Source organism: Heterocephalus glaber, unplaced genomic scaffold (assembly GCF_053883595.1).
Source record: "Heterocephalus glaber isolate CG9 unplaced genomic scaffold, H.glaber_assembly_v1.0 deba00000896, whole genome shotgun sequence".
Classification (NCBI taxonomy): Eukaryota; Metazoa; Chordata; class Mammalia; order Rodentia; family Bathyergidae; genus Heterocephalus; species Heterocephalus glaber.
This window is the reverse complement of record NW_028258170.1, coordinates 219,680-291,768: the sequence shown is the minus strand read 5'-3', so window position 1 is coordinate 291,768 and position 72,089 is coordinate 219,680. Positions and strand designations below refer to the sequence as shown.

Genomic DNA, 72,089 nt, shown 5'->3' with positions numbered 1-72,089 from the left:
CCAGCACTTCAAAAAATTTTACACAATATCCTAGGAACAGACATTGAGGATCACAGCCCCAGGAACCAAAGCAAAATGAACCCATCTGGCATGACAAGAAATTAAATGTAAAGGGGGAGAATCCAACAAAAAGAAAATATCATGACAATGATAATGCAATATGTATCAGTTATAACCATCAATGTTAATGGTTTCAATGCACCAATCAAAAGAAACAGACTGGCAGAATGGGTCAAGAAGCAAGATCCAACAATATGCTGCATACAAGAAACACACTTAATTCAAAAAGAAACTCACAGACTGAAAGTTAAAGGGTGGAAAACAATTCTCCATGTGACAGGAACCCAAAAAAAGCAGGAGTAGCTATCCTGTTTGAATTTCAAACCAAAATCTGAAACTCTTCTGGTCCCAAGAATTTCAGATAAGGGATAGTCAGCTTGTATGTACTAATCTATTGTGAACATGTGTTTTCACACCTCTTAAGTAAAAACTTAAGAACAGAACTGTTGGTTCTTAACAGTAATACAAGAAATTTCTATGTTGTTCTCCAAAATGGTTTTGTCATTTTACATTCACATTAGCAGTATTAGAAAGTTCTAACTAGTTCACACCTAAGCTGACATTTGTTCTTTTAAAACTTTTACCTCGGGGTGGGGATTTAGCTCAGTAGTTTCGCTGCCTGTTGCGCAAGTGCAAGGACCCGAGTTCGATCCCTGGTACCAAAAACAAAACAAACAAACAAAAAAAAAAACAAAAATTTTACTTCATTTCCCTAATGAGTGTATAATATGATCTTGGTATTGTACTGTTTAGTATTTTTCTGATTCTAGTGTTGCACACCTTTCCTTGTGCTTTACTATTTATCACCTTCTTGTGTCTACTTTTTAATTGGCTTGTCTACTAATGAGCTGTAAGTGTTCTTTATATAGTCTGGTTATAGGTTATATGTATTATAAATATGATCTGTTTAAGGACTATTTTTCATTTTCTTAACAATGTCATTTAAAGTTCTAAATTTTGATGGAATCTCATTTATCAATTTCTTTCTTTTATACATCATGTTTTTTGTATCCTAGGAAATTCTTGCCTACCCTAAATTTATGAACATTTTCTCTTATAATTTCTTCTTAAAGATTTTTAGTTTTAGTCTTTCATATTTAGGTTCATAGATCCTTTCAAGTTATTTTTATGTATGGAAATAAAGGGTTGAGGTAAATTTTTTACATATGCATAACAGTTGTTCTAGTACCATTTGTTGAAAACACAATCTTTTCCTCTGCTCCTGAGTTGAGTTTATGTTCTATAAAATGTTAATGTTAAATAATCTTTCAAAATTCAGTGGACCATATATGTGTAGTTCTATTTCTAGATTCTCTGTTTTATTCCAATGATCTATATGTCTTTCCTTACACCAACACTGCCTTGATTACTGTAGCTTTAGAGGAAGTATTAAAATTAGTTAATAAATGTCTTCAAACAGTTTTTTTTTCCTTTTCACTTTTCTAGGTCTTTTGTACTCCTATATAACTTTCAAATTTCAATATCCAATTCTTCATTTATAGCAAGTATACATAAACGTGAATTTTTATACATAACTTGTGTTTTCTCATTCTGCTAAATTCAGATACAAATTCTAGGGGATCCTAGAGATTTCTTAGTATTTTCTCTGTAGATGATCATTTCATTTACGTATAAAGATTTTACTTCTACCTTTCCAATCCTATGCTAATTGTTTCTTTTTATTGCCAGACTATTTTGGTTTGGGCCTATGTTTCAAAGTTTAATGGACAGATGAAGAGTAGGCATATCTGCCCTTGTTCCCCACCTTACGGAGAAACTATTGTATCTTTTCCATTCATATAAGGTATTTTTGCTGTAAGTATGGAGTACATGTCTTATCTGTTAGTCTTATCTGTTGAGAAGTTTCTGTTCTACTTCTAGTCTCCTGATAGCTTTTATGAAGAACAGCTGTAGAATTTAGTCCACTACTTTTTCTACCACTAGTGACAGGATCATATGGCTTTTTCCTTTCCTCTGTTAAAATGATGACTTTTGGGGGTGGATCTTCCAGTGCTGAACCAACACTCCCATCCCTTTAATAACAGCATGCTCTATCTACTTCCAGAGCTGACTTCTAATAGCTTGTTTTGTTAAACAAATTTTTATCTATGTTCATGCCTTTTTCTTCTATTATCTTTATCCAATTTTAGTACTGGCACAATGTTTGTTTCCTAAAATTGAGGGGAGAAGTGTTCCTTCTTTTTGCTGCTTTAAATGTTTGATCTAATTCATCAGTTAAAATGTATATGAGCCTGTTGTTGTCATATGAGTAGGCTTTCAAGCTGGGAATATACTTTCTTTAATAGGTGCTATTCAAATTTCATATTTCCTCCAGAGTCAGTTTCATTAATTTGTCTTCCAAGGTACTTCTTAGAAGTTGTCAAATTTATTTCAAAAAAGACTTTTGTAATATGTTTTCTATATCCTTTTAAATTCTGTAAAATCTGTGGTAATGTCCTCTAAATTTTGATACTGTAATTATAACAATGTATAACTGATACTGCATAGTAGGAAGAAAAGGTCTAAAGAGTAGGGGAATTGGGAGGGGTGGGGAAATGGAAAGAAGGGAAAAGAAAAAATATGAGAAAAGGAACAAATAATGGAAACCAAGTCTTTGCAAATAGGAAAGGATGGAGGGGGTGAAGGGAGGGTAGCTGAAGGGGAAAAAATAAGAACCAAGATACTCATGTAATGGTACAAAATCCCAGTGATGAATGTAAATGTATTTTATACATAAAATATACCAATAACCTTAATGAAAAAAAGTTTATTCCTATGTATTTATTTATTTATTTATTTTTTATTTTTGTATTAAATTCGTTTATTGGTACATTGTAGGTATACAACGCAATTACATTTCTCATTGGGAATTGTACCTTTACATAATGCATCTTGGTTCTTATTTTTTCCCCATTCCTAGCCCTCCCTTCATGCCCTCCACCCTTCCCTGTTTACAAAGACTTTATTTCCATTTTTTCCATTTCTCCTCATTTTTCCTTTCCCTTCTTTCCTTTCCCCTGACCCTCCCACTACCCCTACCCCTTTGGACCTTTTCTTCCTATTTTACATTATCAATTATTCATTCTAATCATTGGTACATTTTAGGTATACAATATAATGACATTCATCATTGGAAATTTGCACCTTTACATAGTCTCTCTTGGTTCTTATTTTCCACCCTATGTATTTTTTAAGGCTTTTATTTATTAATTATTTGCTTAATGTCATTTTCTAGTTATTACTTGATGTTATTCAAACCAAAATGTTGTTTTCATATAGAATTTGGGTCCTGGAATTCTGCTTGAACTAGTTTATTGGTTGTATGGGAGTGTGTGTGTGTGAGTTTGTGTGTGTGTGTGTTTGTTGTAGGTGTGTGTATATGTGTGTCTGTGTATGTGGGCACACTCATATGTGTTTGAAATCTTTAGAAACTTTTATATATAAGGTTATGCCATCTCTAAATAGGAATACATTTAACTTCTTTCTTTAATTTGAATTACTTTAATTTTTTTCTTGCCTATGGCTAAAACTGGCAACACTATCCTGAGTGGAAATGTTGAATGCAAATATCCTTGTGTGGTTCATGATCTTTGGAGGAAAACCTTCAGTTTTTGGTTATTGAATATGAAGTTGGATGTGGGATTTTTTTATAGATGGTTTTTATTATTTGAGAAAACTTCCATGTGTGTTTAAATTTGTGCTATGTTTATCATGAAAGTGTGCTGACTTTTGTCAAATTTTCTTTCTGCACCAATTGAGAGGGTCACATATGTTTTTTTCTTTATTCTGTTGACTGTTACATTGAATTTTATGTCATATTGCATTGATTGTTTGGTTTTGAGACAGGGTCTCACTTTCTAGTTCAAACTATCCTTGAGTTCACTATGTAGCCTAGGCTAGCCTTGAAATCATAGTTATCCTCCTGCCTCAGCCACCTGAGTACTGACTGAGATTCTGTAAACTCAGTACTACCATGCCTAAAAACACAGATTGGTTTTTAAATGTTGAATTATATTCACATTCCAGGAATAAATTCCACTCGGCATAATATTTTCAATCATTTAATATTCTGTTGAATAGTTACTAGTAGTGTTTGAGAACTTTTTGCATGTATATTTATAATGAATTTCACAATGAGTTTTGAAATCCATTGAAATATATAGCTAATTCATGCCAGGGATTTAGCTCAGTGGCCCTGTGCTTGCCTTGCAAGTGCAAGGTCCTGAGCTGAGTTCGATCCCCCGTACTGGAAAAAAAAGTACCCCCAAAAAATGAAAATAATGCTAACACATTTACTAGAAGAAAATGAAATAGTTGTTTATAAGTGCTAAATAACTATTTATTGGATAAATACAAAGTTTAAATACAATGTAATATTTTAAAAGAATAATTGTTGTTTCTTGAATGAGCTTTATATCCACTATATACTGATCCATAAACACATACATAGAAGTGGGGAAAAAGCAGAAGTACAATAAAGATTAAGAGTAGTAATGTCTACATTGTTGCTCAGTAGCTGACTTTCTATTTTATATCATTTGACTTTCTAGGTATTTAAAGACAGAATCTATTAAATCTGATAAACATTTAAAATAAGGTCATGGAATTAAAGTTGCCTATGAAAGTGTTCACCAATCGGAGAAATTACTGCAAAATGAAAATATCACACAGGAGCTTTGTTTCATCTAATTGCTCAACATGTGGCCTCCTGGGCAGCATGACAATTGCGTTCTCTGAGGTTAATGTCCCCAAGGCCCCAAGGCCTTGGAGGTGGATACATGTGGCACACTTGGTGCTAGGATTTAGCTTTTTGCTCTCCTTTCCCCTCTGTGATCACAGAGTTGATTTTGAAAAGATAGGAGAAAAGGTCATCTTAGTGCAACATTCGTTGAAAAATCCAGTAGGTTCCTACTACTTTTCTTCAGGCTTGCTCTTATATTTTTTTAAAAAGATTGAATTCCCAGCAGGAGTTTTCTGGAGTCCACTTTAAGAAATCTCCAATAAATGAAGGAGTCAAAGCATCCTGCATGGAGGTGAGTTGTCAATTCTTAGTAAGTGAAAAAAATCTGTGCCTGTAATGATTGCAGGGAGGAAACCCATGTGCAAATCTAACTGCCATGACAAACACATAATAAGCAAGGTAAAATATTTATTTGGCTTTTAATGGATTTATCATTAATTGGCCTATATTACCAGAAAATATGTTCTTCTTTCTGGATCACAGTATTTTCCTTTTTATGCACACAGACTTTAGTTTTAATATGTCATAAGAATTATATGTTATACTGAATCATTTGGAATTTTAGGCATTGTTTCTTAGATTAACTCTCAGAAGAATAAAGAAAACAAGGTGTAGCCTTACAATTGTTTGGTTTCTAAAATGTGGAGTAGAGGACACCTAATGGGAAAGCTAGGACAGGCATCACTAGGAAGGAAGGAACGTGCATATAGTACCATGAACCACAAGTTAGCTGACCATGGGTGACCCTTCCTTGGGCTAAGTGGAAGATTGGAAACCATAGTCCAAATCCCATAAATATGAACACAGAGGTAGGAGGTGGATGGAAAGCTACACATGTAGAAAAAATGTGAGTATAAGTAATGGCTGCATATGTATCAGAATACGTATTTGCCTTTGACAGGAATGATTTCCATTCAACCTTGGGCTTCTCAAAATGTGTTAGGTACACTTAGAGAAAAAAAATACAGAGCTTTGGAAAAGTTTAAAACAGTAAAAGAGTATGTTATTCATGGAATTTAGGCTCAGTATGTTTTGTGTTATACTTTTTAAAAATATAATAGAGAAATAATAGGTATAGTAGAACAAATTGCAATTATCAAACTGTAGGAATCTAAAGGAGCCGTTGAAGAAGAAAAACTGCAGGAACATGGGAATAATACCTTTCTATGAAGTAAACATGTCATGTATGTCATCTTGGATAAAATTTCATAGTAACCCAGTGGATGCTATCAAATATGTAAAGTTCGCAGGCATAAAATTCTTAGAGTGGACTCAGAGCATGGTGCCCCTTAATTCTAGCATCTCTTTAGGGTTCATTAAGCCATCACGATGTGGTTCTAAGAATAACTGCATGGTGTGGTGAAAAGAGACACTGTGGGTCAGAGAAAAATAACCCATTGCATCCCTTTTTTATGTTTGTAAATGTCCTTACTTTACATTAATTTAGGATGATGATATCCTATAGGGTTTCAAAACAGCAACGTGTTTGTAAGACTCAAGATGTGTCTCAGTGCATTTTGATTTTACACTGAAGCTCTGATCAAGCAGTAAATTTTGCATTTTCAGCATTAGAATAGGCTTACATCTCATGTACATATAACACGGGTCGTGAACACATTTGTTTACACATCCACACATTCACTTACTCAATGTGTGTTTCTGAAGTCTGTATTATGTGGCAGCTATTATATGAAATTGATATTTTTCAGGATTACCAAATATTTATAATGACATACTTAAGGACGTTGGCAGGGTTAAGAGAATGAGCTAAGTGGGGATCAAATTAATGAATGAAATAAAGTAACTAGGAGAATAGAGCATTAGAAGGACTATGTGGGTTTATAAAACAATTCAGTGCACAAATAAAAGTAACCAACTATTGTAATTGCAAAGGAAGCAGTATCTCATTTTTAGAAGCTTTGAAGTACACAAACATGACCACCTGAAGATGATGTGGTACAGACTTCAACATAGAAAACAAAGTTAGGGCATGCTGTAAATGAATATGTCACAATTTAAATTATCCTGAATATCTAAACTGTAATACACTGAGAACAGACACAATCATTTATACTTTTCAGTAACTATGAATTATTCTTCTGTAGGAAAGATCTAAAATATGTGGAAAGAGATGTGTGACAAAATGTGAAGCTCATTGGAAAGTGAAATTCAGAAATAGCCATGGAAAAAACAATAAAAAAAGCAATTTTATTACTCTTCCAGTAATTTTTGTATATGGATTCTAAGTTCTCAGAGTTAAATATATGAGGCAGGGGAAGCTTGTTGGAATTCATGATGACTATTCCCTCCAAGAAAAAAATTTTCAGTAAACTGAGATTGATGCAAAAACTAGACTGACACTTCCCATGAATTCAATTCCCTGGAAAGATAGAAGTCTGATCATTTGAATGATGGATAGAAATCATTCTCTATGATATACTTTATGGGTTAACACTAAGACTCCAAACATTGCCTCATTTTACTGTGTCTACTTGCTTCTGTGAATATACTTTCCTTTTTCCTCCCAGAACCCAAGAAAATCAGACTTCTAGAGTCACTTTCATCCTCCTGGGCTTCTCCGAGTATCAGGACCTCCAGGTGCCCCCGTTCCTGGTGTTTCTGGGCATCTACACCATCACTATACTGGGGAACCTGGGCATGATCCTGACCATCAGGGTCAATCCTAGACTCCACACCCCATGTATTTTTTCCTCAGTCACCTGTCCTTTGTTGATTTCTGTTACTCCAGTGTAGTGACTCCCAAGCTATTAGAAAACCTGATTGTGGAAGACAGAACCATCTCCTTCCCAGGATGCATCCTGCAGTTCTTCTTAGGCTGCATATTTGTGATGACAGAGACCTTCAAGTTGGCAGTGATGGCCTATGACCAATTTGTGGCAGTTTGCAACCCTCTTCTCTACACAGTACTGATGTCCCTGAAGCTGTGTTCCTTGTTAGTGGATGTATCATACTCTTGGGGGCTGATGTGTTCCCTCACACTCGCTTACTTCTTACTGAAATTCTCCTTCCAGGGAAATGACATCATCAGTAACTTTGTCTGTGAGCATGCTGCTATTGTTGCTCTCTCCTGCTCTGACACCTACATCTACCAGCAGATCATTTTCTTTTCTGCCACATTCAATGAAATCAGCAGCCTGGTGATTATTCTGACTTTCTGTTTTCATTTTTATCACAATCATGAAGATGCCCTACCCGGGGGCTCGTGGTTAAACACTCTCCACTTGTGCCTCCCACCTGATGCCCATCAGCATCTTCCACAGCACCATCCTGTTCCTCTACTGTGCTCCTACAGCCAAGAGTTCATGGCTTATGATCAGAGTGGCCTCTGTCTTCTACACGGTGGTCATTTCCATGTTGAACCCCCTGATCTACAGTCTCAGGAACAAAGATGTGAAAGACACAGTCAAGAAACTTGTCCAGTCCAAATTACTATGTCACACAGCATGATTTACCTTTGCATTTTAAAGAAAACTGTGTAAAATTGTCCAGAATTTGGAGAATTACTAACAATCAGAAACTTCACTTTTCAAAAAGTAAGCAGTACTTGTTTAACCTAACTCAGTTAGTTGATTTATCAACATCAATTTAATTTGAATTTTAGTATATCAGCTTTAAATAAAACAAACCATAGTTTCATGTCTGATCATTTCAATTGTTTTTAAACTCAGAATTTGTTGTGTAAAATTGCAGATATGACACAAATTTTCTTTTGGCTGCTAACAGAAACCTGCCTTTATTTTTCCATAAGAGAGGAATTATAATCTGCTCTTATACCTTATCATGATGGAGATATATCAGATGCCATAGAGCAACCTGATAGCTGGTCAAAACAGACAGAAAGTTCAAAAGGAATATTTATTTCCTCTTCCATAGGGAGCATTGGTTTACTCTAAGTACATAAATCATATATCTGTACCATGAAATCCATAATATTATTTTATTAAGTAATGTTTTAACATAAATTGTATTTGGTATTGTATATAAGACATTAAAAGCAAAAGCAAAAACCACAGAGATTTCTAAATCTAAATTTGTCATTTAAGCCAATGTTGGATTGTGTTATATATGTATGTTACACATATATGTTATACAAAATTATGTGAAATTTCAGTAATATGTAACATCAGATAATGTTTTATTTCTGATTGACTGGTTAGGCAGCCCCATGGATATTCCATCTGAGCATCTTGACTAAGCTGATCTAGGTGGGTTTGTCTGCTAAACTCATCTCCACTCTGTAGTTCAAACTATTTTGGCATCTTTGCTCTCTGGGTCTATGTCCTCTTTGAATCAATAAGTCGGATAAAATATTTTCTTCCAATACCAAGGGCTGAATCACAGGTGGTACAAAATCAAAAGCTATCCCAGCCTACTTCTATGTCATGATTAACATTCTATTGGCCAATGCGCACCAGATAGCTGAGACAGAAGTGATAAGCTCAGAATGTATGCCTGTCTCCCATAGAACAGAAACATTACAGAGCAAAGAGAATAGACACAGGGGCAAAAGAAACATAATGTTCCATGTTAAATATACCTAGAGTGAAGCTAACTTTGCGTCACAAAGAAAATATTATTCTGTGCTTCCGATAAATGCAATTGTCCTACTTTGACAGGAGAGTTCCATAAATTGATATACATTTGATTCTGTCAACTAAATGAATATGTTTCCTATGTTCACTTGCTGCTCATGCTTGATGTGTCCTAGAAAATGTGAAGTCTTGATAAAAGTCCATGTAACATGATTCCAGTCCAACTGCAGAATGAACATAGATGTGTCCACCCCTCAGGCCATGAGTTGGACAATTCTGATATATTTCTGGCTTCTCCCAAATTGTGAGCCTGTATATTCACACATTTCCAAGTCTCTCTGCCCTGCCTCTTCTGCACAGACTCCCCACCTAACAGGTCAGTCAGCTGTGCACTCATGAGTGGGTTAATGACCTGGTGAGCACAGTGCCCCATCATCATTTCTCCTTCCACATGCATGAGAATTCAGGAGGACATTCCTGGATCTAAACCATAGAACATGATGAACAACTAGAAAACACCTGTAGACAATAGTTCAGAATAAAATACATAGAAATGCAACTCCAATAAATTCCATTTATATAAAATTACCCAATTATTAAAATACAGTTTGGCACAGAATAACAACTGTGGTACATTATTTATGATTTTAAAAACCTACCAACGTGTGTATTAGTATTGTGATTTGGAATAAGATGAAATCTTTTAAAGTAGAATATGATATATGTATTGTATAAATCTAACTGTAGTTTGATTTGTGTGGTCAGAGCTCTTGCTGATATTGTCTTTTTTGGTCTACCTTCATAATTAAAGATATACAACATTTTACTTAGAGGTTATTAAAAGCTATTGTGTGTTTTTATTCTTGCTTGATTTTAAACTATCAGATCATTAAAATGTATTTCTTTCTCTTTTTAATATTCTACTTAATTCTTTTCAAATTTTATGTTGGTATTTTCCAAGTATAATAAAACAGCTCAAATATTCTTATCTCATTAAATCTTACCTACATATATCTATTTAGCATTTGAAAATACTAATGTTAAGTATTTTCCATACCTGTTTTTAAAAAACATCGTGCTAAAAACTCTTAAGAAGGACCATCAAGACTGAATCAGCCCACTCCCCAGCAGCAATCCACTGGATCCCCGACTCCTTTGGCCTCTTCTCTGTATAGCAACCTGGTTCCACACTAAAACGACACAGAGTACACCGGACCACCAGACCACTGTACTGGAGCTAATCAAGTTCTCAGCATTTTAAAGAATTCCTGCCCAGAGGAATTCCCACTTCTCCTGGTCCAGAGGAAGGGGCTTTTGGGCCACCATCCCTACTGCCACTCCTGGCACCTAGCCCACCTCTCCCAGCTCAGATGAAGTGAGCCGCACAGGTGCCAACAGCACCCCTCCGCCCCCCTCCCCAGTCAAAACGAGAAAACAAATAAATAAGTCTCCAAACCAGACTTCCAGATCACCTACAGCAACCCCAAAGGGAAATGAGAGGGAACACTCTGACACTCAACCACCTAGACCAATTGAACTCACAACAAAAGGGGATCTGGAAAAAATGAAATAAGAAATAATTTTTCAGATAACAGGAGAAATTGTACTCCTAGTGCAAGACATTATTAATAAATCTAGAGAGGAGCTGAGGCACGTGATGGAATTCCAACATAGGAAACAAATGGAATCCATAAAACAGATGCAAATAGATTTCCAGGAGATGAAAAATTACATTGAAAGTCTACACAGCAAAATGAGCCAATGTGAGGACAGAATTTCAGATATAGAAGATAAGATTGCAATTAACGATCAGGAAAAGAAAAATTGTTTCAAAACTATAAGGGAACATGAGAAATCAATCGAGGAGCTGCTAGACGATGCAAAGAAGAATAACATAAGACTGATTGGAGTCAATGAAGAAAGAGGAGAGAGTGCAGATGACATAAAAAAACTCTTTGTAGAAGTAATGGCAGAAAACTTCCGAAGCAAGGAAAAAGAACTTGACATACAGATGAGTGAGGCATATAGGACTCCAAATAGCCTTGATCAAAAACAATCTACACATAGGCATATAATTGTTAAGATTCCAGAAACTCAACAGAAGAACAAAGTTCTACAAGCAGTGAGAGAAAAGAAACAAATCACATACAAAGGAAAGCCCACCAGAATCACAGAAGACTTCTCAACACAAACCATCAAGGCAAGAAGAGCCTAGAGTGGCATATTCCAAGCCCTAAAAGAAAACAGCCTCCAACCCAGAATGATGTACCCTGCAAAACTATCTTTCAAAACGGGTGGAGAAATAAGATACTTTCATGACAAAGAGCACCTTAGGAACTTTATGAATACCAAACCAGCACTCCAAAGAATTTTACACAATATCCTAGGAACAGACATTGAGGATCACAACCCCAGGAAGCAAAGCAGAATGAACCCATCTGGCATGACAAGAAATTAAATGGAAAGGGGGAGAACCCAACAAAAAAAAAAAGTCATGGCAATGACAAGTCAATACATTTCAGTTGTGTGTTAATGGTCTCAATTCACCAATCAAAAGAAACAGACTGGCAGAATGGGTCAAGAAGAAAATCCAGCTATATGCTGCATACAAGAAACACACTTAATTCAAAAGGAAACTCATAGACTGAAAGTTAAAGGGTGGAAAATAATACTCCATGTGACAGGAACCCAAAAAAAAGCAGGAGTAGCTATCCTCTTTGCAGATCAAGTAGATTTCAAACCAATACTGATTAAGAGAGACAAAGAAGGACACTACATCCTTATAAAGGGAAGAATCCAAGAGGAAGAGATGACAATCTTAAATATCTATGCACCAAACACGAGTGCACCCAACTATATAAAAGAAATACTAACAGACATGAAAAGTCTTATATGCATTAATACAATTGTAGTGGGGGACACCAAAACGCCACTGTCACAAATAGACTAAAAATAAGTAATGAAATACTAGAACTCAATTGAATTCTTGAACAAATGAACTTAACAGATGTTTACAGAACCTTCCACCCCACAAAATCAGAATATACATTCTTCTCAGCTGCACATGGGTCATTCTCCAAAATAGATCACATACTCACACATAGAACATGTTTAAGTAAGTGCAAAGGAATTGAAGTTAGCCCCTGTATATTACCAGACCATGGTGCTAGGAAATTGGAGATCCATAGCAAAAGAAACTCCAAAAATTTCATAAACATGTGGAAATTGAACAACACACTTCTGAATAACCAATGGCTTACAGAGGAAATTAAAGAAGAAATCAGACAGTTCCTTCAATTAAATGACAATGACAATACAACATATCAGAATCTATGGGACACAATGAAAGCAGTCTTACAAGGGAAATACATAGCAGTGAATAAACATATTATGAAAACAGAACAAGCCAAATTAAACTACCTGATGCTAAACCTCAAGCTTCTAGAAAAAGAAGAGCAGTACAATCTCAAAGCTCATACAAGGGAAGAAATTATAAAGATCAGAGGAGAAATCAATGCAATGGAGACTAAGAGAATGATACAAAAAAATCAATGAAGCCAAGAGTTGATTCTTCAAAAGAATCAACAAAATTGAAAATCCCTTAGCCAACCTTGTCAGAGAAAGGAAAGAAAAGGCCCAAGTCCATGCAATTAGGAATGAAAAGGGTGAAATGACAACAGACCCAGCAGAAATCCAGAGGATCATCAATACCTACTTCCAGAACCTATACGCCAATAAGATGGACAACACAGAAGAAATGGACAGATTCCTAGATACATATGAATTACCAAACTTGAACAAAGAATACCTAAAAATTCTGAACAACACAATATCAACCAATGAAATTGAAAATGTAATTAAGAACTTATCAACTAAGAAAAGCCCAGGCCCTGATGGCTTCACTGCTGAATTCTACAAGATATTTAGAGAGGAACTACTGCCACTACTGTTTAAACTCTTCAATGAAATTGAAAGGGAAGCAATACTCCCAAATTCATTCCCTGAAGCAAGCATCACCTTCATCCCCAAAGCAGAGAAAGACCCAACTGAAAAGGAGAACTATAGGTCAATCTCACTAATGAATAGATGCCAAAATCCTTAACAAGATACTGGCAAAGAGAATGCAGAAGATCATCAAGAAGATCATACACCCTGATCAAGTGGGATTCATGCCAGGGATGCAGGGATGGTTCAACATACGCAAATCAACAATGTAATATACTATATCAATAGAGCTGAGGACAAAAAAATATGATTATCTCCATAGATGCAGAAAAAGCATTTGACAAAATCCAACATGCATTTATGATAAAAACCCTCCAAAAAATTGGAATAGATGGTCTCTACCTCAAACTGATAGAAGCCACCTATGAAAAACCAACAGCCAATATCATACTAAATGGTCAAAAACTGAAATCCTACACACTAAAATCAGGAAAAAGACAAGAATGTCCACTATCTCCACTCTTGTTCAGTATAGTTTTGGAAACATTAGCCATGGCAATTAGACAAGAGAAAGAAATAAAAGGAATAAAGATAGGAAATGAAGAAGTCAAGTTGTCATTATTTGCAGATGACATGATACTCTATATAGAAGACCCCAAGAACTCCACCAAAAGTCTTCTAGATTTAATAACCAAATTCAGTCAAGTAGCTGGTTACAAGGTCAACACAAAAATCAATAGCTTTCCTCTACACAAACAACAGACTCACTGAGACAGAAATAGGGCAAATAATTCCTTTCACAATAGCATCCAAAAAACTGAAATACCTAGGAATCAACTTAACAAAAGAAATCAAAGACCTCTTCTTTGAAAACTATGGCACTCTGAAAAGAGAGGTTGAAGATGATATCAGAAAATTGACAGACATCCCCTGCTCCTGGGTAGGGAGGACTAGTATAGTGAAAATGGCCATACTTCAAAAACTGCTATATAGATTCAATGCAATTCCAATTGATTCCAGCAGCATACTTTATGTAACTTGAGACAATCCAAAAATTCTTTTGGACCAAGAAGAGACCCACAATAGCAAAAGCAATTCTAGACATGGCAGGGGGTATCACAATCCCCAACCTGCAACTATACTGCAAAGCTACTGTGATAAAAAAAAAAAGCATGGTACTGGTATAGAAACAGACGTGCAGACCAGTGGAACAGATTAGATGATGCAGAAACAACGCCAGACACACTCAGCCATCTTATCTTCGACAAAGGAGCCAAACACCCTCACTGGAAGAAAGATAGCCTCTTTAATAAATGGTGCTGCAAAAATTGGGTTTCAACTTGCCAAAGATTAAAACTAGACCTGTATCTCTCACCATGCACTAAACTAAAATCAAAATGGATTAAAGATCTAAATATTAAAATAGAAACTCTGAACCAGTTGGAACAGAGGTTAGGTAGAACTCTTGAATACATTGGTGTAGGAAAAGATTTTATGAACAAAACCTCAGTTGCCTGCGAACTAGCACAAACAATCAACAAGTGGGATCTCTTCTTATTAAAAAGCTTCTGCACAGCAAGAGGAACCACCAGCAGTGTTAAGAGACAACCCACAATTTGGGAAAAAATCTTCACCTGCTTTTCCTCAGACAAAGATCTATTATCTTGAATCTATAAAGAACTTAAAAAGATCAGATCTCCCAAATTTAAAGACCCAATCCGAAAATAGGCATCTGAAATGAACAGACATTCCTCAGGCAAAGAAGTAGAAATAGCAAATAAATACATGAAAATATGTTCAACATCACTGGTCATTCAAGAGATGCAAATGAAAACAACCCTGAGATTCCACCTCACTCCAGAAAGAATGGCTGCTATCATGAAATCAACCAATAACAAAAGCTGGCAGGGCTGTGGGGAAAGAGGAACCTTGCTCCACTGCTGGTGGGAGTGTAGACTGGTGCAACCACTGTGGAAATCAGCATGGAGATGCCTCAGAGAACTAGGACTGGAAGTCCCATTTGACCCTGCTATTCCAATGCTGGGGATCTTCCCCAAAGAATTAAAAGAATCATACCACAGTGACATATGTGCACCCATGTTCATAGCAGCAGAGTTTGTGATAGCTAAAACTTGGAAACAGCCAAAATGCCCATCAACTGGAGTCTGGATAAAGAAAATGTGGTTTTTTTAATAAAATGGAGTACTACTCAGCCATAAAAAATGAGAAATTAGAAACATTTATAGCTTAATGGATGCACATTGAGGCAATACTCTTAAGTGAAATAAATAGGACACACATGTATAAATACTGAATAGTTTCTCTGGTGTGAGAAAGTGAAAATGTAAATAAGGACTAAAATGTATAATATGTAATGTGAAATAGGAAGAAAAGGGGCAAAGGAGAAGGAAGTGGGAGGGGTATGGGAAAGGAAAGAAGGGAATGGAATTAATATGAGAAAATGGAAAAATAGGAACAAAATCTTTGAAAATAGGGAGGAACGGAGGGGTTGAAGGTAGGACTGGGCAAGGGTGAAAAATAAGAACCAAGAAAGATTATGTAAAGGTGAAAATTTTGAATGATGAATGTCATTATATTGCATATCTAAAATGTACCAATCTAAAGTAATTCATTAGTTAGACAAATGCATGCAATAATTAAAATATCAAACTACAGTGCAGTAAAATAAAGAATTGAATGGTATTACTATTTTAAAGTATGATGCTGTCAGGTGCTATCTAATTGATTAAATATTAATGTATATATTAATTTATTGAATCCTTCACAATTCTTGACTGAATTAGCTATTTACAATCCTACTATGAGAGAACCAGGTTATTGTCTCACTAAATAGAAATTTCAGTAAAGTCGCAGTGATTTTCCTCTTTTGCCCACAAAGCACAATACTTCCTACAGAATACTCAATGATTAATAAATTAATTAGACTTTATACAAATCAACAGAAGATAACTTATTTTTCTTACTCGACAAACAAAAATGTGATATAAAGAAATTTTGCATTATTTGTTCAAAAATCAAACATCCACAATTCAACACAAAAATAGGTCACACAATTTTGTTTTCTAGTTTTTTCCACCATTATGTCCAAGATAAGGAAAAATTAAGGCTGTGGTCATCATCTTAACCAAGTTACATTTCCCTTAGAGAATTAGACTATAGCATGTAATAATCAACAAAATAAATAAGTAACATAAAGAAAAATAGGTAGTTATAAGAATCAAAAGATGTAGAAGTTTTGATTATATACTATATTGTGGAGTGTAGTTGTCAGTGAAACCTTTCTTTGAAGTCTTGTAATATTCACTGTAGAAGTCATTCACTTACTTGGTTAGGTTGATACCTAGAAATTTAATTTTTTGATGCTATTGTGAATGGGATTGCTTTTTGATTATTTTGTTGATGGTTTCAATATTGGTTTACAAGAACACAATTGATTTTAGTGTTATTTTGTATACTATATTCACAGGATTTCAAACATTATACTGAACAGACATGGTAACAGTGAACAGCCTTGTCTTATTCCTGATTTTGTACAAAATGCTTTTAGTTTTTCCCCATTCAGTATGAAGGTGCCAGTGGGATTGTCATACATGGCTTTTAAGAATTTGAGGTAAGATTCTTTTATACTTATTTTCATCATGAAGGGATGTCAGGTTTTGTTGAAAACTTTTTCTGCATGTGTAGAAATAATTCCTTGATTTTTATCCTTGAGTCTATTTATGTGGTATCCTATATGTATTGCTTCATATATGTTGAACCACCTTCTATTCTTGGGAAAAATGATTTATTCATGATGTTTGATATTTTAATGAATTGTTGTAATCTGTTTATGAGACTCTTACTGAGGGTTTTTTCATGTATCAAACATGTTAGCCTGAACTTGGTTGGGTCCTTATTGGGTTTTGGTATCAAGGTAATGCTGATTTCAAACACTGAGATTTGAAAGCATTCTCTCCTTTTCAATTGCATGGAAAATTATGAGCAGCATTGGTGGCTATCCTTATTTAAAAGTCTGGCAAATTCAGAGGTAATTCCACTGGGTCCTGGCTTTTCTTAGTTTTTAGAAGTTTTTTCAAAATAATTTCTAATAGCCATATAGATTTTAATAGTGTCCATTTTGATTTTACTGTTTTCATCTCTTTTTTTGTAATTTGGGCTTTCTCTCTTTCTTTTGGTAAATTTGACTAAGGATTATTCAATCAAAGAAACAAATCTTTGGTTAATTAATCTTTTATGCTGCTTTCTCAAGTTTCAGTTTCATTAATTTCTGCTCTGATTTTCTTTTATTTCTTTCTTACTTGTTTCGGGATGGGTTTGTTCATGTTTTTCTAGGACCTTTAGTTGCACTACTATGTTATTACTTAATATCACTGTTTTTCTAATCTTCATTTCCTTTTTTTCTTTGTATTCTTTTTTCTTTTATTTTTGATATTTATATATCAGTTAAAAATAAATTTCATTTAAATAAAAATAAAGCAAAAAAGAAAAAGATTCAGGGAAATGTTTCATCACAGAGATAAGGTTCATAATGGATTCCCTGGGTGACAGGTTGGCAGAAAAATGAACAGCCAAATACATCACAAAGGGAAGGTCAATAGTGTTAACATTTTTAAAGTTTTATTCAATTAGAAAATATACATTTCCCATCTATTTGTGACTCAGAGTTTTCTGTTTTTCTTCTTCACTTTGGAGTTGTGTGCATTAGGTCCTTTCTTTTCAGGTCATCCATTTTTTCATAACTATTCTCCTAGCAAAATGCCAGATGGTGTCATGTAAGTCCCCATGTGTGCACGGTGAAAAAGATGACTTGTGTGATGTACCTGTCTTCAGACCTTTGAACAACATTAAAAGTGTTCTGCTCGACTTTGGTCAAATTATCCCAAGGCAAATTCCCAGATTCATGGAGATGCCACATCACATTTCTGCACGTACGGTGTCTCCCAGGAAATGCTGTGGAAATCATTAGGAACCATGAGTTTCCTTGGTCTTCATTTTCCCTGGAGTTGCTCTTTGAGGAGGGGCAAAGAATAGCTGCCAGTATAAATGATGAAAATACCAGCATATTCTTCCCTTGAATATTAGGATATAACTGGGAAAGGACTCAAATTTCTTTTAAAAACAATTGGACAGCTTTTCCTTTGAAAGTAGGTAAGTTCTAAGAATGCATGGGGAGATGTATTTATATATTCACTGAATGTATCAGTTGATTCTGAGTTATGATAGTCATGGAGCATTGCCTATATCTTAGATTTAAATCAACCACCCAGTAAATTGGACACAGGTTAAATTTCATTTAAGCAACCAGCAGTTAATCATTATCTGAAGACCAATAAGAATTATAATTTTTAAATAATTTATTAAAATATAAATTTAGTGAATATTTGAAAGTTGTCTATTCATTGAAAACTTCACAACAATAAATTTACAACAAATAATTATTAAAACTATTATTCCATTTACTTAATAATGCAGACCATTTCTTCACATTTTTTACACAATCTACATGTGATCATTTATCCTTGAAAACTGCTAAGTCAGTTCAAACAGTGATAATTTTTTTCATGACTTTGAGATAGGGAGATATAAAAAAGAAATTGTGATTTGTATTTCCATGAAGGATATCAGGAAAACCTGACAAGGAAAACTCAAGAAATTACAGCATGTGACAAATGGATTTGTTCTGACTGCCTGATAATTGTCAGAATGCTTCATATTTGTAATTTGTGTTTCTTATTTTTATATTTAAATATTGTTTTTTTCTCTTGTAATTCAGCAAAACCTGAACTCTCTGTTAAGATAAGAAATCAGTGAAGACTATCAGAATATTCCTCCAGAGTAGGTCAAAGACTGAAGAATGAGGGAAAACACATTTGGGGGATCACCCAGAGAGGAGCCCACTACAATTTTAGGGAAATTTTTACTAAGAAATGGTGCAAGTATGAATTGAGGGTTTCATGCGGTCACTCTACTACTAATACACAGGACATTGGTAGAAATTAGGATGACTATTCTAAACTATAACCTCGGTATCTCTATCATTTGAGTATAATTATCCTGTGTTTTTAAAGTTGCTCAACATGGCAAATGATTAAGACAACGCTATATATTGAAACTGACTTCCAATTCATTTGTTTCAAATATTGAAAGTAAAACTGAAAACGTCACATTGTAAAAATGTTTCTGAAAAATGTCTTCAAATGCATTTCTTGGTTTTCTGACCTCATCTGTGACAATTATCCTGGTTCATCTGAGTAGGGCTTAAGCAGCACACATGAGGAGACAGCGCCATGCTACATACAAATGGGGAGAGTCTTTCTGCGAGGCAACAGGTCTCAGTGAGAAGACCAGCAAAGCCTTCAGTTAACTGGGCTTCTGTTTCAGAGGCATGTTTGTAAAATAAATGGGCCAATTAAGACACTTGAACTGCTTGTTTGCCTTTTTAAGCCTCATTTTCCTCTAAACCATTAAGATAGCATTACATAATTTATAATACAAGGAGGAATCCACAAGGCAATGTGAAATACTCAGGGTCATACAGAGCAACAATGCATACTTTCCTTTTGTGTTCTCTCCTCTTTGAAGTAGTACATTAGCAACTAGTAAAATTTTCATACACATGTGTACAACCAAGTCCAAAAACACTAATAAAGAAAAGGTAGCCTAACACAAATTTAATGAATGTTATCTGGTAACTTTCAATTTTGACAATCTGTAGTAAACAAAGTTAAGATAATCTATTGATTGGTTATTTTAAAACTCTAATCACTTGTCTATATTCTGTTTATTTGCTTTAATACTTGTTTTACACCTTTGAAAATGTAACCAAATGTGTGCTTTATTTCTTTGATAGTACTACATAAAATATCTGCCTGCCTATTGAGTTGTGAATAAAATGAAAGCTCTTATATTTAAAGTAGTTCCACCATTTTCTTACTGTAAAAAAATGTGACGTCTTAACTTTACCTTAAATAATTCAAATAAAATTAGTGTAAGATGGCAGGTATATTGAACAGTAAGTTCTTCATAATATTGCCAAACATAATGTAGATATTCAAGCAGAAACTGAGCCATTTCCCAGCAGGAACAAGGAGAAATATGTGTAACAATGAAATCATACTCAACCAGTCTGGCTCTTGTAAATAGAAGGACTGGCTACTTTATAAAATCAACAAACATACAGGTTTTGGTGGGTTTGTTATAGGCATAATATTTTAGACTCTGTTTAGATTCAGGAAATTATTATATTTTTCAATGATATTTAATGATAGCTATTTTATTCATGGCGTTCAAAGGTAGACATTTTATATTGAGCTCATCTTTAATTTAATGCATACAAAGGCACAAGTAGAGAGATAAACATAAATATTTCTGCATACAAAGGTAAGTGTCCATATATAACTGTTAATTCTAGCAGTTGTTCCTGCTGATTAACATCAAAAATAATGTCAATCCAGTAACAGCAAAAATATCCATAATATCCCCAGTCTGTGTCTTTGTTTCTATCATTCTTCAACAAAAAAGAAATATGACTACTAAAACAAATGCCTGATATGAGAAGTGGGCATGATAATTACATGAGTTTCAAGGATAGTGTAGTATTATAAAGTAAATAAGCACTTCACAAACAAAACAGTGGGGGCAAGTCAAGAGAACACAGGCACCCCTTCTAGGAGTCTTCCGAAAGGAGTTCAAGACATCATACCACAGTGATACATAAACACTAATGTCTACAGCAACACGATTCATGATAGCTAGAACTTGGAGATAGCCTATATGTCCACCAACAGATGAATGGATGAAGAAAATGTGGTATTTACACACAACGGGTACTGCTCTGCCATAACGAAGTGCAGAGGACTGTAATATTGCTTATGCCCAAAGAAGACTGTAAAGAGTTAACCCCATGATTGGCTTGTTTATAGAAGTGAGTCTGGCCAAAGCCTACATGCAGAGGTCGGAATAACTTGCAACCAAATTCGTTCCCACAATTAAACCTTCAGACTAGAAGGACAATGTTCTAATTGCAATCATAGATTTTGTGTATTCTGTTCCTAATTTGAGAATGCTTTTTCTTGTCCTTTAAGAGCCTTGTTTACATTAATTTCCATAGAAACCACTTGTCACCTTTACCCCAATTGATTGCCAATAAAAGTCAGTGCCTGGGACTGTCCAGCACCTTTGTCAGTTGCCCCAGCATTGGTGGTCCTGGAACCCCACCTTCTCTCTCTTAGTTGTGTCTCTTAGTGTACTCTTTTTCTCAGGTCTGCGTCACACACTGGGCAGGTGGGCACTGGAACCTGACTACAGGGATCTCCTGCAATGGAGGATTAACTTGAGTCTTTTGTAGGAAAATGGATCTACTTCATATTATTAAGTGAAGTAACTCAGACACGCAAACTTAATTATTGCATCATTTCTCTTTTATGAAAAATTCAATACATATAAAGTACAAAAGAAAAGACAGATAATAGGGAAAAAAGAGAAAGAAAAGAAGTTATTTCAATCCAGCATGGACAATGTATCTACAAATATATTTAGACAATACAATTTTCTCACATGTTTTATATGTTCTTTGGCCTATTTGGTTCTAATCTGTGCATATGATAATTAGCTTTATACAGTCCTATAAGATAAATGAATCTGATGCTGGAAAAATAAAAGGGGGGTAGGGGGAAGGGGAGAAAGGAATTTAAATGTGTTATGTATATTTATGTGCCAATTCCTTACAGTGAATGTAATTATTATATATGAAAAACATGTATTAATAAAAGTTTACTAAAAAAGGTTAAATAAACAAAAAGAACACAAGTACCACCTGAATATATTCCAAAGGGCAAAAGATAACATAATTTTGATAACAATACAAATTATGCAGCATTGGATTGATATATAAAGCATAAATGTAGGTTCCTTTATAATAAAACGAGTGATTGAATATACTGTCAACTGCTTTATAGAAATTCTCTTGAATTTTTAATATCTATACCAAACATGTCTGTCTCCAACATGTCTCACAACCAGCTCTTGCCTTTTGAATTTCAGTAAAATGTTTCTCTGCATGCAGTGCAATTATATTTAAAAAGTCTTTACATTTATGCACTCATTTAAATGTTCAGTCTGTTTTTTCTCTAATCATAATATAATCTTATTCTCCATATTCATATTATTTTCCTGAAAAAAGTCCTATTTTGTTAAACAATCAGATATTTAATCCTTTGGAAATATCTTTGAATTCTAGAGAGATATATAAATATCCAGATGCATAGAATTTATGTAGGAAATATTTTATATGTAGCCATTGCATTGATGGTAATGAATGAAATCAATTCAGGCATATTCTGGAACTCTTTAATAACAGCATTTGTATCTCTGTTTCCAATCTCATCACAACAAATTATAGTGCAAATTTCACAAGGTCCCAGTCATAGTTCTTTTAACTGGGATATTCATGCTTCCCATTCATTTCCTGGTAGCTACACATATGGGTCACCAGATAAAATCCGACTTTATGTCTCTTTTTTTCTTGTAATTTTACACCCAGGTTTCGCTCTGTTTAGAAAATAAACTACATGGTTATCTTACCTGTAACCAATACTACATTTTCTTACTATATAAAAGGAATTTTTATAGAAATACTTCTATAATTATTAAAATTTTGTGATTTTTATAATAATCTCACTAAAATGTTTAAGAAAAACTTTTCCAATTTCACATAATCTTTATCACTTACATAAAAATGTTTTTATTGTTTATTTGTATATGCCTTAAGAAATTACATTTTACTTTTAAAATTTTTGGAATAAATATATAATATCTTCAATAGAATAGGAAAAGATTACAATGAATTTTGGGATTTTTTTAATGAGAATCCTGAAAGGAAACGAAGCCCAAATGGACCCTTTAGGTCTGGCATAAGCAGGATGAGTGTGGCTTATGTATTTCTGGAGATTTACTGGGAAGAAAAATATAAAGATATTGCAAAGGTGAGTTCAGATAGCACCCGATGGAAAAGCCCAAAAGGTTATACCATCAAACACAAAGTGACTTCACTCAGAGAAGACAATGATGGCTCAAAATCCTGGAGGATGGTGCAACTAAGAAACAAACAGAAGCAAAACTGGAACAAAGTACAGTGATGCCTCAGCTCACGAACAACTCAGTTTGCAAACAGAACCATTTGGCAACATTTTGCTTCCTTTGGAGAACTCCACACCACGTGACAAACACGATTGCAGCCATCTTCCCCAGAATCCGAATTGAGTTTGTGAACTGAAGTGCCACTGTATTTTGAAGTACATTACAGTATTAATGAACTGACATTAAAATCTACGATTATTTTTATAAGGAAGTTCATGCTTTAACAAACTTAAGATAGAGCAAATGTCACTAGGGCAATGTGCACCATGGAGAGTAGAGTGGCTTTCAGATGAGGTGCCTTCCAATCAAAAATGATTTCTGGCAGCAAATCTTCCTCATGGCATCCTTCATCTCCATGTTCCGCAGCATGTAGATCAGGGGGTTGAACATGGGATCAATGATGGTGTAGAAAAGAGCAAATACTTTGTCCTCTGGGAAGGTGGCTTCTGGTCTGATGTAAATGAAGAGGACAGGCACGAAGAGCAAAACCACCACCATTACGTGGGAGCTGCAGGTGGAAAGGGCTTTCCTGCAGCTCTCTGGAGGGTAAGCCCTGATGGTGTACAAAATCAGCACGTAAGACAGCAGCACAACCACAAACACCACCAGTCCCATCATGCCTGAATTGGTGACCACGAGGATCGCGGCTCTGTGTGTGTCTGTGCAGGCCAGTTCCAGCAAAGGGAACACATCACAGAAGTAGTGGTCCATTACACTGGGGCCACAGAAATGCAGGGTGGTAATGAGGAGGCATTGGACGAAGGAATGCAGAAATACCCCTGAGCAGCATGCAGTGACCGCCACGTTACACCTGGGCCTGCTCATGACAACCACATAGTGCAGCGGCCTGTAGATGGCCACATAGTGGTCATAGGCCATTGCTGTGAGGATGAAGACCTCAATGCTCCCGAAGAAGTGCATAGCAAAAAGCTGATCCATGCAGCTAGCGTAAGAAACGGTGTTCCTTTCTTTCAGCAAGTCGGTGACTAGTTCAGGTGTTACTGTGGAAGCATAGCACAGGTCTGAGAGAGCAAGGTAATTAAGGAAGAAATACATGGGTTGGTCAATTAGCTGGCTGCAAGTGATAGAAATCATTATGAGTACATTCCCCATCCAAATAGCTATGTAACAAAATAAGAACAATAGAAAGCACAGGTTTTTAATTTTCTTGTTCTGGGAAAGTCCCAAGAGTATAAATTCTGTGATGTTATTTGTATTTTCCATGATCCAGTGCATTTAAAATTCAATAGATTTGGCTGAAAAAAAAACAAGTCAGTATGAGAAGCATCGACTTAGAACGGTATGAATCTTAGTATAATAGAAATAAGTTAATGTATTTAACCTTCTCTCATTATTAATATTAAAGTAATTAAGCATACATTTCTTATGGAGAGGCAAACCATATAATTTACTACCTTAATCATGTAACATTGTGTAATGAAAATAAGTTACACTTGCTCCAGGCACAAAGATGCACAATGGTCTGGCATATGTAACATGAAGCTGCACTCCCAGAGGAAACTGTCCCAGTTGGGGACTTGCTTGCCTCCTTGCTATGATGGAAGAGTCAGACTTAGGATGAAGCCAGTTAGGGACTTTGGGGAAGCCTGAGGTGGATGCTCATCTTTATTTAACATTTTCATATTTTTATTGTGAAATTTTCACTTTAAGAAATACACTAACCTATGTATCTTGCTCATTCTTCTGTTTGCACCCATAGTGAGTATGGGATTTGCCTCATCCAAGTCTTGATCTTGGGTAGAAAAATGTTACATATTTCTCAATGCCATAGAAAACAAGAAAGAACACATAATATCACAAAAGGCAAAGTAGCTGTGATATTCCTTTTGATTTGCATAGATGGATTAAAAATAATACTCATTATATTCAAAAAGTTGTCAAGTGAATGTTGCCTGCTACAGGGAGGAACATCAATGTTTCAAGTCCCAAGTAACAGTGCACATAAGCCTGCAATCATTTTCAAGTAAATGAATGATTACATATACTGATTTAAAATGATTTTATTGTCTTCTCAGTTTTTAAATGTGGCTAAATTATTTTAAAAATAATGATGATTTTGTAAATAGTGGGATGTAAGAAATATTTTTTCAGAAATCACAATATTTTTAGTATTCTATAATCAAAAAAACATTTAATATTTTAAAAAGTAATCTTGGTTTAAGTTATCAGTAGATGAATTTTCAGTGAAATTGGCAATATATTTTTATAGTTGCAAGCATAATTTAGGATCCTTTCAAAGGGTCTTGGATAATATTAATTTAATATTTTGCTCACACAGCTTTTGAACAATAACAGTATTCCTAAATGGGAGAAAATGCTATAAAACGCACTCCAAAGAATTCCATTAGTTTATAGGCAGGATGATTTGAAAAACTCTCTTTCTCCCATTTCTTTCTTCAGTTAACTAGCTTCCATCCTGACCTAATACGCAAATAGCTAAATCATTTGAGGGTTTCCTTTCCTCCTTGCTTTAATGTTCTAGGAAAATTGGACTTTGCATACTAATTCATACACCACAGCATCTAATTATTCTCTAGAGTCTCTTTCCAGCTTTTACATTCAAGAATGGTGTCAAGGTGAGTGTGTGTGTGTGTGTGTGTGACTCATTAAATTCTGATCTTGGTTGATAACTTTGTTTTAAAAATATAATTGAAGGATTGTGAGGTAACAGGCTGTTTTTACAATGCGTTATTGCACAGCCAGGTAGTTGACGTCATCTGTGGAGTTGGCACTTCTGGCTCCTTCCTTGCCTGAGTCCTTCCCTTCAGGATAGTAAAATGGCATGGCACAGCTTCCAGGCTTACCTCTTGGGTGTGACAGAGATAGTTCATCCTGTTAAATTAAAGTAGCTCTGTGTCTATTTCTAGTTATGAAGTTCATCATGCTATCATAAACTTTTAAAATGCAGTTCTTTTCATTCCAATTATTTCAGGTCTACCAATGGCCCTCTACCTCTAGGAAGCTTTCCTTTGCTATTCCAAACTATAGAGATTTTTACGTACTTAATTCTCCCTACAGTACTTCCATTTATCTCATTACTAGCACTTATTTTGAACAGCTAAACTGTTTAATTTCTGTTTAATTTTTTCAAGGCAGTTCTTGGAGTGGGCCATTACAGTGTCTTGCCTTCTTTATGTCCTTCATAATTTGGTAACAGATAGTATGTCAGTGCATGAATTTTACACTCAGTCATTATTTTAAGCAAGTGCTTTTTCCAACTCATCTGGCAAAGATAATTAGCTTGCCTGAAATGTAGTTCCTCCCCCCCTTTTTTGTTCCTCCCCTTTTAATGCTCACGTTTCCATTCTCAATTTTAGATTTTGCAGGTTGAATTATCTACTATTCAGTGGGTCACAAGAACAAATTCTCCTTTATTTTGCTTTCCCTCACATGATTTTACACTGTTTAAGTACCTCATATACAATGAAAAAAAAGAAGAAACAGAAGTATACTGAAAATGTGATAGAAAAAATGAAAGCTCTTATCATTCCAGACAGAGTTATTGTTATTGATTTACTCTGTGAGGCTTTGCACTGACCTACAAGAGAAACAAAAATAATACTAAACATTTACTTGGTGTCTACTCTGTAGTACTCTAAGTACTTGATTCTAACAAGGACATAGTGATCATGTTATTGTCTATATTTTATAAAAGAAAAGCAAATATTATTTATAATTTAATAAAAACTGATTGATACCAAGGATTATTTTTAAACACATGTAAATTTTTCTTACTATATAGAGACTTGCAACCTTGCTAACAGGTCTAAATTGTTGTTAGAATTATTCTAGGGATATGCTTCCTCTTTTATTTCTTTCTTATAACCAAATTTTTGACTCAAAAAGTCAAGGTTGAACTGATATTTTTTCCTGAAAACATTGGAGATTTTTTTTATAGACAATACCAAATCTCCTGTCAAATAATTTTATTTCTTTCCTTGCATACTTTCAACCTATTTTCATGCCTACCCATTATTTTTATCCAGGTTTTGTTAGCTCTTGGTCACTGTGACAAAATACCTGAGAATAACAATTTAAAGAGGAAAGTTTTATTTTGGCTCATGGTTTCATACATCTGATCCATGGTCAGCTCACTCCATTGCTGCACACCTGAGATGAGGAAAGCCATGGTGGCAGAAGAGCACAGTGGAAGACAGCTGTTCCCATCATGTCATTCAGGCACCACAGAGAAAGGGAAAGAGCAGAAAGGAAGGTGACAAGGACCAGCTATTGTCTTCAAAAGCAGGTCGCCAGTGACTGCTTCTGTAAGTTTTCATTTTCTCCTGGTGATGCCATCAAACTATGAAGCCATCGATGAAGTTAGAGCCTGCATGATCCAATCACTTCCCCAAAGTCCATTAGCCAGCAACCAGCCCTTCAACAAGGGCTTTAGGGACATTCTAGTTCCCAACAATTATACATACCGATGACCAGGATCCTCTGATATTATAGTATTCCAGATCAGAACATTCTACACACTTCATTGCTCACTATGTATTTATTACATATAGAAAAGAAGGCAGGAAGAAAATGAACCTCCACTCCAATACATTCCCTTAATTTCTTATCATTTGTACTTCTTTTCTGTTTATTTTTCCTCTTCTGTATAAAGTGCAAGTTGTTTAATTTAATCATCAATGCCTTTTATTTTTCTTTTATAGGCCCTAGGTGGGATACTGGATAGTATTGTTACTTCCTTCATGTTCCAAAATTGCATAAAGCCTGGTGCTCGCTTCCCTCTATTTGCCCACACAGAAGTTATCTCTCTCTGTCTACAGAGTCTAGTGTCAGGAGAGTTTGCAGATAATGCAAAACATCTTTCTAATTCTCATCAATGCATCTTTTTTTATCTTTTTTATTTATTTATTTGTGTGTGTGTGTGTGTGTGTGTGTGTAGGCCTGGGTACAGAACTCAGGATCTTGGCACCTGATAGACAAATGCTAGCCAAGTGCACTAAGCTATAGCCAATTTTGTTCTTTTTTTCCTTCCTTCCTTCCTTCCTTCCTTCCTTGCTTGCTTTCTCCCTTTTTTCCTTCCTTTCCTCTTTCCTTCCTTCCCTTCCTCCCTCCTTTCTCTTTCTATCTTTGCCTCTTTCTCTCTTTTTCAATTTTCTCTTTTTTCTTTCTGTTTTCTGAGACAGGGTATCTCTAAGCTACCCAATTTGGCTTCAAACTTGCTAACCTCCTGCCTCAGCCTCACATGCAGATGGAATTACAGGGTATGCCAACAAATCCTACTTCATCTTTCTTATTTTGCATTACATCCAAGTGCTGTGATATCTCATGCTGTGTCCTTAGCGCTTATGAAAACTTTTGTCCATGGATTCAGACTGATATTTCTATGGGAGGACCAGTGCTGAAATGTGCTAGTGTGCCATTTTGCTTATCTTTTGCCATAGTTCAACAGTTTCTTAGTCAGTAAGATGGGCCTGAGAAAATAAGATACTGAGATTGTGGCAGTGACATCTGTGGGGAATCTGAAAGTTATGAACACCCAAATTCCTCGACACCTCCTGACAAACAGAGTCAGTCCTCACTTTGTTCACATGGGAGAACAAGTTATCATTGCCTGGTGATCACATAATAAACTCATCTGAATCTATTTCCTTGCAAAACTATGCCTATTTTCTTAAAATTTTTTTTCATAGGCCTCATTTTACTACCACGGCCCTGAGAGCAGTTTGCACATTTCAAGCCTAAAAGTTCCTACATTTCATTATAGCCTGTTCCAAATGGTTCTGTTTTCTACTGTGCTGATTAATAAACACTGATATTCAGTAGACAATCAGGAAGTATCTGTGTAGAATCCAAAATCATCTCAACTATGCCTTTTCAAAACTTAAGTTAATTTTCTCAAATTACTCATCTGATTACTGTTACTCAAATTGGAGAATTCTCTTCTTATGTACATGTTAATTGTTTCGTGTAATTTGTATCTTTTAAAAATATCATCCCTTTACCATTTTATGCTGGTATCTAGAGGAATTTTCCAGCTTATTTTCTAATTGACTAAGTCTGTGACAATATCACATTTTTTCTTCGATGCAAAACTCATTTATAATTTTAATTTATGTATCTGAAATAAAATAGTAACTATGTATGTAAACAGTGTGAAGACTCATTAACACAGATCCCTTTATATAACCACCATCATAAAAATAGAGCATCATTCATGGTTTCCAAGTTTCTTGAAAGCCTTTTTTTTTTTTTGGTACTGGGGATCAAACTCAGTACCTTGCACTTTCGAGGCAGGCAGTGGAACCACTGAACTAAATCCTCAGCCCTCTTAAAAGCCTCTTTCCCAAAGTATCCCCTCTTTCCCACTCAAGTGGCCCCATCCCATCTTATTAAGATTCTAATGGATGTGTACATCCACCCAATATTTATTTCTGCAGTTCCTAAATGCATAAGTAAAATAGTCTCTCCTAGTGAAGATTACACTGCTCATGTTGTCTTTTTGAGCTATACAATAAGCAAATATAAGCACATGGAATATAATTTTCCTATGAATATAAAGTAACCAACATGGCAGCTCATCTCAGATGGCTGTGCAATGATCAGGCTGCATTCCAACTTGCCAGATGCAGGCACTTTCATTTCTGTAGTACCCTTCATTTATTTTGATGGTTTTGCCTAAAAAGGTGGATGTGTCATGGCTGGTAACACTGTTTTTTCCTACATCATTCTGGCTTGAATTCCATTTAAGTTTCTTATTTCAGATGAAACGGGTGGGCAGAGAGAAATTCCTTTAGGTGTCTGTGGATTGAGGCTTCTGGGGCATAAGATGATGGCCTCACCAAGTGAAAGTCAAGATGCTTTGTCTAGTACAAAAGAAGTTTGTTGATTGAAGGGTCTTTTAAACTTAGGAGTCAGGATTTACAGCACCTGAGTTTAATGCTCTGACAAGTTGAGTAAAGTGTGTGGCCAGCAGCTATGAGTGCAAGCAAGTGAACAAGTCCTATTTGTCGTGTGCGTCTTACAATCCAGAAGACCCAAGTAGTTGTGCAATCCAAGTAAGTGTTCACTATGGAGCATTAGCAAAACCTTTAATAGGTGAATCACAGCAATAATATACAAAATGTTGGAGAAAAGCATTATATCCTTCTGTAGATAATGATTGCCCTTTGCAGAAATTGCTTCTGAGGTGATATTAAGTTCTAATTGATCTCTAGCAGCAAACCAAGAGGAACCAAATGTGAATTTACTGTTGGAGTGCTGGCATTGTCTACTAAGTGTGGGGTTGCTAGCAGTGCTACATCGTGAAGATGAAACAATACCTTGGAGATTTGTACTGATAGGCTTAAGAAATGTCTACAAGATTTCTGCCAAACTCTCATCCCTCAGTCAATACTTGTGGCTTCATGTGGAGCTGACTGGAGAGGAAGTTTTGAATTATGTTGGTTTACATCTAGCTCTGCATGAACACTTGAAAATAGAAAGCTATAACATTAAAGGCCAAAAAAAACTGTCCTGAAAAAAATATGGGTTTTGAGGAAAATCTCAGTTAACACAACTTTGATCAGTGTATTTGTTATCTTTGTATACTTTGTATAAGCAAAGGAATTACCAAAGACATAGACACATATTCCAATTCCTGGCAGTTGCTAAAGGTTTCATTGCATGTTCTGAGTCTTTGAAGGCATGATAAAGATATAAATGGATAGATCATTTGGACGAAATATAAAAATTCTCAGATCATGCAAATAATCATCCAAGGCTGTCCTCTACAGAGATTTTGTGATGGTAGACACTGTGTTTGGTGGATGGCAACAATGATCTCTTCTCAACTCTTACTCACTGATGTGGTTATAAAATGGCCATGGTTGCAGGCATCAGAGCTACTGTCAGGACTGGATGATATGGCAATTCTCTCCCCCAAGATTCTTTGAGCTGTTACTATCACAGAAAACATGTGACTCTGTGTATCTGGAATTCAGATCTAGTGAGGAACAATGTCTTTGCTCCCCCATGTCTAGAGCATTAGCTGGGAAAACTCCAAAGGTTGATGGCAGCCTAGTGAGCCAGCAGGTGAAACCCACTGGCAGCATCCTCATAGTCTGGTGAGTGATTGTGGATTGGGGTTGAAAGCCCAGCACACTTGTGGACCAGAAAAACTCACATTTAACTTCTACTTATGCCCCCAGTGTTTAGGTTTGTGTGGACCAGGAAAGATAGATTTCATGCATGATGACCTTCACAGAAACAAGGAAAATGTGCATTTTTTAAAATATCTCACCATGAAAGTCAAAAAATTTCCATTTACTCTATCATATTGCTTGATGTAGTCATAAAAGTCCACCCAAGCTTAAGGGAGGGGACCAAACACCTCACCAATAGTGAGAATAGTGCCAATGTCACAGTGCAAGAACAGCATGTGGAACTTGGTATGGAGGTACACACCTACAGGCCAGTACTCTGGGAGGCTGAGGCAGGAAAATCACAAGTATGAGCCCTGCCTAGGCAACTTACTGACAGCATGACTCTGTCTCAAAAATAAATAAATAATAAATAAATAAATGGCTGAGGATGTAGCTCAATATGAAGGCCCTAGTTTCAATCTCCAATATTATACACACACACACACACACACACACACACACACAATTCTAAAAATTAATAAATAAGAAGGAATAGCAGTGAAATGGGAAACATTATTGTGACCATGTTTGGAAACTACTACCTGTCACCAACATCGAGTGTCCACCATGCATTCGTCCACAGGGAGACTGATCAGCCCTGGGGTTGCAGGATGACCCCACGGAAACCTCCCAGCATGAAAAGGATAGAATTTGTCCACAGAGAAATAGACACATTTATAGAACTAGATTTGCTTTATTTCTCCCAATAACCCACGGCCTTATGAATGCTCTATTCATCATGATGTTACCTCACCTGGCACTGAGCCTGCTTGCGTAGCATATTTCACAAGGAAGGAGCCATGGAGGTGAACAGGTCTGCTCACTCCACCCTCACTCCTTCTACCCTGTACATCCATTCCCTCCAAAATCATATGTTGAAGCCCTTCCCCACTTCTGTATCTCAGAGTGTGTCCTCGAGAATGGGTCTTTACAGAGATAATCAATTTTAGATGAGTCTGTTTGGATGTACCTCATCTAATCTGACTGGGTGTATTATGTAAAGAGAAAGTCTGGGCACACAAAAGAGACAGCAGAAATGTGCTCATGGAGAAAAGGCACGGGAAGGCCCAGGGAGGTGCTCAGAATTAAACACGTGGATGATACCTAAAATCTCAAGACCAAGGACACAAAAGATGGCTCTACCAATGTGTATTTTCATATCCATGTATTTTTTCAGATATCTACTATTAATTTTCTCCTTATATTTTATAATTATTCTTTGATTATAGAATATCAAGGAAAGATCAGAACTTGGGGTAGAAGAAATAGTTGCACTGAAATTAACATTGTCCAGGAGGTTTAGGATGTAGTATTCATTAAGGGGAGGAATAAAATGAGACTATCTTTGTAGAAGGAATTTTTTCAGTGGAAAAATAAAAATCTTTATGTTAAGGTAGAGTTAAGTGCTGTATATATAAACGATTGTTTGTAAAGGCTAGAAGGGAAAAGAATTGAAATCACCATTCATCTCTTAATATCAGGTGAAAAATCAGTTTTCTATATTCTCTGAAATCCTGGGAGAAGAAGTGCATAAAATATGTGTCTCCTTCACCACATGGCTTTCTACTAGTTTATGTCAAAAAAAGTGACATGCCAGACTTAAATTGGAAAGCAAAATACAAGATGAACTAATTAAGTAACATTCAAAATGAAGAATTAAGGGGAACGTGAGCAGGTATGTGAAAATACAGAAAGGACAAACATGAAAATAAAAGTTAACACCCACTTAGGAGAGGTGTGAGCAAATGCTAGAAAAACTCAACTTTGGAGGGTGGCTGGCTCTGGCATGTGCAGAATATGCTTTAAACAAATTGATGCTTCCTAATTGTATATATTTATGCACAGAGTGTGAGACTAAATTACACACATACAATGCGTAATGATGGAATCAGAATAATTACTATAAGCATCACTTTGAACTTTTATCCTTCCTTTGTGATAGGAACATTCAAAATCCTCTCTTCTAGCTCTTTTTAACTATGCAGTAAATTAACTACAGTCATCCACTGTACAACAAAACACTGTAACTTATTCCTCCTACCTATCTGTAATCTTGTTTTCATATCATTCCATTTCAATTCTTAGACTAAGCATTGAGCCATAAAATAAAATTCTAAATTGGCTTACACAGTACTTCCTTCCTTCCCAAACAATTTTGGTGACAGCACATTTTCCTGATGGCATCCTTCATTTTCAGGTTTCTTAATGTGTAGATCAGAGGGTTGAACATGGGAGCGATGATGGTATAGAAAAGAGAAAACACTTTGTCTGCAGGAAATATTCTGTTTGGTCTAATGTAAATGAAGAGCAGGGCACGAAGAACAGCACTACTACTGTGATGTGGCAGCCACACATTGAGAGTGCCTTGGAATGGCTCTCTGCTGGGTACACCCTATTGGTGCACAATATCAGGATGTAAGATGCCATCAAAATCACAAATATCATCAATGCAATCAGGCCCTAATTAATAAGCACCAAGAGACCAACTTTGTGTGTGTCTGCACAGGCTGATTTCAGCAAAGCGTACACATCACAGAAGTAGTGGTGTAACTCATTGGTCCCACAGAATGGTAGGAAGATGGTGAGGAGGAACTGACTGGCAGAGTGCAGAAATCCCCCAGAACAACAGGCTATGATGATCCAGTTACACCGCTGCCTGCTCATGATTACAGTATAGTGCAGTGGCCTGCAGATGGCCATGTAGCAGTCATAGGCCATCCCCATGAGGATGAAGATCTCAATACCTCCAAGGAAGTGAATGATGAAGAGCTGTAGTATGCAGTTACTGTAGGAAATAATTTTCCTTTCTGCCAGTAAGTCACTCATTACCTTGGGTGTCACTGTGGATGTATAGCAAAGGTCAGAGAGCGAGAAATAATAGAGGAAGAAATACATGGGTTGGTCAATTAGCTGTGTGCATGTGATAAGAAATTATCATGAGCACATTTCCCATCCAAATAGCAATGTAACAAAATAAAAATAATACAAAGCAGAGGGCTTCAATCTCTTTATTTTGAGAAAGTCCCAGAAGAATAAACACAGTGACATTATTTCTCTTTCCCATGGCCTGGTGCAGCAAAAATACATTAACAGCCACCTGAAAAGACAAAAGCTTAAGTTAAAGCCATGAATTTTATGAAGAATGTTGATAATGGAACTTATATTATGAAACTAACTTTAATGGACAAGATACGAGGCAGGCGTGGTGCCACTGAGCTAAATCCCTAGCCCAAGTCACAGAAATGTTGATAACTACATTGTTAATGAGTACAACTCTTTCTAGTTCTGCTGAGAGAATTAACTCCTTTTTAGATAAATATTATTCAGCACATCACAGGGGCTCAATAAATAATTATATTGAATGTATTTGTCTTTATCTCTTCTCAAATACCAAGCTGCTATTCCCTTAAAAATTGTTAAATATTTCTTGACAATTAAGAGAAGAAAACTTTAAAGATTTAAAATAAATGCAGAAATAAATTATTCAGTAGTGGAAATCAGTGTTGTAACAGTTACTGCAACCAACAGGGATAAGCAGTGAAAGAAATATAGATAAAATAAACTCATACTCAAGTTTTAATATACATCCTGTTTTTATTTAGTGACACGGCTGGGGTCTCTGGTTCATCTTATTTTTGTTTTCATTTCTCTGATGACTGGGGATCGATCACCACGGTCCTGCCTCTTTCAAGGATCTGATTTGTTCTTGAAATTTGTGTGTTTTTACTGTTTGATTTGTTCTTAATGAAAACCTTGCTGACTTGCTACTAAAAGTTCTAAACATTTTCTTTCTGACTTGAAATTTGCCACCCAAGTGAGCATCAAGCCCCTGTACTCATGTCACTAAAATGTCACAATGGGCTCACAATGAGCAACTCCTCGAATTTACTGCCACTCTACTCTTAAAAGAAGTTAGTCTGTCGAATTCGAAGAGATGCCTGCATTGAAGTTACCTGGCAGCCATGCATTTTCTAAACAATGGAGCCAAAAACAGCTATCACACGTGTAGCATGGGAATGGGAAGGAAGAAATAATTCATCACAAATCTTCTCAAGCCCAATCCTTGTGAATTCTTTCCTTTAACTTCCCTGATGCTGTGTTCTACTGACCGCAAGGAAATCCTGATAATCCTCCTATTGTTCAGATTACTATGGTTCTGGATTTACACTGCATTCTGTGTAGACCCCTAGCTACTAAAAAGCAAAGTAAAATGTTTTGTCTTTAGAAACAACTGACACCTGTCATGCAGCCAGTATTCATACTAACAGTGAAAAGTAAAATATTCAAACCAACAGTCTGAAAGCAATGGGATAATTTAAATATTCAAGTGAGGCAAACCACAACCTCTACTTTTATCACTCATGTTATTTCTAGAGAGGACTAAACTCACAGGATTACTTAATAATGTGAATGATCTAAAAGTGCATCATGCACAGGTCTGTGTGTATTCTGGAGCAAGGACCATTCTTTCTATGCTGTTTGGATTTACCTTCAGAAAGGACTGCTCACTGCTCCTTTCCTCTGATTCGGAGACCCGAGGAAGCTAGGCTAGGATCCGGGTTATAAGTGGTATGAAGACTGTAGTCAGCTGTGCCAGTTTAGGAACCTTAGTCATCATCCGTCCTCTGGGCCCAGATTTAATTACCCTGAACTTTACTCCAAAAAAAGTTTTGCAAATAAAATGCATTTGATGAAATTTTTTGAAGGTCATATTTTTTCCTTCATGCCAGCAAACTGAGAAGAAAAGTCTAGTTCTGCCTTGTAGGCTAGTTCTGGGTTTCATTTTTTTCAAAAAGTGTATTTGTTGCATTTTCTGAGAGAAACAGAGTGGCTTCTAGTTAGGTAGAATTCAGAGGGGGGGACTAATAAACCTTAGTATTGTTTTGTATGGAATTAGAAAACTTCCATCCAAAGAATTTGTTAAAAGGAAAAAAAAGTATCAATAAAAAATGCATTGATTGGCTGTCTGACATCCAAATCAAGGTTTAACCAATGGTCCGTTCACTTGATGTTCACATTCCTCTACTCTAGTGCTTTTAGATGTGGACTTTCATGATAGATAAAAAATACATCTGTCAAATACATCTGGCTGCACTCTTAAAATTTTATATTGGCTCATAATTTATGATGTTTCAAATTTTTTTAGAGGAAACATTTTTAGAATATTTGATCAAAAAGAGCATGTTTATAGTGTGTACTATGAAGTCAAACAAATATGAAGGTCTTACTTTCTCTTTGAAATTCATAGAAGATGATAGGAAAAGGAGTAATATTTATAATTCTCAGCCTATTTCTCCCAAAACCTGTAGGCATTGTTATAGTGTAAGAATTTTTCTAATATCAAGAAGGTATTAGGCAAATGTTACAATCCAGTATAATACCATTTTTATTAGTAACTTGACAAAACAACAAGGTACACAATTCCTCTCCAATATAAATTGATATAATTTGCATGCCATATCAACATTTTCTCCTCCTCCTTACCTTTCATTTTGTCTTACTGTTGAAAGTATCTTTTAAGATTTTATTGCATTTCAAATTTTAAAATGTGTTTTAGTAGGGCTTTTGTTAATGTTACTTTTTATCTGCCTTCTCTTTGTTTACATAGAAATATTGTTTATTTGATATAAAAGAACCCTTTTCACATACACTGGTTCCTTTGGAAAAATTTGTCTTGGAAATCTATTCTTCATAGCATCTACAAATAATATATTTTCTCTGTGCACATATTGATATGATTTTTAATGTCTATCTATTCCTGTGTTCTTGTTGTTCTGATTTTTTCCAAACATAAAGCAAATAATAGTACACGCAAAAAATGTGCTCCAGCAAAATTTATATTTTGAAGCATTTTCCTTGGTACTACTTCTTCCACAAGAATTGTGACTGGTTTAATTTCTCATGTCTACACATCTGGAATAATTTTGGAACCTCTCAAAGAGATGGGGAGCTGCTTCACCTTGCATGGCACAGTACCACTTCTTTGCACATTTTAAACAAAATTATCTGTGTGAACATTGGCAATATCTAATTAATTTTAGAATGTCATAATTTTAGCTGAATATCCCATACAATAACTAAAATAAACCTCCTTAAGAAAATAAATTAAATTTTAATTTTGTAAATGACCTGTTTATATTATTTCTAAAGAATGCTAAAACAGTTGCTTAGACTCCTATGTAAATTTCAAAAAAAATAATACTTGTTAAAATTCTGCAACAGCATCTGAATTGATTATTCTACATAACAAAGGTATCATTCTTTAGCCTACAATATTTTTAGTATAGATTTGCTTCTCTACTCCTTCTCAGTCTTACTTGTGAAATTTTCATTTTACTAGTAATTTTCCAGTTCCTGATCTTTGATATTTGTAAATGAATGATTTGCATTCCATGATTTGAATAAGATGTGCCATATACTGATAACAATTACCCACAGTAAAGGTAAGCATTATATGTCACTAACCTGAGCTGAGAATAATAAAAAGAGGAATGGAGATGAGGAAAGCAGAATAGAGATGGATTGAGGTGGGTAGGAAATGGATTTTAAAAAGAAACAAGCTCTGTTAGGTACATGTACCTACTTTCCAAGATGAATGTAAATGTCATATACTGTAAACATGTACTAATAAAATTAAAATTTAAAAAATTAATAATGTTCCTTGGTGTGGACAAATAAATTTTTACTGCTGCATAAAATTATTTAGTGTAACTAGAACAAATCAATTATGTTTTTCTTCTAAAAATATCTTCTAACACCAAACTTTTCTCAGAGCCTTTTTCATCTCTGAATTTCTCATGATGTACATTAGGGGATTGAACATGGGTACAATAATGGTGTAAAATAGAGCAAAGATTTTATCTTCAGGGAAAGTAGTAGGGGGGTCTCAGGTAAGAAAAGATGAAAGGTCCAAAAAATAAGATAACAACAGTGATGTGAGACCCACAGGTAGACAGGGCTTTGCATCTTCCCTCAGCTGAGTGATTTCTTAATGTGAACAGTATAATGACATAAGACCCAAACAGGAGAACAGAGATTACTAAGGCAACCATTCTGGATTGGCAACCACAAGTACACCAGTGAAGTAGGTATCAGTACAGGTAACTTCCAGCAAAGGAAAAATATCACAGTAGTAGTTGTCAATTTCATTGGGACCACAGAAGGGCAGCCCAGTTATCACAGAAAACTGGGAAAGGGAATGGGCAGCCCCATTAGCCCAGGCAGCCATGATTAGGAGGCTGCATCTAGTTCCTTTCATGATAATCATGTAGTGGAGAGGTTTGCAGATTGCTACACAGTGGTCAATGGCCATAATTGTGAGGATAAAGATTTCAATCATTCCAAAGAAGTGCATGGTCATGATCTGTAACATGCAGTTCCTGTAGGAGACGGACTTTCTTTCCACTAGGAGATGGCCAGTCAACTTGGGTTTCCACACAGGAGGTATACCAGATGTCTATAGAAGATACATGATTGAGAAAATAGTACATTGGTTGATTATACAGAGAACTGCATTGGATGGAGATAAGGATCAGAAGGTTTCCCATCAAGATGGCAAGGTAACAAAACAGGAGGAAGATGAAGCAAAATATCTGTGTGTTCTGGTCTGAAGAAAGACCCAGGAAAATGAATTCTGATATGTTTCTCTGATTTTCCATATATGATACCCAATGCACAAATAATTATCTGAGGAAAAATGAATTTAGATAAAAGCATTTATAACAGGATCACAATCATATAAAGACTACCAGAAAGTCACAGAAACTATTCAAACAAATCATGGAAGCTTATACATAAAAAATATATTAATAATATTTGTTTTTGTTCTGATTTCACCAGTAGTTGTTTTTGAAAAGATGTTCCAAGCCATCTATCATATTGGTAATACTAAGAATATAATTTATTAAACTGTGAAAATATAATGATTAAAAATTGCAATTTCAAATTAAAAGAAGTTCTGATGTTGCTATTTATGACATTGAGATACAAGAAAAATTTCTTAATATAATGCAGGACATTTAACTAATTTGTAATTTTTAGTCTTATTCTTCATTCACAGTGTTTTCAGTTTAGATAATGGGCCCTTCTCCCAGCAAGTGACAGAGCAGTTCTCAGAACTGCTTTCAGACATCTGTTCAATGAATGTATTTGCAGTTTTAAAATTCTGTAAATTGTTAGCTGTGTGATTGGTGGATAATACAGCTCAAAACCTAGGGGTAAGAAGCTGGGTAAGTGGATCTTTCTTGTTAAAATAAGGAACAAAAATTTGACATCTATGTTACAAGACAAAAAGAAAACAGAGAGAAGCTCAGCCGGTCCCAGCACCTGGAAGGAAGCTCCCTGCCTCCATCCCAGGCTCCTAGGGCAGTGAAGCTCAGCCGGTCCCAGCACCCAGAAGGAAGCTCCCCCACTGCCATCCCAGGCTCCTAGGGCCAAGAAGGTGAGCTGGTCCCAGCACCCAGAAGGAAGCTCCCCACCTCCATCCCAAGATCCTAAGGCAGAGAAGGTGAGCCAAGTGGGCGCCAGAAGCACCCGCCCCCCCGTGGAAATGAGAAGACACATAAACAAGCCTCAAAAACAGACTTCTGGATCACCTACAGCAACCCCAAAGGGAAATGAGATGGAACACTGATACTCAACCACCTGGACTCTCTGAACTTGCAACAAAAGAGGATCTGGGAAAAATGAAATCAGAAATAATTACTCAGATAACAGCAAAGATTTTGCTCATGGTGCAAGGCAAGATTAATAAATCTAGAGAGGACACAGATAAAAAAAATAGAGGATCTGAGGAATATGATGGAATCCCAACATAGGAAACAAATGGAATCCATAAAACAGATACAAACAGATTTCCAAGAGATTAAAAACTCCATCGAAAGTCTGCGCAGCAGAATGAACCAATGTGAGGATAGAATTTCACATATAGAAGATAAGATTGCAATTAGTGAGGAGGAAAAGAAAAATTGCTTTAAAATTGTAAGGGAACACGAGAAATCAATCCAGCAGCTGCTAGAGGATGCAAAGAAGAATAACATAAGACTGATTGGAGTCAATGAAGAAACAGGAGAGAGTGCAGATGACATAAAAAAAACTGTTCACAGAAGTGATGGCAGAAAACTTCCCAAGGAGGGGGAAAGAACTTGACATACAGATGAGTGAGGCATATAGGACTCCAGCTAGCCTTAATTAAAAAAAATCTACACATAGGCATATAATAGTTAGGCTTCCAGAAATCCAACAGAAGAACAAAATTCTACAAGCAGTGAGAGAAAAGAAACAAATCACATACAAAGGAAAGCCCATCAGAATCACAGCAGACTTCTCAATGCAAACCCTCAAGGCAAGAAGAGCTTGGAGTGATGTATTTCAAGCAATAAAGGAAAACAGCCTCCAACCCAGATGGATGTACCCTGCAAAACTATCTTTCAAAATTGATGGAGAAATAAGATACTTTCATGATAAAGAGCACCTCAGGAACTTCATGAATACCAAACCGGCACTCCAAAAAGTTTTAGACAATACCCTAGGAAAAGACAATGAGGACCACAACCCCAGGAAACCCAGCAGAATGAATCCATTGGGTGTGACAAATTAAATGCAAAGGAGGAGAATCCAACAAAAAGAAAAAGTCATGACAAGGCTTTTAAAACTTTTGACTTCATCTCCCTAATGAGTGTATAATTCAATCTTATTATTGTACTGATTAGTATTTTTCTGATTCTAGAACTGCACACCATTCCTTGTCCTATACTGGCTATTTATCCTCTTCTTATGTCTACATTTTAATTGGGTTGTCTATTAATGAACTCTAAGAATTCTTTATATATTCTGCTCATAGTTTATATGCATTGTAAATATGGTCTGTTTAAGGACTACTTTTCATTTTTAATGATGTCATTTAAAGTTCTAAATTTTGATGGAATCTCATTTATCAATTTTTTTTTCTTTTATACATCATGTTTTTTGTATCCTAGGTAGTTCTTGCCTACCCTGAATTCATAAATATTTTCCCTTATAATTTCTTCTTACAGTTTTATACTTTTAGGCTTTCTTATTTAGGTTCATAGATCCTTTCAAGTTATTTTCATGTATGAAAAAAAAGGGTTGAGGTTAATTTTTTTATATACGGATACCAGGTGTTCTAGTGCTGTTTGCTGAAGACATTATCTCTTCCTTGGCTCTTGAATCAAGTTTATATTCTATAAAATGCTAATGTTAAATAATCTTTCAAAACTCAGTGGACCATATATGTGTGGTTCTATTTCTAGATTCTCTGTTTTATTCAAATGATCTATATGCCTTTCCTTACACCAACACTGCCTCGATTACTGAAGCTTTAGAAGAAGTCTTAAAATTGGGTGCTAAATGTCTTCCAACACTGTTTTTGTTTTTGTTTTTGGCTTTTCTGGGTCCTTTGTACTCCTACATAACTTTTAAATTTCAATATCCAGTTCTTCATTTACAGCAAGTATACACAGACCTGAATTTTTATATATACCTTGTGTTTTCTAATCCTGCTAAATTCAAGTACAAGTTCTAGGGGCTCCTAGAGATTTCTTAGTATTTTCTCTGTAGATGATCATTTCATCTACATATAAAGATTTTGCTTCTGCCATGCCAAAAAAAAAAGAAAAGAAAAGAAAACTGACTACAGAGTAAAAGAGTTGAAGATTTTTGTCAATACATCTTGAAAAATAACAAAACAATTTGTATATATTTATTTAAATTTTAGTGTGAAAAAGATATCTTCAGGCAAACTCTAGAATCAGTAGCATTAATATTATAGAGACATAAAGAAAAAAGCAATTGAAATTGACAGTTAATTTTAAATCTACACAATTAACATGTTCTGCTAAAACAAATTATGGGTATTAAAGGTGAATGAAAGATATGCAATGTAACTGTATGATTATTAATGGCTTTGCACAAATACCTCTTTATAAGATCAGGGTAGAATTCACTCGAAGACAATGGAAGAGTACGCAACAGAGAGGATGCACTTCTGAGCACTATTCACCCCAGTGGTGAGAAATTAAACAGCATTCAGACTGTCTACTTGGCTCTCAGATTATATGTGGCAGCCCTATATGGCCCCCTAGATCCTATTTATTAATATTATGGAACTTTTACAGCAACAATATGCATAGAGTGATAAAGTTAGCATTTTCCAAGAAGGGACGGTCTAAATTTGATTATTTTCTGTCAGTATCTCCCTCCAACTTTCTATTCTCTATAGTTTGAAAACAGTAGGTCTTATCTTCAAAACTGTGTATAAGTTTTAGAAACTCCTTCAAAAATAATAAGCTTTGATAATTTATTAAACTGTATGGGCATAATTATCATTACAAGTGATCCCTCATTTAAGAAAATGATATTTTGCATTTCTTTATGTAAATGTACAAAAAATGAACTTAAAATGTTTTAAATAATAAGGAAATGTAGTCATTAGAATGACTTAAGATTTAAAATATACATCTGACCCAAACATATTATTTCCTGTATGGAAGGAACTGATTAAAAACTGAGTGAATTTCTGAGATCAGAGGTTCAATGAAGTATAGAGTTTAAAAAGTAGAACTCATTCTTCAGTTGCCTGCCATAACCGTTGGGAGATGTTTCAGATGCATAGCAGTAGAAGAAACCACTGTAATTCTTTTTTTTTTTTTTTTTGGTACTGGGGATTGAACTCAGGACCTTGCACTTGTGAGACAGGTGGTGGCACCACTGAACTAAAACCCGAGCCCTAAACCACTGTAATTCTTATATCATGAAAGGTGGCAGACTTTGAGATCACTGTCAAATCCACCACCACAGTTCTGAGAATAAATGTGTAGAGTAGCACTGCTCTGTTTAGCAAGCTTTACACAATTTCAAGCTTTGAATTAGAGCAGTGTAACTGTTAATATTCAAACCTGCATACTTATGGAAGTAAGATTCTCATCTGGAGGTATTATTAGTATAGTATGAACAACTTTAAATTATAGGAATTGTAATCAGGAAATAAAGGAATATTTCTGAAACTTTTATGTCATTATGCATGAGGAGGGGGAAAGAATACGTTGTTAAGTAGAAGTGTTATTAAATCAATGAAGAAAATTTTAAAATAAAACAATAAAATCTAATAAACAGTGATTTTTATGCCGCATCGTCTATGTATCAGCAAATTTGTGATGATACAGAAAGCATATCAGTCATCTAGATGGCTCCAAATTCATGTATTTGCCATCAGGTGAAATATATAAATTGAAATGTGGCTACATGTGTCTGTTTCAATCTTTGATGTAAATTTTATAAAGCAGTTGATTTCAACACTATACAGCCTTTCCAAATAAGCAAAAGATGACAGTTATCTGGCGTGGATTAGACAGTCTGTACAGCTTACTCCCAACAATTATTTTATATATTTATTCCCAAGAATTGTTTCACATTTTCACTTTCTGTTATAATTTATGATAAATTTTAGAAAACATAAGTTGAATTATTGTAAATTTCTTCATTCATAAATCTGTTTCATTCACACAAGACAGTTTAACTTTTCTTCATTTGAATTTAAACATTAATTAAACTGAAATAAATCATTCATAGAAATAGTGAATTGGGCTTGAGATTATGATATGTAATTTCTTGGGAGAACAAAAGGTACATAACTAAGAATGATTTATCTTTTCCTTATCATTTTCTTTTAATGAGTGAACTGATAATTTTTTAAATTGTCTCAAACAAGCAGACACATCCTATGAAATATTTTCTGATAAACAAAAACAAGCACTAACCTCGATTTTAGAAGGGAAATCTGAACAAGCTGGATGTAAACAATGTTTCAGTGGTGAGAAAAAGGAGTGAAGAAACAGGGAAGAAAAGATGGAAACTAAAGAAGAGAGAGAGAGAAGGAAAGAGAGGAAGGAAGAAGAGGGAAAGATAAAAATCAATACTGTGAAATTTGTAAACTTTTAATTTTAAATAAGTAACTTTTTGTGCTCTCTAAACTAAATAAAAAAATCAGTGTGCATTCTTGGTGGCATTGCTGAACAGTTCCAATCACTCCTTACAAAATATTTTCAGCAATTGTTTCTCCTGTAGGTTAAGTAGTTTCATAACAGGTCTATGTTTTTCTATTGGTGAGAGCAGCATGTGCTACTACCAAAACTTACTTTTCCTGACTTCAGTAAATCTAGACAATTTTAGGATAATGACATTTGAAAGGTGAGAATTTTTCCAAAGTTTGAATCTGCAGTATTATTAACAATCTGAGCATTGTTATTTTTAAACGTGTTATACAAAATTTAAACGCTGCTTGCATTATGCAATGAAACCAAACATTGCTAAAAATGTTTTTACTCTTGGTCAAATTTTAATGGACCATATCTGAATGCACAGCACTAAATAACAGAATAAGCATCAAGTAGATCAAAAGATCCTTAAACAAAGCTTATGGGCGTAATTACCTGCACATTAATTATGGGTGGTCTTTAAATCAGTTTTATGTTACTCAGGAAAATATCTTGGTTGCTCATTCAGCATCCTCAGTTATATAGTTGCCAAATTTTTCCTAGTATTTACACCTGCAATACAAGCTATGTATAAATTAATGAATAAGAAATTTATGTCATTTCTCAGAAAATGTCTTCATGATTGTGTTCTTTTCATTTCAAAGAAGATAATTCCACAATTTCTCAAGGAGAGTGAAATTAAAATACCTCTGCAAACTGTCCTGTATTATGGAATAAAGTATTTTTTCATTCCATAAGAAAATGGCCTAGGATTTCAATTGCTAATACAACTGCCTGACACCTGCTCATACTTGAATGCAAAGAAGAACATGTTAAAAGAGCATGCATGTATTTGCTCTAGGACTTACCACTTTTCTATTACATCTAAAAAATATTGCACTGAAAGAGCTACATATATCCAGAGAAGGGATCGTAACTGTTATTTATTTTGAAAGTAAAGAGAAATTATTTTCCCAGAAGTGTTTCTTAAACGTACTCCTTAAAATTGTCCAAGGTTCTATTGCTCCATGCTCCTGGGAGTTTCCTGAGTCTAAACCTAAAGTCCATTTTTAGAATCAGTCACTGCGCTCCTGAGGGGAGCTCAGGAAATCTGGCTAGTTTAGCCACAGTTCTCTTCTGAAGAGCAGGAGAAACACTTGGGTAGATGTACAGGTGCATTTTGCTTTCCTTCTATGGAAGTCTTTATTTCTGCAAATAATAAAAGTAAAAAGGAGGAGAGAGAAACAGAGACACAGAGAGAGACAGAGACTAGAGAGAGAGAGAAAGAGATCCAGAATCCCAACCAAAGACATTATCAAAATAAACATATTCAAGAGAGCCAGTTTATAAATCAACAATCTGCTAATCCACTGTTTTCCTGGGCTAGCAACCACATAACAGCAATGCACTGTTACTTCTACACTGGATAGGTTTAAATGTGAGGCATAAAGGAAAAGAGATAATAACCAGAAAGAATCAAAGTTACAACAAATATCCCACGTCTATTCACAGATTGGTACAGGACCCAAGTTTGTTGCTGAAAATTAGTAGAGAAGCCAAGAATGAAAAATGTATCATACGTGTGTATTGTGCATATGTATTCTATTCACTGACCTGCAGCTGACTGCCTCTCTATAGCACAGAATGCCTGTGTACCATACCAGGTTGCCATAGCGTGGATATCGTTTATCTCTGCAGAGGTTGATACACTGGAGTCTTTGTCCCAAGTGGTGTAACTGTGATCTGGTGGAAATTTAACAGAGGGACTCCAGACATGAGAGTGCAGTCTTGGAAGGTGGATCTCGTGTTACCCCTCAAGATCTAGTGAGGGGTTGTTATGCAAGGAGCAAGCCTGTCCTGTGTCTTCTCCCCCACTCTGCTCCTGGTTTCCGATGCCCTCACTTGTTTCCCCTGCAGTCTCACCATTCCTCTCCATGCCAGGAGGTGGCACAGCCCAGAGAAGACCTGCTGTGCTGCTATTGCTATTTGCATATTCAGCTTCCAAAGTGTCCATGAGTGCCCTCTGTCTGATATTTTATTACAGTGCTAAAAGGCTGATTACCAGTACTCACATAGGAATTTACTACAAACATCAGTATTTCATAGTATCTCATCTAAATCACGAGTTCACTAAGATATCCTCAAAGTTTTTATACTCATTAAATTTTTTTTGCAATACATCAGTGATTGTAGGCATTTTGAGGGCATTTTCTGATTTAAATAATTAAAACGTCATTGGATGGAATTATTTCCTCCAAGAGTCAGGATCAGACAAAAAGAAAATGTCAAGAAATTAAGCAATTTGATCAAGATCATATTTCATTTCAAAATAACACCAGTATATTTCATATTTTAAACATATGTAGATGTGAAATGCATGGCAACAATATATAGAATTAGGAAGTGGGAAAATCAAAGCAGAAGTAAAAAGAAGAAAGTGGAAGAGAGAGGTAGACAGGAGGAAAGGCTAGTGTATTACCCATAAATTAATATCATATCACAGGAAGGTAGTTGTAATACAGTAAAGTTGTTTACCATAAACATTTAAACAACCATTTCAATAGCAAAACAGAGAGATACCCAACAAAAAAGAAACAAATAGATCAATAGACAAAGAGAGAAATTTGAAAGAAATGCAAGATGATAAATCCATTATTATTGATAATTATGCTAAATTAAATGATCTCAACAATAAATTAAAAGGCATGATTTGTTTAAAAACAAACAAAACCAAGAAGATCAAAGGATGGAAAAAAATATCATACTGATATCAGTGAAAAGAAAGATGAAGAGATTATAATGATTATACAGGGGTATTTCAGGTCAAAGAATATTATCAAAGAAAACAAACTTAATTTCACGATAATAAAGGGATCAAAGAAACAAAGAGAGTTAGAATGACAACAGAATTGCAACCATAGCAACAGTGCTTCAAAATGCAGAAATCAACTGCAGACCCATAGCAAAAAGAAACAATTCAACATAGTTGGAGATTTCAGTACCTGAATATCAATAGATGATAGGAGAAGTTGACCAAAAATTAGCAAGGATGTCTTAGACTTGAGCAAAGCTACCACCTAAGGTGACTTAGTTGTCTTTGCAGTAAACTAACCCTAACCCAAACCCTAACCCTAACCCTAACTCTAACTCTAACCCTAACCTTAACCCTAATCTAACCATAACACTAACCCTAAGTCTAACTCTAACCCTAACCCCAACTCTAATCATAACCATAACCCTAACCTTAACCCTAACACTAACCCTGGCAGAACACACATTCTGGCCAAGTGGCCTCAGAAGAGTTACCAAGGAGGAATATATTCTGATCCATATAACAAGATATCCTAGACTTATATGAACTCTAGTGTTTCAGAGTATGTTCTCTGACTACACTGTAATTAAAAATACAGGGAGAAATCTAGGAAATTAGCAAATATGTAGAAATTATAGAACAAATTCTAAGTTCATGGATCAAGAAGAAACTAAAAGAAATTCTATTATGATATAAAACAATTAAAGCACAATATATAAATTTTCTGTGATGCTGTCAATAAAACAGTACTTATTAGAAATTTATTAATATAAACATTGATGTTGAATGAAAATGAAGGTCTCAAATTAATATCTTCAATGATCACTTTAAGATTACAAAAATAAAGGGCAGGCTAAACCAAAATGAAAAAGTAAAAGGAAATAATAAGGATGAACATGATAATCAAGAAAAGAGAAAAATAAAAGAAAAATGGTTATTTGAGAAACTTACTAAAATTAGTGAACTTCTAGCCATATTTATCAGAAGAAAAATGCAGAAATTATCAATATCAAGAATAAGAATAGATATCACCACAAATTCTGTAGCTATTAAAATACTAGTAAGATAAAAATATAAAGTATACAAAATTCAACTTCATTTTTAAGATGCATGCTTTAAATCACCAAAAGTTTTGAATAGATACATATTAAAAATGAAGTTAAATGTCAACAACATACATGAAAAATTGTTCTGCATGAAAAATTATTCAACATCATCAGTCATTTATGCAAATGTGAATTGCATTTGAGATTGAAGTTCAGACCTTTTAGAATGACAAAAATTAATCAAGATTGACGCAGGTACAGAGGAGCAAGTATAATACACTTCTTTGGGGGAGAGTAGACAGTCATATCCACTTTGGAAAACATATTTTGGACATTTCTCAAAAAGTCCACCAGCCATTCAATTCCTAGGTATTTGGGATAAATGAAAGTCTATCTTCATGAAAACCTGTACATGAAAATTTACAGCAGTTTTAATTATAATAACCAAAAGCTGTAAACAACCCACATGTCCATTAATGAGTGGGGTCAAATCAGATGCCTCTGAAGTTCTGACTGCTACTTCTATGAAGACATCATAAACCCCATAATCAGTAGTTCCCGGAGTGCACCCTGGTAGTAGACAGCTCCCTCAGGCACTGCATTATTTCTGTCATGGTGTTATACTGCAGTGGCTACAAGAGCAGTGTTGACATGCTTGCTTTGGGTTAAAAAGCACAGCTTCAAGGTTCTGGGCTGTAAATGGTTCCCTGCCAACACTGGCTGAGTGTGGAACACTCGTCAACTCTTACCCATCTATGCCCTGCCTCAGTGCCATGATCTACAGAAGTGGTGGCAGTGGTGCCAGCAGTGGCAGTGGTGGCAGGCATCCTTTGCTCTCTTCCCAGCATGGAGGAAGCCACAGCAGCCTTGCCACAGGCTCAACAACAGCTGTCAGGCAGTTCCTCCAGGATGGCTGTGCTTATCTCCTTGGAGATAAGGTCATCACATTAGCATTCTGAGTAGAGGGACACTTGATGGCTGTTCTTGCTGCTCTGGGATATGGCAGCAGTGTGTAGATCTGTGTTTATCTGAGATCTTTGTGGTGAGATGAGGCCTTGCATGAATGAAATCACTTTCTATAGCCACAAGGAGGTCATTAACCAATGTCCCTGGCTCTGGCAGTGTGTGGAAGACAAAGCTATAGCCAATGTTAGATTGCATTCTGGGGAGAGACAACATAAAGAGGGCAGAAAAGGACACTTGGGCACTCGCACACAGTGGAAACATATATTAGAAGTAAAACCTTCAAAAGCAAAGAAAACCAGGAAAAATATTACAGCTCCTGAATATGTAAAGAAATCCCAAGAGACTCGCTGAAGAGTGTAGGAAGGACAGTTTCCTGTCACCTGCATCACTCTCCCCAGTCCCAGAAGACACAGTGCAAAGTGTGAAAACTCCAGTGTGGGAAGAGCAGAGGAATATGAGCACCAGACATGGCCACTTCTGGACTAAAATTAACCAGACCCTAGGAAAGAACAGCAATAGACAGACTTGCATGATCTCAACTCCAGACTGGTACATACGGACTGAGATTCCAGACCAGCAGCAGGGAGAGTACATCCCAGAGCTCCAGGCTCCAGGACTGAGTGTTGACTTCACTGCCCAATCCTGCTGCCATCAAGACAGCCCCCAGGGCCTAGGACTGCCCCTGAGTCCTGACCAACACCAGATCTGGAAGTGGACCTGCATACAGGCTTCAGACCTTCCCCATCAGAAGATGACACAACTGTCACACAGAAAGGAAGATTTTCCCAAAGGGGAAAAAAACCTGAAGCTTATCACTAACAGATCTGCTTCACTTCCCAAAATCGCTGAACAATGTTCTTTAACCTGAAGAGGATGGGCACTAATTATTATCATGAAAACATGAAGATGTAAAAGTGGCAGGCAATGTGACTACATAGTCAAATTCAGATTTCTCCAATATTTTAATAGAAGTATAGGAGTCAAATGTAGTTTTATTAGGAGGTTAAAATTAAAAGGTATTACAAAGCTAGCTAAAGTAATTTGTTAAAGGATGTACAACATGAATTCATTAATGGATATAACAATTACAAATGCACACAACAATGAAGCAAATATATTAAGCAAGAATTAATGGACCTGAAGTGAAAGATGACAATAATACAATAATAAGAAAGGACATCAATACTCCATGTTTAGAAATGGACAGATAATTCAGACAGAATACCAATAAGAAAACATTTGACCTGAACTACATTTTATACAAATAGATTTAATGTTATATATATACATATACATATATATATATGCACACACACACACACACACACACACTCATATATATACAGAATGTTACCTGCAGTACTAGAGCACATGTTCTCATCAAGTACACAGGGAATAATTTCCAGAATAAATTATGTTAATATGATTCATGGCCACAGAAAAATCTTTACAAAATCAAAGAGCATGAAAGAAAATCAAGTATCTTTTCCAACCACAATGGCATGGAAACAGAACTCAGTATTAACAGTGAATTCAGAGTGCTGAGGATCAGAGCTGCCCTAGAACAGAGGAAGTGAACCTTCTGGGTCACCTTACCCAGTGCCAAGGAGGTGAGCTGTGCAGGCACCAGCAGCACAATCTCTGCTCCCCCACCCCGTTGAAATGAGAAGACACATAAACAGTCTCAAAACCAAACTTACACGTCACCTAAAGCAACCATAAAGGGAAAGGAGATGCAACAATCTGATATTCAACCACCTGGACTCCAGAACTGGCAACAAAAGAGGATCTGGAAATAATAAAATCAGAAATAATTTCTCAGATAACAGCAGAGATTGTGCCCATAGTGCAAGACATGATCAATAAATCTAGAGAGGACACAGATTTTAAAAAATAGAGGAAATGAGGAACATGATGGGATCCCAACATAGGAAATAAATGGAATCCATGAAACATATGCAAACAAATTTCCAGGAGATTAAAAACTCCACTGAAAGTTTACGCAGCAGAATAGAGCCAATGTGAGAATACAATTTCAGATATAGAAGATAAGACTGCAATTAGTGACAAAGAAAAGAAAAATTTCTTTAAAATAGTAGGGAACCATGAGAAATCAATCCAGCAGCTGCTAGATGATACAAAGAAGGATAACATAAGACTGGTCAGAATCAGTGAAGAAACAGGAGAGAGTGCAGATGATATAAAAATTTGTTCACAGAAGTGATTGGAAAAAATTTACCAAGCAGGGGAAAAGAACTTTATATACAGATAAGTGAGGCATATATGACTCCAACTAGCCTTGATCAAAAAATAATCTACACATAGGCATATAATTGTTAAGATTCCAGAAACCCAACAGAAGAACAAAATTCTAAAAGCAGTTAGAGTAAACAAACAAAACACATACAAGGGAAAGCCCATCACAATTACAGAAGACTTTGCAATGCAAACACTCAGGGCAAGAAGAGCTTGGAGTGATATATTTCAAGGGCTAAAGGAAAACAGCCCCCAAACCAGATTGATGTACACTGCAAAACTATCTTTCAAAATTGATGGAGAAATAATATACGTTCATGAGAAAGAGCACCTTAGAAACTTGATGAATACCAAATCAACATTCCAAAAAATTTTACACAATATCCTAGGAAAAGACAACAAGGACCGCAACCTCAGGAAGCCCAGCAGATTGAACCCATTGGGCACAACAAGAAATTAAATGCAAAGGGGAAGAATCCAACAAAAAGAAAAAGTCATGACAATGATAAGTCAATACGTATCAGTTATAATCATCAATGTTAATGGTCTAAATTCACCAATCAAAAGAAATAGACTGTCAGAATGGGTCAAGAAGCAAGATCCAACAATATGCTGCATACAAGAAACACACTTATTTCAAAAAGATACTCTTATACTGAAAGTTAAAGGGTGGAAAACAATACTCCATGTGATAGGAACCCAAAAAAAGGCAGGAGTAGTTATCCTCTTTGCAGATCAAGTGGATTTCAAACCAACACTGATTAAGAGAGACAAAGAAGGACTCCACATCCTTGTAAATGGAACAATCCAAGAGGAAGAGATGACAATTATAAACATACATGCACCAAACACGAGTGTGCCCAAGTATATAAAACAAATAGTAACAGACATGAAAAATCAAATAAGCACTAATACAATAGTAGTGGGGGACTTAATACCCACTGTCACAAATAGATAGATCAACTAGACAAAAACTATGTAATGAAATACTAGAACTCAATGAAACTCTTGAACAAATGGACTTAATAGATGTATACAGAGTGTTCCACCCCACAAAATCAGAATACACATTCCTTTCAGCTGCACATGGGTCATTCTCCAAAATAGACCATATACTCACTCATAAAACATGCTTAAGTAAGACAAAAGGAATGGAAGTTATCCCCTGTATATTATCAAACCATAGTCCAATGAAATTGGAGATCAATACCAAAGAAACTGCAAGAATTTCATAAACACGTGGAAATTGAACAACAAACTCCTGAATAACCAATGGGTCAAAGAGGAAACTAAAGAAGAAATCAGACAGTTCCAACAATTAAATGACAATGACAATACAACATATCAGAACCTATGGGACGCAATCTATGGGACAGTCTTACAAGGGAAATTCATTGCAGTGAATACTCATATTAGGAAAACAGAGCAAGCCTAATTAAACAACCTGAGGCTGAACCTCAAGTTTCTAGAAAAAAAAGAGCAAGACAACCCTAGAGCTCATACAAGGGTGGAAATTATAAAGATCGGACCAGAAATCAATGCGATGGAAACTAAGAGAATGATACAAAAAAATCAATGAAGCCAAGAGTTCTTCAAAAGAATAAACACAATTGACAATCTCTTAGCCAATATTATGAGAAAAAGGAAAGAAAAGGCCCAAATCCATGCAATTAGGAATGAAAAGGATGAAATTACAATGGATCCAGCAGAAATCCAGAGGATCATCAATACATACTTCAAAAACCTATACACCAATAAGATGGACAACACAGAAGAAATGGACTAGATACATATGAATTATCAAATTTGAACCAAGAAGACCTAAAAATTCTAAATAATCCAATATCAATCAATGAAATTTAAAATGTAATTAAAAACTTACCAACTAAGAAAAGCCCGGGTCCTGATGGCTTCACTGTTGAAATCTACAAGACCTTCAAAGAGGAACTACTGTCACTATTGTTTAAACTATTCAATGAAATTGAAAGAGAAGCAATACTCCTGAATTCATTCCTGGAAGCAAGCATCACCTTGATTCCCAAAGCAGAGAAATACCCAACCAAAAGAGAAAGCTATAGCCCAATCTCACTAATGAGCATAGATGCAAAAATCCTTAATTAGATACTAGCAAATAAAATGCAAATGATCATCAAGATCATACACCCTGACCAAGTGGGATTCATCACAGGGATGCAGGGATGGTTCACAATACGCAAGTCAATCAATGTAATACACTATATCAATAGAGGCAGGGACAAAAACCATATGATCATCTCAATAGATGCAGAAAAAGCACTTGCCAAAATCCAACACACACTTATGATAAAAAAAAAACCTACAAAAAATTGGAATATATGGTCTCTACCTCAATCTGATAAAAGCCATCTATGAAAAACCAACAGCCAATATCATACTAAATGGTCAAAAACTGAAATCCTTCACACTAAAATCAGAAACAAGACAAGGATGTCCACTATCACCCTTTCTGTTCAATATAGTCTTGGAAACATTAGCCACAGCAATTAGACAAGAGAAAGAAATAAAAGAAATAAAGATAGGAAATGAAGAAGTCAAGTTGTCTTATTTGAAGATGACAATACTCTATATAGAAGACCCCAAGAACTCCACCAAAAGTTTTCTAGACTTAATAAACAAATTCAGTAAAATAGCTGCATACAAGGTCAACAAACAAAAATCAATAGCTTTCCTCTACACAAACAAGACTCACTGAGACAGAAAGAGGGCAAACAATTCTTTTCACAATAACATACAAAAAACGGAAATACCCAGGAATCATCCTAACAACAGAAATCAAAACCACTTCTCTGAAAACTATAGTACTCTGAACAGAGAGATGAAAGATAATATCAGAAAATGCAAAGACATCCCTTGCTCCTGGGTAGGAAGAATCAACATAGTGAAAATGGCCATATTTCCAAAACTGCTATATAGATTCAATGCAATGCCAATTCAAATTCCAGCAGCATACTTCACGGACCTTGAGGAAACAATCCAAAAATTCATTTGGAACAAGAAGAGACCCACAATAGCAAAAGCAATTCTAGGCAACAGAGACATTGCTGTGGTATCACAACCCCCAACTTGAAACTATACTACAAAGCTACTGTGGTAAAAACAGCATGATACTGGCAAAGAAACAGACCTGAGGACCAGTGGAACAGATTAGAAGATGTAGAAACAACTCCAGACACACTTAGCCATCTCATCTTTGATAAAGGAGCCAAACACCCTCACTGGAGGAAAGATAGCCTCTTTAATAAATGGTGCTGCAAAAATTGGGTTTCAACTTGCCAAAGATTAAAACTAGACCTATATCTCTTACCATGCACTAAACTAAAATCAAAATGGATTAAAGATCTAAATATTAAAATAGAAACACTAAACCAGTTGGAACAGAGGTTAAGTAGAACTCTTGAAGACATTGGTGTAGGAAAAGATTTTATGAACAAAACCTCAGTTGCCCGTGAACTAGCACAAACAATCAATAGTGGGATCTCTTCTTATTAAAAAGCTTCTGCACAGCAAGAGAAACCACCAGCAGTGTTAAGAGACAACCCACAGTTTGGGAAAAAAATCTTCACCTGCTGTTCCTCAGACAAAGATCCACTATCTCAAATCTATAAAGAACTTTAAAAAATCAGACCTCCCAAATTTAAAGACTCAATCTAAAAATGGGCATCTGAAATGAAGAGATATTTGTCAGACAAAGAAGTAAAAAGAGCAAATAAACATATGAAAAATTGTTCAACATCACAGGTCATTCTAGAGATGCAAATGAAAACAAAGCTGAGATTTCACTTCACCCCAGAAAGAATGGCTGCTATCAAGAAATCAACCAATAACAAATGGGGTAGGGCTGGGGGAAAAAGGAACGCCGTTGTACTGCTGGCGGGAGTGTAGACACGTGCAGACACTGTGGAAATCAGTATGGAAATAGCTCAAAGTGTTAGGACTGGAAGTCCCTTTTGACCCAGCTACTCTCCTGCTGGGGATCTTCCCCAAAGAATTAAAAGAATCACACCACAGTGATATATGAGTACCCATGTTCATAGTAGCACAATTTTAATAGCTAAAACTTGGAAGCAGCCCAACTGCCCATCAACTGGAAACTGGATAAAGAAAATGTGGTTTGTTTATACGATGGAGTACTACTCAGCCATAAAAAATGAGAAATTAGAGACATAGCTAAATGGATACACATTGAAATGATACTCTTAAGTGAAATAAATAAGATGCACATGTGAAAATATCAAGTAGTTTCTCTAGTGTGACAAAATGAAAGTGTAAATAAGGACTAAAAGTTATAATAGATAATACGAAATAGGAAGAAAAGGGCCAAAGTGGAAGGGGAAGTGGGAGGGGTAGGTGAAAGGAAAGAAGGGAATGCAATTAATATGAGAAAGTGAAAAAATGGAAACAAAGTCTTAGTAAATAGGGAGGGATGGAGGGGTTGAAGGGAGGGCAGGGGAAGGGGAAAAAAATAAGATCCAAGAGAGTATGTAAAGGCACAAATTTCCAATGATGAATGTCATTATATTGTATACCTAAAATGTACTAATAAAATTAATTTAGTAAAACAGTGAATTCAGAAAATTCACATATATGTGGAAATTAACAAAATGACCCTTAAAAAGAAATGGAATGGATGAAAGAAGAAATTGAAAGGAAAATTTAAATCTTCAGGAGCTGAGGATGGGGCTCAGTGTTGTAGCATGTGTGCAAGGATTGGATTCAGTTGTTAGCACTTCAGAAAATATCTTCAGACAAACAGAAACAGAAACACAATGAACTGCAGCAGAGGAGATGTGGCAAAAGAAATTCTAAGAGGCAAAGTTATAGCAATAAACACCTACATCATGAAAGAAAACAAAATCACATTCTAGGCATGCAGTAATTTGGGCCTAAAAAATTCAGGGGAAGAGATGGTCATAAAGTGTGTCATTATATACTTATGCTAATGCTATTTCAATTTAGAATGACCAGAAAATGAGCTGTTGTTCATAGTTTCCTGCATACTGTAATGATCAGATGTAGATTTTTGCTCATTGTTAAGAGCATACCATCTGGAAAGTCATTGGAAGTTAGTGTTTACGGCCTGTCCAAAACAAAATACAGCACCATGAGAAATGACATAAAACACCTTTAAATAAATGGTCCTAGAAACTACAGAGACATTATTTCAACGTTAACAGGTTCTGATGAGAACATGAAGAGATGGTATCTGGACTAAAATAGGAAAGGAGATGCCTGGACACTAGGAATCTGGAATTGTCATTTGCTCTCATTGGATTAAATGAGTTCTGAGTACCTCCTTTCTGCTCATCACTTTAAATCTTTATTAAACAATCACTATCTCCAGTATTGGATAATGAGCTTTGTAATTACCTTTTAAGTTATACATGAAACTGGTTATGTAGACATGGACAGGGAGAGAGAGAGAGAGAGGCTGTACACAACCTAAGGGAAACTCTAATTGTAAAAATAATGAATTAATAGACCCATGGCAATGGACATAAATTGAGAAACCCAATTATTTGTATGTATTCTTCTGTTTGAATACCAGACTTGGAATTAAAGCAATGAGAGATTAATGGAGATATGGACTATACCAACTAGATATTGGAATGTTTCTAATTTTTTGACTTGCAAAAAATTGTGTTATTGTCTTGGTAACAAGCAATTCTAAGGAACAGATGAAAATTCCTAGAAATAAAGGCATCTATCTTTGGAAAATTAGTATCAATTGTTTAATTCAGCAAATGGGGAAGCTAAAACTTTAAGTCTATGGGAAAACAGAATAATGCAGAGTTTGTGGCAGGACAAAGTGGTACTTACATTCCACTGAACCCTTAGCTCTCTCATATCTCCTTGGCTGTGACTCCCTAATTCTCTGTCTTCTCTATCCTTCTGCTTATTCATAATATTATTACCATACTAGGCTACTCTCTGCTCTCTTCCTCTAATGAAAAATTATCCTAAAAGACTGAGCAAAGCAAGGCACCTCCCACTCTCTGGGATAAAGTAGAAGAGGCTTAGTGTGATTAGAGAGGAGAACCAGAATTCCAGAAGGAAAGGCTGGCATTGTGCTAATGAGCCACACTTTCAAACTAGTGCCTCCACACATGGTGTATGGTGCATGTCAGTTGATTTAATTAAATATCAAAATATTTAATTAAAAGGAATAACATTATTACCTGATGCCATAGATGACAGAAGAAATAGTGCCTGAAGGCCTATGTGAAAAGATATAAAAATAGAGAGTGCAGAATATTTAAAAATTGCAAAAGCCCGAAACTTCTTCTCTGACAGGATCCTATGAGCTAAGTCTAAGATCCACCTCAAGTTTCAGTCTCAATTCTGTGTTTGAATACAGGAAACAGACCTGTGCAGCTTCATTTTCACATAGAATGAAGAGAAAAATTCCGTTGGTCACTACAGTCATGATTTTAGTTTTAAAACAATAGCATATCACTATCAGAAGCTGAGAGGAAAAAATAACATTTGGATTCAATCTACAAATATGTGCATATTTATACATGGGATATATAATTTTAGCATTCATTTCTATTCTAGTTCTGAAGCAATTCGTGTTGCCCGTAAGGGTTGGTGCTGCTTTATCCCTCGAATCCGCTTTTACATTCAGTAAGTGCATAGCCATTTACTCCCATTCTACAGAGCGACACTGCATTCCATCTGCATACAGAGTTTATCTCCTGTGTATGTCATGCTGTATCCCTGGGCATGACAGGAAATGGGTGCATCTTTATTCCCAGCACAAACTGAAAAGTACAAAGTAAACAACAAACATACCAATGCAGAGAGCATCCAATTGCCCACATATGTGAAAAGTCTTCCCAATACTGGAAACCATCAAGCCTGGCAAATCCCTCTTGATAAATCACAGGGCTGGAAAATTTCCAAGCCATAGGGGAGCAAACAATTCTATGGGTTCATGACCTCTCATGGAAACTTCTTTATATGCTAGTTGGAAACCAAGAAGTCTTTTTGCTTTTCTTTTGTCCTGACTCCATGTTAAAGACAACACATGAGCAGCAGAGGGAGGAACATTCTCTCTCTCTCCCCCACCCCCCGATAATAAAAGAAAATTTAGATGCAAGCATCATATTTTGGGAGAGTGAATGGATTTTTCTCCATAGAGTATCTGAGGTTACTACCACTGGACTACTTTAGGAATTGATACATGGTGAGGGCTATAATTTACATTTTTGCATTTTCAAAGAGAATATCAAATCGTGATGTAATCCTTCAAAATGTTGGTATTATGGTCAAGCCACCAGCTTTAATCCAATGCTTAGGCGTGAAAATAATAACTGTGTACACATGGGCTAATTTCATGAGCTTTCTGGCTCTCAGACTCCTCATTTTGAAGAGGAATTAAATATTACCGAGCTCTACGCATGTGGAAACAAATAAAAAAAATACATATGGTGCCCATAAAGCAGCGTTTGGTTGCAATTTTTTTTTGGTACCAGGAAGTTTTGGATTGCAATCCATAAAGCAGCATTTGAAATATAAGTGCTCAAAAGCAGCTACCATAGCAGAAGATATTTTTTTTTTAGTTTGGAACATCTGTTACTTCCATTCTAAATAAGTTATAACTATGAACAACACTGCATGTTCAAGTTACATGCAAATGGAGTTACAGCTAATGGATACTTTTGGGCTGGTTCTTGAGTAGCATTTTATTTATTCATTCTAATATATATATATATTTTTCCAATGCTTCCTCCAACAATCTCTACCTTGTTGTTTTAGATGATAAGCAGGACATTCTGAAGGTGCATCTAGAATGCTGACATGAGAGCATAAGAAATTCATCTGCTGCAGGAACATTTTCAGTTACTGGTAGAATAGAAAACAAACAATTTTCACAACCACACACTAGCGGATGACACAGTAAAGACAATTAAATGTAAGAAATTGTGTCTCGGGTCACAGAGTTGAGTCCTGATTTTAACTGTATTCATTTGGTGTCATAATTAATATTAGTTTCCTCCCTCAGAATTGTTAAAAGAATCATAAATGACTGATGCTCTAAATTACTTTAGTGCTTATTTTCAGGACTTGTCTTTCGCTTAAAATGAATTAAAATCATTAAAATAGAAGAAAATGTAAGATTCATAGGTCCATCAAAAGGACAAAGTTCAAAAGAGAAAGGATAACTTCTAAATAGTTTTTTTTTAATTTTAAGAAATAGTAAAAGTTGAGATATGTAAGGCAATCAGCAGAGGAACATCAAAAGGAAAGCAAAAAACCTGAAGTCTGAAGAGAACCTATTCTCAGGTCATCAAGGAGAGGAATATGCTTAGCTAGATATGTACAAAATAAACATTTTGTTTTTGAAGCAAATAATTTCAAATTCAAAGTACTTTGGATTTAGAAGTAGAAGAGGTAGGGAAATTAAGAGGAGTGTTTTAATGTCTACTTCTTAGTTTATATACTATACTTATTTAGAAAACATATATCCAAATATGATGGATAGGCTCATATATGTACATATAAGTGCATCTAAAATTTAAAAATTAATTTATTGAAATGTAGTTATAAAATAGTAATTGACAACCTTATTACTATTCTTGTTTTAGTTTTGAATGTTTTATATATATATATATAGCAAAAGTTAAATACAGAAAATGTTCATAGTTTGTTATAAAAAAGGTTTCACTTGTGTCATTTAACAAACCAACATGTTTTATTTTGCTCTCCATGAAAGTAGACATGGTAACACTTGTTCAAGGTGTTTAGGGGTTAAATCTGTATGTGAGACCATCTGGAAGCACAGCTGGCCTTCATTTGGGTCATAACTGAAGACTTTGATAGCAAGCTAAAGCAAAAATTCCAATTGTAACCCAAATTGTTCATATGTCAGACCAGCCGTAACTGGAGGGTAGACTATTTGGAGAAGCAAAATGATTACAAATGTTGCCAAGATAATATGAAGAGTTCCTCTATACTCTTCATTTGTTTATTCATAATATTACCATGTAATATTATCACGGTTATAATTGTTGAAGTTATGAAATTAGCAGTGATAAACAGTAGAAACTAGATTTTATTCATATTTTATTTTACCAGTATATACATGATAGTCTTTTCTATGCATTCTGGTTTTCAATCCAGAAGAATGCATAGCATTTAGAATAATAAAATTTTAAAAGCTAAAATCTTAAATTTGTCATCAGTAAGTATAAGAACACTTTTCTCCATTATGAAAGTTTTCACATTAATTTTGGAAATTCTTTATATCTACAAAAGTGTTGGTTTGCATGCAGCTGATAAACATTTTAATGATAAAATTGTATTACTCTTAAAATTTGCTAGATAAAGAAAGTGAGGATATTAAGGATAATTTAACTATTACATTCACATATTGTCTTGGTCTCTCTCTCCAAGGTCAAAATCAATCAATCTATCTATCAGCCTAAATTTTTTTCCAGGAAAGCTATTTTAAATAGTACTGTATAAATGTAAGTGACATGAGGAACACAAAAATTTATTAAAATATTATTAAGGACATTAAGAAGTACTTTGCATTTAAAAATAATTATCTTTACTGAACAAAATATTTTACATTAGTTGAAAAATAAAGGCATTTATTGATCTAGGCCATGGTAAAGCAGGAATTAGAATTAATAATAGTGCCATTTCTGCTGTACAACAGTGACTCTGAATATTTGTTCTTATTCAAAAACATCTTCTGGATTTATGATGGTGTAAGGTTTTTATGTCTATTTCTTGACTGAGCCTCTAAAAAATCTACAGATTGACCATTGTACTATACTCACTAACAGAAGTGAAATTCAGGCTTTGAGAATTTTAGTAATCTGTTCAATATCAGCATAAATTAGCAGAGCCTAGTTTTGAACCCAGGTCTGCATGGGTTTAGGACCTGTGTTCTGACACATTTCACTTTTTTGTCTTCCTTGCTCTGGTCCTGAACTGATCCGACTGTTGGTGCATTACATACTAATGTCTGATTCAATTACCTTTCATGGTTTGTTTTATAAACTTGCTTCTTGGTTAGAACTTTTCTTTGAATGTTGAGTTCAGAATACAAGAATCATTTCAGAATGTGTAAAACATTGAAAAAATCATGGAAATAGCTCCTTTAAAGTTAAGAAAACGGAGAGATATTGACATACACAATATTTTCTTTTTAAATACCATTGACATTTAAAATGATTTCTATAAACTGAAAATGCCATTTATGAGATCAGGTTATTTTACCTCTCACAATAAGCCCCTTATTCTTTTATTACTATACTTAATAAACACAAATGTAAGTTAAGGCATTGTACTATACATATGCGTACACACACAACCTAACAAAATATTAGTAGGTGCTGGTAACATGTATGGCTGAGAACACATTCTTCAATTTTCAAAATTTTATAAAATTAAAATCAAAATTTGAAGTCATTGTCTAGGTGAAAAGTATTCACCTTCTGATTCTACATCATTTTCTCTACTTCTTTTAGCAAAATACCTCTTCAACCATGTGCAAAGAATAAGGAGCTTTAATGTTTACAGATGAATGGAGACTGTAGAAAAACCATCCCTCACTAAGTCCTCACTGGAAAAGAAATATCCCCATTTTTTGCTGTTGCTCCTATGTACAGGTATTGGTTAGGGAACAGAGGTTCCATGTTTAAAATCCCATGCCCAGCATCTCTCGTTTGCTTCAATTTAATGTCTTTAAGCATGAATTTCCCACCAACAACAGCTATAAAAAGATCTAGAACAGGCTGCTTTCTAGGAGTTAGATTCTGAATAATCATTTCTTTTTGTCATCATGACAACATTTTGAAATAGGTATTATTTTATAAACTTTTGGAATAATGAATAATTTGAAAACTGTCAAAATTTAGTCTCTGCTCCTTATGTGTTAGGTACAGAGCTAGACACTTTTGCATGGATCTTTCTCTTTAGTAAGGACCAAGATAATTTAGGTAAATATCTAATTCAGTTCAGAGTTTTAAAGAGATATTTTATGAGTAGCTATGACTTGCAGGAGTATTGGAACTACAGGCTATGTCCTCCCTTTGTAGATAAGGCTGTCTCTTGATCAGGATTGGTGTTCAAGTTATCCCATCCCAAGTTATGAAAAGGCAGCATTGCAAAATTAACAGAATTTGTAAAGGATTCAGGACACTTTTCACGAACTCAATCCAAGAAGCCACTACTCATCAATGAAAGCTAGGACTTGAGAGGAAAATTAATTCTCATCCTTACCACAAGAGGAGATGCCTATTATCTATATTGAAACTCAACTATTTAAAATGTTTAATATTTTGTTCCATGTCAATTCTACCTGATCACCCTCTACTATCCTTAACATATTTCCAATTTTGGGTATTTGGTAACATGATAATGGTACAAGCATGCCCCAAAGTGCTGATAATGATAGTACCATAAAATGATCTGAGAGTTTTCTCTCTTTTGATTGCAGATTCCACATGTTCTTTCCCTGTTGTGCCTCTGCCCCTTTCCTTGGAAGTCATGCAAAACCAAAGCATTGTGACTAAGTTTGTGCTCCTGGGGCTCTCACAGAATCCAAGTGTTCAGAAAATAGTATTTGTGGTGTTTTTGTTGGTCTACATTGCAACTATTGGGGGCAACATGCTGATCATGGTGACCATTGTCTACAGCCCTGCTCTGCTGGTCTCCCCCATGTACTACTTCTTGGTATTCTTGTCGTCTCTGGATGGCTGCTTCTCCTCAGTTGTCACCCCAAAGACAATTGCAGACACTCTCCATGAGAGGAAAACTATCTCCTATGAAGGCTGCCTGATGCAGGTCTTTGGTGAACACTTCCTTGCAGGGGCAGAGGTGATTGTGCTCACTGCTATGGCCTATGACCACTACGTGGCCATTTGGAAGCCCTTGCACTACTTGTCCATCATGAACTGGTGGCTCTGTGGCATTCTGGTGGACGTAGCCTTGGCGGGTGGCTTTCTACACTCTATGATTCAAATTTTCTTTACTTTCCACCTGCTTCTATGTGGCCCCAACATCATCGATCACATCATGTGTGACCTGTACCAGTTACTGAAGCTCGCCTGTGCTGACATGCACATCTTGCATCTTTTGGTGGTTGCCAACAGTGGGTCTTTCTGCATCCTCATCTTCTCTATGTTGCTTGTCTCCTATGGTGTCATCTTGTTCTCCCTGAGGAAACACAGTTCTGGAGCACAAAGGAAGGCTCTCTCCACCTGTGGGTCCCACATTGTTGTTGTGGTTTTATTTTTTGTCCCGTGCATTTTTATGTATGCACGACCTCCATCTGCTTACTTCTTTGATAAAGTTGTGGCCATATTTTGCACTATGTTAACTCCCTTCCTCAATCCTATGATCTATACTTTCCGGAATAAGAACATGAAGAATGCAATGAGAAAAGTATGGAAGAGATTTGTGGTGGTTTCTGATGCAAAATAAAACATTAAACTTCTAAAAGAATTAATTTAAGATAAAGATGTCAAAATGATCTTAAATGTTTATGGGGTGGGCAATGTTTATATGCTTGGAGGTAATGCAATACAATAGAAAAATCATTTTCAAGGGTATCTGGAAATAACATTTTCACCCCAGATTACCGATCAGCTCTGAATTGGCAACTCAGTATCCTCATGTGTCTATCAAAATGATTTCCATTTATGCTTACTTTGAATGTAGAGTTCAAAAAGAACGAAGTTTGAAATGATGAACTACCTGTCAAACTGCCATTCACTCCATGCCTTGAAAAATGTTAGTGGAGGAAACAAAAGGAAAAATGTATAGAGATCAGAAACAGAAACTTAAAGTAGTTCAAGAAAACATATATGTGTTTAGGGCACTGATCTCAGGGACAAATGAAACAGCAGTCATAATCACAGAGAGGAAGCGAGTAGAGCATTTGCAGAATTTCAAATAGAAGTCCTGTATCACAGCAGCCCACCCTGTGGGTCCATTGCTATCTGCTACAGAGTTTGGATCGATTCATTGATTTTTCACAAAAAGAATTTGATTTTTCCATTACTGACTATGAGTGAGTTCCCCTTGGGTCCATTGGCAGTGTCATAGCTCTCAGCAATGGGGCAGGAAAAGGGCAGATTCCCCAAGGGCGGCCATGAGCATCTTGGTGAACACTGTCAAACAAAGCCCTCCTGAGCCTGTGAGAGACCGTGTATGGTACTAGAAAAGCTGATTCTGAAATTGCAGATGTGATTAACTGGCTTCTTCTCTCTAAAGGGAAGAATAGAAGCCAAGGTTACTGAAGGTGAAAAGAAAATTTTCAAAAGATAATTACGTTTCAATATACTGGGTGATTTGAATTCTTCATCCAAATGATGTCCTTTGGGCTAGACCATTCGTGATGAGGAATAGTCCCTAAAATATCAAGCAGAGAATGTGTGTCACTGTGACAGAAGGATGTGTAATAAGACACGGGCACAGTAAGGTGCTGTTCCTGCTTTCTTGTTTCCATCATCATTGTTTACCACATATTAAAAGGTAGCTTCTTACTGTCCTTTCCCTTCTCACAGACAATTTATTGTTATTTTTCATTTATCTCTAAGAATTAGTAAGAAATGAGGATCTGATATCATTGGTTCAACTATTTTATGAATCTGTGAATCCAAGTTTGATATTCTATAAAACAAAACATTATTCTCACCAGCTTGGGGTGGGACCAATACAGATTCATGTTTGATCCTTAAAGCACTCAAATTAAAATATATTTTTATTATTTTAACTGCCAACAACCCATTGTTAATTTTGGTTATAATATTCAATGAGAAAATCAAATATAATATTCAATAAAGGAAAATACAAATACTAAAAAATATCTAATCTTTTTAATTACACCTAATTTGATGAATAGAATTTTGCAATATTTCCCAGCAACAGTTATTGTTTTAACTGTTTTATATCCCACTTTGCTTTGGCCTACAGATAGTGAATTTATTCCAATGATTTATTTTTAGGTCACACAACTGTTTCACTGACACTAAGTGGCCTGTGTTAGTCATTACAGTTACTGAAAGAATTTTCAGAAACATATTGCCAACTTGAAACAATGTAAATTTAAAAAGACACCTCTGAATGTCTGAAAGAGGTCAGTAATACTGATTTCTAAGTTAAACAATAAAATAGTTGCACATATGAGTTTTCACATGGTAATATATATAACTTTTTGTCAATTTAAATGAAAGCATCAAAATAATTACATACAGTATTGAGTTGAAAGTGCAAGATGACAATTTTAATGGATTTATTCTGTATTGTCATTGAGTTGTCATAAATTGGGTTAAATTAGGAGTTTCCTCCATATTGTGGTGTTGTTCTCTGTTCTAATGAAGGAAAAAGCAAGATACTTATGGTAACATCCGAGACTACAAAGTTGGGTTTCTGTAACCTCCCTGACCACTTCTCATTCCCACACTCTTTTTCAGTAGCACTGGGCTCCTTCCTCTCCAGGAACAAGCCTCACAGCCTTTGTGCATCACCCTTTGCTTGACACATTCTCCTTCCTTTCTCGAACCCGTATTTCATGGTTGAGTGTGCCAGCTCCTTTTTAATCAATGTTACCCATCCTATGGTTTTAAAAATACCATCTTTCCACCTTGCTTCCTTGGCTTTCATGAGCTTCCTACCCATAAACTCTCTATCCCAGGACACATGCATTGGTTATTTTTGTTATCCAGGCCCAAAAGTCTTAGGACTTTACTAGAGGTATCTTATTAAAATAAAAGAGCTTTAGACTTGTTAGTAAGAGATTTGGATCCTAGATTATCTTTTATTACTAATTAAATGTGTGAGCTTATGTAATTTCACTTCCCTGAGTCTCACTTTCTTTTGTTAAAGTAGAATTAATAAGAACACAAAAATATTTCTTCTGCACTCATCAGAGTCTGGGATTTTTTCTTTTCATGTGTTATGTATTTTGGACATTGTAAATGTATGTCTTCAAATTCCCATTTAATTGGTGAGGAAATGGAGTCATAAAGAATTAAGTGACATGGCAGAAACTTTAGTCCAGTCCATTGGTGGTAGCAAAAACAACAAGAAAAACAACTATGAAAAGGTGTTGGGTTGTGGTGTTCTCATAGGTTCCTCTCTCAGACACTTGGGCTTGCTAATTGGCATTAGGCTCTTAAGCAAATGCATCCTGTGATCTATTTTAGTTTCTGTCAATCATCTCTCTTCCCTCACTCTAACTCTGGACCTCTCACTTCATCCTACTTGTACACAAATTGCAGGAAATTGCACACCTAGCAGGTGAGCTGGATCATAATGTGATATCCAGGATCAGAAAGTAATTTTGTAATGAAATCTTTCCAATCTTTAGTACATTGTAAGTTCTAACTTTCCTCTTTCTTCCCCATGAATGTATATATATATATAAAATCTCCATGATGCACATGTGGTAATTGCAACACCTATATTTACACAAGTACTCAATAATCTGTTTTCTTTTTCCTTTTTTTCTCTTCTCTATATTGATTTAAAAACATAAAATAAGATTTGAAACTAACATTAACAGTATGGAAATGAATAATTTTACCACTTTCATTTTACAAAATGGGGAACTGAACATTGAAAGGCCTAAAATGCTTAAATTTACCTAGCTAACAAGTGGTGGGCAGCACTCACACCCATCATACAACTATCATCTCACTGAGGGTCTAGCTGCTTCACAGACTTCAAGGCATCTTGAAGAGATGAATATAAATGAATCATATGGGGAAGAGAACAGAGATTCACACCTGCACCTCAGGAGTTTAACCAAGTGACCCTAATGTTTGCTTTTGCCCATGGTCTGTCTCAGCTAGGTTGATTACTGGTTGCTGGGGCTTATGGTTTCCTGGAACTACTGAAGTTGAAAACCTGCCCTAAACATCTGCAAATATTTGAGCAATTTCCATAAATAGCCAATGCAGTGAGGAGCACAATATTTAACTCATGTTATTTCAAAAGAGAAACTATCAGAAGAGTTCACTTTCTTTAAATGTCTTCCTTTCTCTTTCAGAGCACAGGCCTAGATTCTTCAAAAAAATATTCATGAAACAAATTTTAAAGCTTCTCCTATTTTACACAACACTCACCCCTACTCTAAAATAGACCTTGTTTTATCCAAGGCAGGTTCTGGAAGAAATTTTGAAAGTATGACTACTTGGAGAGTTCTTTCTTAACATAAAATACCCACACCCCACAACCACATGTGATAGAAAGAACTGAGAATTTTCTATCAGGACGTTCCTCCCTGGAAAGAATGGTAAGGACCAGTGAATGAAAGAAGCACTTTGGTGATCCTGATTTGCATTTTTAATGTGTCTCATGATCTCATGAAACATATATTGTGACTCCAGACAGTATATTCCCACTCTGAGAGTCAGTGTAATCAAAACAGTTTTCCTACAGCCTGAGGACTGGACCCTGAATTGGGGCAAGTGAAACCAAAACATGTCACCATGACAGACTTTAATGAGCCTGTCTCCTTCCATATCATGCCCTCAATATGTGATAGTGAAAGTCGGGAATATTTACCCAAAGCTCACACTTTTAACTGGAAAGACTCCCTAACTGCAAGACCTACAGATGGTGAGATAAAAAATTCCTTTACCAGAAGGCATCAACAAGCTTCTTGGCTTGATGGATTTCCCACCTGCTTAGCATTGCTATGTAAGGCTAGTGGAAGAAAAGGGAAATAGGAAGAGGAGAAATAGTAACATGCATGGGAAGATGAGGAAGGGAAAGATTTTAGCCTTAAGTTTCAGGAGTCTCCCCCAGACAAAAGCATTTGTGGAAGGCCCTTGCTGATCACAAAATCTTCTTTCCTTTTCTGTTAGTTACAATTACCTGACGCTTCTCTTAAAATGTATTTTAGACACTAAAATTCAGAGAAGTTTAATTCTATCCATTATATTTAAAAGATAAAATAAGATCTTTTACAGCTCGAAGTATCACTTTTGACAAATTTATATTTCCACTCTTAAAATTTCCCTTGAATACCAGATTTTCATACTGACCTACTTACTTGACATGTCCTTTCATGTATTAAATAGAGGTCTTCACATTTAAAAGCTGATTATGTTTGGTCCAAATATACTTTCTGTAGCTTTACCAAGAAAAAAAATCATCTTAATTTCCCAAGCCCAAAACATAAAGCCAAGATTGTGATATCACAGCTCACACTTAATATATTAGAAAAAAATTATCTTCATAGAATGTTTTTTTTTGCTCTTCTAATATCTTGCTCTGAGCTATTATAATCTTTCACTACTTACACTGTATTTCATCAAAATAATTAGGATTATTGTATGATTGTTTATAATTATCAAATCATTGCTGTTAAATCATTGAATTTAATAGTAATATTTCCATTGCTTGGCTTTGATCCCAGAGCCTTCTATCTGCTAAAAAGCATTGTAATTCGGGGCTACTTCCCCAGCCCTAATAATAACATGTTTTCATTATGTAAACCTAGAAGATGTTAAGAAATGTAAAGTCCCAGAAATGATGGAGCTGAATTCAATCACAGTTTATCTATTTGAGTGATTCACTCTTCTTGGAGCTTTGAATATCACTCAAAAAACCTGGCTTAATGGAGAAAGCCTTGAGTGACTTTTATTAGTCTACAGCTCAGTAGGACTTCAAAAGCTTGCTCGGATGGAGCACTTGATAACTGAAATGAAGTTTCCCTCGGGACAGTTCAAGAGGAAAGACGGGGCAGAATCTGACTGTCAACAGCCTAGCTGAGATTAATGGCTTGTTGTGGACCTAGATTAATAGTGTTCCATAGCTCATAACAAACTCTTCAGGGTCAAGTGGGAAGAGGCATGGTCTATGTACCTCAGGAGGCTGGGAATTGTGGTTTTTTTGAAATAGCTATAAATATCTGATGGAAGAAACACGTTTAATTCACATTCTGCCAGGGACTATTTTGGTCTAAGAGGCTTCATTTTATAGATGTTTCTATAGAGGATAAAATGAGAGATACATTCTTTTTTATTGTAAAAATTTTTAGGAAGGATAGCAAGGAATTTATGGCCAATGTTTCCCTCTCCGTCTCTCTAGCTTCTGCAACAGTGCAAGAGTGGATGGATGGAAAGTATACTTTACCTTTTGCAGACATATGGCACATAATCCATTGTCAAAGTAAATCAGAGCTGAAAAAGGTAAAGCTGTGAACACTTTACTGGATGCCATTTGCCATATCTTTTTCCTTTCCAAGCAAAAAGGTAAGTTTTCCCACCTAATGGAACTGTTTCCTTTCTCTTGCTTCCTATTCAGAAGCGAGTTGTCCTAGGGTCCTGTCTCCTGAGAAACCTAAAGCTCCAGACACAGCCTTTGCTCATTGATGAAAAGATTCCAATATTCCCAGTTTGCTCAGCTTGCCCTGCCCTGGGTCTGCCCCAGCAGCATCACAGGATTGATTCCAATAAACAAGAAAGAAGAGAATGGTATAGGATCTAAGACCTGTAGACTGCTCATTTGCAAATCTGAGGGCAAAATAAGGAAAGGAATGACACCAATCACACCCAGGGCCTGAAGATGCTGAGTATTTGGATGCTGCTGACACTGAGATTGCTGGTCTGGGGTGGATTTTCAGCCCTCCTTTGTACTCGCTTTCTGTGATGTAGTAAGTCCTAACATAAGGAGAGGAGGAGAGAAAGAGAAGCAGAATTCCTCAGTGAAATTCTAGAAACAAGTGCTCTCTGTCTGTGTTTCCTTGCTATCCTTGATGATGAGATTTTCCCTGTCTCAGCTGCTTGGTTCTCTTTCTTCTCTGAACCTCATTCATCATCTTCATCTCCTTTGAATTTGATTGTCTCACTACTCTCCAGACTTTGTATCTCCTTCTTAGTATTTATGCTTTAAATGTACAAATAAAATGCTGATGTCATTGACCCACCCTGAAGATTGCATCCCTACCACAGGGCGCAAGCTGAACAGTTTAGTAATTTCTTTAGTTGCCTGTTTAAAGTTTCTCAGGTGCATGTGATGCTCTGTGTGGCAGTGGAGATGAAGTAGTCACTGCGACGTCTCCCCAGATCGCACGGGTTTGTATTTCTGGTCCTGAATCTTCTCTGCTTATCTCAGTATCTCAGACTATCTTAAATTGTACAGTCTGGGGCACCACAAGTTTTCCCTACAAGGTCTAATGAAATCATGTGAATGAAAGGTGCTGAACCAAAAATAAGAGAATATACTAGGAATTAAATGATTCCATAAAAGCACACAATTTCCCTGTGAAATGGCATTAGCAATAATATCTGACTGAGGAAATCTGGAAGGCTTTGCTTAGGAGATGGTGCTTCAATTGCATGCTATGTCCAAAGACAGAAATGGAGAATGAGGATTATAGAAGAGGAGAGGCAATTAGAAACTGTCAGCTGTGAAATATTCAGGGGATGAGACATTTTAGGTGTGTATGTGAGGGACAGAAATTGCTAGGCATGCCTGAGCATGGATAGGGAGAACAGTGGGAAGACAAAGTGAAGTACGATGATAGTACAGGGTTAGAGGTTAGAAAGCCACAGCAAGTATCTAAACCACTGTATTTGGAAGCCATAGTCATGATTTTACTGTACTTTTAATCATTTATTTTAAAGCTCCACTTTTCCTTTTAAAGTGATAGTAAGAGATTGATACAAATATAAGAAGAAGATGGGATGTCTGAATTTGTGTCCTTTTAACCTGTGTAATGATCTCAATAAAATACTGTCATGTCTACTTAAAGAATCCTGGGTTACCTATTGATAATATTGACATTTATGAAATATTAGCTTGTATTTTTAACCTATATGAACTACAATCACACAATGAAAACCGCATATCTATGGGATCTAATGTGAAGTTCCATTTTCTTGGACTAAACTTTGTGAGATATTTTAGAACATATGAAGCACAAAATACAGTACAAAACGACTGTGTCTAATGGTTTGCAAATATAAAACTAATTTTGTTGACACGGATGGAAAGTGTTTAATTTTACTATCCCTAACAAAGCATGGTTGAGAATGAGCACTTTTAATCCTTGTCTGAGAAAGAAAGTGACAACTCTGAAGCCAGCGATGAATTGTGTTTGGAATGACTACTAGCTCGTCTGCATTTTGTTGGGACCAGTGTGAGCCAGTTTCTAAGATTTCCATGAGTTCTCAGTGGAGGGAACAGAAAGACAGATGTTTTCAGGGGGACCCAGGCATCTCAAAGGAAGCAAGCTTTTCATTTTAGAAGGGCTTATCACAGTAACACAAAAATATTGTTAAATTCCATCCAACAACTCTGAGTATTCTTTGTTCCTTTGTAATTCATAAATGCTAACATAAGCAGCTCTTGTATTTTATGCCTCAAATTTTATATGTTGCCAATGAAAAGC

At 35.6% G+C, this 72,089-nt stretch overlaps 2 protein-coding genes and 3 pseudogenes across 3 annotated transcripts; 2 read left to right on the top strand and 3 right to left on the bottom strand.

Annotated features, from left to right (window-relative positions):
• Positions 1-5,064: 5,064 nt before the first annotated feature.
• LOC106008579 (olfactory receptor 5D3-like) lies at positions 5,065-8,269 on the top strand (annotated as a pseudogene).
• Positions 8,270-23,742: 15,473 nt separating this feature from the next.
• Positions 23,743-24,681, bottom strand: LOC101723990 (olfactory receptor 4P4-like). The gene has a single exon (XM_013068990.1). The coding sequence runs from the start codon at positions 24,679-24,681 to the stop codon at positions 23,743-23,745; it is 939 nt and encodes a 312-aa protein (XP_012924444.1).
• Positions 24,682-33,289: 8,608 nt separating this feature from the next.
• On the bottom strand, positions 33,290-65,158 carry LOC106008578 (olfactory receptor 4P4-like; annotated as a pseudogene). The gene is made up of 2 exons (XR_015449994.1): positions 65,016-65,158; positions 33,290-34,713 (listed from the first exon to the last, which is right to left on the bottom strand). The product of XR_015449994.1 is annotated as an olfactory receptor 4P4-like (transcript).
• Positions 38,226-39,274, bottom strand: LOC101723626 (olfactory receptor 4P4-like; annotated as a pseudogene).
• On the top strand, positions 63,224-64,165 carry LOC101723268 (olfactory receptor 4C15). Its single transcript, XM_013068996.2, has one exon. The coding sequence runs from the start codon at positions 63,230-63,232 to the stop codon at positions 64,163-64,165; it is 936 nt and encodes a 311-aa protein (XP_012924450.2). The 5' UTR covers positions 63,224-63,229.
• Positions 65,159-72,089: the final 6,931 nt, after the last annotated feature.

What these genes read in the sequence shown, in the direction of transcription:
- LOC101723990 (XM_013068990.1), bottom strand. Translation starts at nt 24,681, where the DNA reads ATGGAAAATACAAATAACATCACAGAATTTATACTCTTGGGACTTTCC.
- LOC101723268 (XM_013068996.2), top strand. Translation starts at nt 63,230, where the DNA reads ATGCAAAACCAAAGCATTGTGACTAAGTTTGTGCTCCTGGGGCTCTCA.